Raw genomic sequence first — 72,089 nt, 5'->3', positions numbered from 1 at the left:
TATTACACATTTCCTATCTAATCCAAACTTATATCATCCTTCAGCCCAATGCTCCTAGTGTGCTGCAAGTGTTTGACCCTACTCAATCCCTTCGTAAGGGGATCTGGTGGGTTCTCTTCTGATGATACCCTTTTCACAGCGAGGAGTCCCTCTTCTACCTGATGTCTGATGAAATGGTATTTTCTGTCAATATGTCGAGATCTGTCATGATCTCTCGGTTCCTTGGTCAAGGCAACCACCCCTTCATTATCATAGAAAATTTCCATCGGCTCTTTTATGGATGAAACAACTCCAAGGTCTCCAATGAAGTTCTTCAAGCATATAGCCTCCTTTGACGCTTCGCTCGCCGCAATATACTCTGATTCGCACGTTGAATCAACTACGGTCTCTTGCTTGGAACTTTTCCAAGTCACTGCTCCTCCATTTAGGGTAAAGACCCAGCCCGACTGCGATCGGAAGTTATCCCGATCCGTCTGAAAACTAGCGTCACTGTACCCTCGTACCCTTAAGTCATCACTCCCACCGAGGACTAGAAACCATTCCTTGGTCCTCCGAAGGTACTTAAGAATATTCTTAACTGCAATCCAATGTGCTCTACCAGGATTCCCTTGATATCTGCTGACCATGCTCAAAGCAAAGGCCACATCAGGGTGAGTACAAGTCATAGCATACATGATAGAGCCTACTGCGGAAGCGTAAGGTACTCGACTCATATCAGGTATCTCTGTCTCTGTACTCGGGCTCTGAGTCTTACTCAGCTTGGTATTGCTTTGGATTGGCAACTCCCCTTTCTTGGAATTTTCCATACTAAAATGCTTTAGTACCTTTTCCAAGTATGTATCCTGACTGAGTCCTATCAGTCTCTTTTCCCTGTTTCTAACTATTCTTATTCCCAGAATATAAGCAGCTTCTCCGAGGTCCTTCATAGCGAAACATTTCCCAAGCCAGGACTTGACCTCCTGCAAGGTTGGGACATTGTTTCCTATGAGTAGTATGTCGTCGACATACAATACGAGGAAGCTTACTATACTCCCACTGGCTTTGACATACACACAAGATTCATCTTCGCTTTGCAGAAAGCCAAACTCTTTAACCTTCTCGTCAAAACAAAGATTCCATCTGCGAGATGCTTGTTTAAATCCATAAATGGATTTCTCAAGCTTGCATACTCTATTTGCATGCTTCGCATCGACAAAACCCTCTGGCTGATTCATGTAGACATCCTCAGCCAACTTTCCATTAAGGAAAGTGGTTTTCACGTCCATCTGCCATATTTCATAATCATGAAACGCAGCTATCGCAAGCATCACCCTAATAGACTTTATTTTCGCAACTGGTGAGAAGGTCTCATCATAGTCAACTCCGGGAGTTTGAGTAAAGCCCTTCGCAACCAATCGTGCTTTATAAGTATGCACTTTCCCATCCATGTCTGTCTTCTTCTTGAAGATCCACTTGCACCCGACTGTCATACGACCCGATACATTATCAACCAAATTCCAAACTTGGTTGTCGTACATGGACTGAATCTTGCTGTCCATAGCCTCTTTCCATTTTGCAAACTCCGGGCCTGCCATGGCTTCCTTATAGCTGCTAGGTTCATCCAAATTTACTAGTGTACTATCACTAATAAATGTATCCCCTTCAGTAGTAATATGAAAACCATAAAACTGGGGTGGAACACTAGCCCTAGTGGAACGTCGAAGAGGTAGGGACTCGTCAACAGGTTCAACAGGAGTTTCCTCCTCAAGTTGAGTGCCAGTTTCAGAGGTTCCTTCATTGCTTTGATCTTGAATCTCTTCAAGTTCAATTTGCCTCCCACTATCTTCTTGGCCTATCTATTCCCTTTCTCGGAAAACTCCTCTTCTAGCAACGAAGACAACATTGTCACTCGGTCTATAGAAAAGGTAGCCAAAAGACTTCTGCGGATAGCCAATGAAATAACACTTCTCACTACAAGGTTCTAGTTTGTCGTGAGTCTCTCGTCTTATGAAAGCCTTGCAACCCCAAACCTTGATATGTGCCAAGGAGGGAGCCTTCCCTGTCCACATCTCATGAGGAGTCTTGGAAACCTTCTTGGTGGGAACTAAGTTAAGTATGTGGGTGGCAGTCTCTAAGGCATACCCCCAGAAAGCTATTGGTAATGAAGTCCGACTCATCATAGAACGAACCATGTCCAACAAGGTCCGATTACGTCTCTCAGCCACACCATTCAATTGTGGCGCCCTCGGAGGCGTCAATTGCGAAACGATTCCGCATTCTTTTAGATAGTCGTGAAACTCAAGACTTAGGTACTCTCCTCCTCGGTCTGACCGAAGCATCTTGATTTTCCTGCCCAGCTGATTCTCCACTTCATTCTTAAACTCTTTGAACTTTTCAAAGGTTTCCGACTTTTGCTTGATCAAGTAGATATATCCATATCTGCTATAATCATCTGTAAAAGTCACGTAGAAGCGGCAGGCATCCCTTGTGGTGGATCTAAACGGCCCACACACATCGGTGTGTATGAGATCCAATAAACCCTCACCCCTTTCACAAGTGCTAGTAAAGGGTGACTTGGTCATCTTCCCAAGTAAACAAGACTCACACGTGTCATCGTCCCTAAGGTCGAATGACTCCAACACTCCATCCTTTTAGAGTTGGGCTATGCGTTTCTTGTTGACATGGCCAAGGCGACAATGCCACAAGCATGCTTTGTCTAGACTAGTAGACGAATCAATATTCAAAACATTATTTCCAAAATTATCAACAATCATCACAGATTCATAAATCCCATTACAAGGTAATGCATTGAAATAAAAGACACCATTCAAATAAACATTAATAGAACCATTACTATTATCAAAAGAATATCTGAAACCTTGTCTAAACAACCCGTGAAAAGAAATAATGTTTCTTGTCATATCTGGCGAATAACAGCAATTCTCTAAAACTATTCCTAACCCATTACTCAACACTAAAGAATAAACACCGACTTTGGTCACAGGCGACGATCTTCTGTTTCCCATAATCAGGTTCATCTTCCCATGCTCCATCTCCCTACTTCTTTTTAGGCCCTGCAAATCAGAACAAATGTGGTAACCATATTCTGTATCAAGAACCCATGAAGTAGCAAATGATGAGTTGTTAGATCTAATAGAATACATACCTGCAAATGTGGGCTTGATCTTCCCATCTCTTATGTCCTGCAGATATTGAGGGCAGCTTCACTTCCAGTGGCCCTTTTGGTGGCAATAGAAGCACTCTGCTTCTTTTGGATCGGAAGAGGGTTTAGCAGGGCCAGCTTTGGTCCCACTTGAGGATGAACCATCACGGGGATTCCTTTTATGGTGGCTCTTACATGGAGCCTTCCTCTTTTTGCCCTTTCCTTGACCTATCGCCATCACAGGAGCGGCCACAGCAGGGGACGGTGCAATGGATTTGTCTTTGAGGTTGCTCTCAGCAGTCCTCAAGAGTCCTTGTAGCTTGCTCAAGGAGACCTCCTCTTTGTTCATATGGTAGGTTATCCTAAACTGATTGTAGCAGGAGGGAAAGGAGTGGAGGATTATGTCGATAGCCAAATCCTCATCAAACTTAACATTAAGTTTGAGAAGACGATCAACATACCTCTGCATTTTCTGCAAATGAGAGGTTAGGGATTCTCCACTCCCCATCTTAGCGGTGATCATGTTAGTAATGATCTCATAGCGCTCTTACCTCGCGCTCTGGTGATACCTGTCCATCAAATCCTGATGCATTTCATATGGATACATGTCCTCATAGGACTTTTGGAGTTCAAGGTTCATGGTGGCCAGCATGATGCAGTGAACTTTCGTGGCATCACGCTCGTGGGCCTCAAAGGCGGCCAATTCCTCAGGAGTAGCAACATATGGGATGATCTTCTCAAGCTTTTCATCGAGGACATATTCTTTGTCCTCGTAGCGTGTGATCATGTGAATATACCTCATCCACTCGTTGAAGTTTGAACCATCAAATGTCACTTTCTGACACAAGTTCATCAACGAGAATGACCCATAAGCGTTGTTGTTGTTGTTGTTGTTTGCAGACATCTGAAAAAGAAAGGAACAAAGTTTGATTAGAAATGAATCCCTAATTAAACACCCAAATGAGAAATTAGGGCTAGGATCCAACAACATTATTTACAACTTAGAAAGGGATGTCGTACTCTAAAAGTAAATAATTTGAAGGTAAGTGAATGACGATTCACTAATTCTCACCATGAAAAACGAAAAAACAATTTAGGTTTTAAATGTATTGAAAACTCCTAGATCTTTGAGATTCATTGAACTTTTCAATCGCATGTTTAAATCTCGATATGCATTTCAAATTTGCGACTGGGATGCCGAGGATCGCAAACAAATTTGTGAATAACCACGCGAATCAACGTGGTGCACTCAATGTCTCTATCACCTAATCAATGTGCCGGTAAACCACACACGCTCCATTGATCTATGACAAACATCGAGTCATCCTTCATTACCTATGTCATCCCCAAATTGATGTGCCGGTTAACCACACGCGCTCCATCAACATTTGATAGGGTACGAAGTGTAAATCCATGGATCAACATCGTTTTCACATTTTACCCTAAAGTAACTAGGAATGGGAATTTGTTAAAACATGTAGTTACTTTATATTCAACATTATACTTTTAATGAGGAGAGGGTTGCCCTATCCTACCCGTTCGGCTAACGACCCTCCACCAGTCAAGCAAGCGGTTGGTGTTGTACACCTATTAAGCGCCATTTTATAGGCAGCAACCTTATACCCACCTTATAGACCGGCTTCGTGAATGAGGCCTACTAACGGTAAGACTAGCATTTTAGGTTATACATACATATATATATATATATATATATATATATATATATTAATTAAGCTTGTAATAATATATATAGTATAGGGTTGAATTTTAAACTTGTAAAATTCTAAGGGTTTGAAATTTAAATTATTCAAAATTAAACTTTTAATTACAAAATTCAAATTTCAAAACTTGAGGGCAAGTTTTGAACTTTTCAAAACATAAGGGATCAAATAACAAATAATTCAAATTAACCAATTAATTTCATAATTATCTATATTTGACCTAATCTTAATTTTAGTCATTAGATAATTACCAAATAATTTTTAAATAAACCATATTTATCACATAAATAACTAATATTTAAAAGGATTTGAAATTATCTATTCTTTTTGGCAAGGATAAATAGTTAGTATAGATAAAATTCGGATTTTAACTTATAAAACAAATTAAACATCAAGTCCAAGTCAAAACAGCAGCCAAAACCCGAAAATCCCTCTTTCTGACGAAGAGACTCGCCGAGTAGGGACCAACTCGCCGAGTCCAGATACTGACTCGCCGAGTTGAGCATCACATACAATTGAAACAAAAATTCATTTTTCAGCAATTAAAGCAGTTAAGCATCACATACAATTGAAACCAATCACAGCTCTGATACCACTGATGGGTTTTATGCATAAGAAACATTCCTATGTGCTCATACAAACTCTAATGCTTGGATCTAGGTTTCACTATTGAACATGCTTTGATTCCAAGACTTACAAACCCTAATCTAGCATATAAACAACAAAACTAACATATAGAATCAGATCTAGATGTTTACCTCTTCAAGAGTTGGCTTGGATCTTCTCTTTCTTCTTTTATTGAGCCTAGAGTCACAAATGCAACTCCTCTAATGGTTCACAAACCCCACAAGCAAGAAGGCAATATGAGAGAGGGAGAGAGAGGCTAGAATTCGGCCTAGGGTACTCTTAGAATCAAGTGGTAGCCGAATTCATGCCCTAGGGGTCATATTTATACTTACAGGTTACTAGGGTTTCACTCTAAACCCTAATGGACAGCTTAGCCACCAAGCAGCCCATGGAACCTTCTGGAATAAGGCCCTTAGACGAAAATATGATGGTTACCCATCATAATTTCGTTCCCCCTTAAGCCCATTAGATTCCTTAACCTAGAACTCAATTATCATACATTTGACAGTTTATGCCCCTTTATTCAAATAATCTCTTTTGACTACTAAATTAATTCCTAATTAATTTATGACCAATACTAATTAAATAAATATGATTTCTCCTTTAATATATTATTCTTATAATATATTAATAAATCATAATACTCTCTCTTTCTCCTTAAATTACCTTGTCAAGTTGCTTTGGAGAAGGCAACCCAAAAGGACCATGCACAACCGAGTCAAATACATACCAAATATAGTTACGGGCTTAGACACTATTCCAACACACACACACATAAAAAAATAATTAAAGGGTTTATTTTTTTTAGAAGTAAGAAAGAGGGAAACCGCCTCATAAGTTCAAATTTTCGGCCATACCCTCCCCCTTTCCAATATTGATCATTTTGATCACCAATTCACTCCACCTTCCACTTCTCTCTAACTAAAATTTTCACTCCTCCTCTCTAGAAACGATGAACCTAGAAGCAATATCAGTGGGAGAGATTTTTACATTAGATTCTTCATGAGTTTACATAAATCTCTGTAGTTTGGTGGCCAATTTTCGTGGAGAGAAACCCCAAAGAGATGATGAGAGAGATTGGGTATCCAAAGAGATAGAATCTCTCTTTTCTTTCATTTCTTCTCTCTAAAACCCCCCGTTCTTTTCCCTTTTTCTAACAAACGAAATTTTGGCAACAAGAATATCATTTTACTCAAAAAAAATTCACCCTATGAAGTTGTTTTTCAAGGTAAACACAAATTTCCTTCTTCCTCCATCACATTTCTATCAAAAATTAAAAGTTGTCTTGCATTTTCTTCTCCATATACACCTTTCTTTGAGATTTTTCACATGCATGTTCATACATTTCGATTTTGATGATGATGATGGTAGGATTTTACCAAAAACAACATGCATGTTGCAAATGGTGAAGTCCCATAACCAAAACCAAAGTCAAAATCAAGATAATGCACTTTTGGACAAGTTTTGGTGGAAAATCACCACATCCACCATGATTTTTCATTCAAAAAAGAATTTTGAACATTTCAAACTCATGCATGGTCTTCAAACCAACATGCATGTGATGATCTTCAAGCTTAGATGCTAGATGATGAAAGTATGTTGTTAAAAAGCTTTCAAATATGTCATAAATCATTTATTCACAAATAAATATCTAAAACTTCATTTCTGCTCAAATTTGATTTTTCCCATAATCCAAACAGCAAAATAAGATGATCTGAAAATTTTCAGAAAATAACTCATTTTTCTCGAATTATTATAATTATTGCAAGAAAATAGAGCAATAATTCACATAAAATACTTTTTCGATAAATAAATTCCGAGAAAATTTTGGGATGAGCCATATATTGATTAAAGACATTTTGTAAAGTTTCTTGCATTTCTATGATCATTTTCATTTTTTAATTTCATTTTTGTTGAAGAGATAATTTTTAAAATACAGTTAAGGTTGTCCAAAACCATAGTTGATAATTTTAGCATCTTCTAGAAATCATAGAAAATAGATGAAAACATTTTTAGATTTTTCCAAGACAATTTCCTATTTTTCCCGATTTAATGATTGTTTAAGGGATTAAATTGATGAAAAATATCCACACTTATCCAAAACATATGAAACTTCATCAGAATATCTGCTATTATATATTAATCGTAAAAAAAAGTTTAGTGAATTTTACGTTCTGGTTAATATTTTTTCACGAAGTAATGCTTATTTAAATAAATAAAACAATGAAAAAATAGTTATACTGTTTGAAAATCAACTTTGATATTTTGCCCAGCTTATATATGTTAAATAATAGTGGGAAAAATGTTTGGAGATTTTTATAAACTGATTCCTATTTAGTTTTATTTTTGCTAAAATAAATACAAAAAAGTTATAAAATCACGTTAATCTGTTTAAAAACCAAGTTTTATATATTTCCAAAATCATATATGATGAATATCAGTGTTACAAAAATTTTAGAGAATTTTCTTAATTGGTTTCTATTTTTCATGAATTTGTATTGATTTGAGCAATTAAATAAAGGAAAAATAGTTAGACAAATCAAAATATCAAGAAAATTTATTTTAATGTCTTTGACTTCAATTAAAACTGAAATACAAAGTTTGGAAAATATTTTAACTTATTTAACTTAGTTTTTAATATTTAACCATTTGAAACACCTTCCAAAATATTATAGTCACACTTCAATTGACATTGCCAAAAATATGATTTTTCATTTAAACTTGTTATTTAACAAATTCATCAATGGAAATCTGAATTTACAGAAAAATGTTTGTAACTTATACAACACCTAATTTTGACACAATGTTGGCAAAATTATATTGTAGAAATTAAGTATACTAGTGTTAGTTTTTCGACTAGAGACTTACTGGTGTGTAACCTTATCGTAGACAATCGGTAGTATGATGTGAAGAAAGTTAGCGCAAGACATCCCAAATACCTTCACGCATCATTGTGAGTATTCACGCCTCTCCCTATTTTCGATTTTTAAATGTTTTGGGGAGGAAAAGCATGTAGTTTACTCAATTATGTTCATTGTACTTATTTTCAATTGTATCAAAAGTGATTAGTTATTTATGTGTATGCTATTATTAATTCATGAGGCCTTATCATGGTTAAGTCCCAGGTATCAGTTCAGACAACTCATTAACTCATTTTACCCCATGCTCATTATGGATAGCGCTATTAGGAGGTACACAACTCCTCACTCGCACAATTCACTTGAGTGCATTTTACCATATTTCCCTATGTTAGCGATAAACATATAAGAGGGCACCCTCGGTCATTAGGCTTGGGTTTTGTACTCATTGTATAATCATTACGCACATACGAACTTTTTATCTCGTTTTAGCATCGAACTTATTTCCCAGGAGAATATGAACTTTGCATCCCATTTTAGAAATGTACTTTATTTCTCATGATGACAATGAACTTATTTCCCATGAGAATATGAACTTTTCATCTCATTTTGGCAATGTACTTTATTTCTCATGATGACAATGAACTTATTTCGCATGAGAATATGAACTGTGCATCTAATTTTGGCAATATACTTTATTTATCATGATGACAACGACCTTTGTTTATGCAAACTTATTTACTCATTTTAGCAATGTACTTTTATTTATGTAGTTGACCGCTCATTTTACATGATTTTTTAGGAATCATCGAGTAAGTGGCATGTAGGGATACATCCCTTATAGGAGCATTTGCGTGTATTGTTTTATTTTAAGACATTATAATTTTGTTTAAAAAAATTCTCCAAAAGATATTGTAAATTGTCACATTTTTTAATAATATGCTTGGTGTTGTTTTTATCTTTTTCTATGAAACCCTTTGTACTGTTGCGCCCCGTGTTTCCGCTTTAGCGGGGTGTGACAAAAATGGTATCAGAGCCGAAGGTTATAGAGAATACCAATTTTGCTTTGGAGAACCACAACTATAGCCAAAAAAATTCAAAACATTTTTAAAATAGGGAACATACTACTTGTATAACTAATTCGAGTATGCATTACTAGACTTTAGTTAAGTATAGCCTGACCAACTATGCTTAATTAATGAAAAATAATGCAAGGCTAGAAACGGTTATAGTAAAATTATGTTCAAAAAGATTTTCAACTTAAACTTTTTTTAAAACAAAATTTTTCGGTGTGCGTATGGGCATTGCATATTATAGGCATTCATCTAGGTACACTTTGAAACTAAGTTCACTTTTATCACAATGCCTTTATTTAGAAATATTATTATCCCTTATCAAGTGCTAGGCTAACCAGTTAGGTTATATCACTTGCCACTCTAGGAACAATCCACTTACTATTGAGATTAAGTACTCCTCGGTAGTTATTGACTCTATACGTAAGGTTAGTAGCTAGATAGAAACTAGTAATAATCTTAAGGCGAAACTAATACCAATTATACCTCAATACCTCTTCCTCGTCTTCGTACTGGAGTTACAACTAGGAAAAGCATTTCAATACCAACACATATGACAATCGGAGCAGCATGTTAGAAGGTAGATGATTCGCCACGAGTAGTCACTTGGATACCATTGATGAGCATCCCTGATATGACTCACAAGAAGGCACATAAGTTTAGCCCATTGCTACCAATACATAAGACTTCTCTGCTATGCTACGAGTTTAGCTTTAGGTTGTTTCCACCTTGAGCTTAAAACTTAACATAGGATATCTCTTTGACCCAAAACCTTATCTTTGGTGATTCTTACCCTACCATCTTTACTTTGTATTAAAGTACAACCCATCCCCTTTATGGCAAAATTTACAAGTATTAGTTCAAGACCACGAGATGCACTAGTGATCTTCTCAGGTATGCGATCATCTTACACTTTCCAAATTACTAACATGTTACATACACAAACCTTCAACCTTAAATTTTCATACCCGATCAAACACCATACAACTTTGTTGTACGAATCTTTCCTATAATTTCGAATCCTCCTTCGACCCTTATTGTTTTCATACATTTGATTAATTCCTTACTGGTGTTACGACATTCCCATAGTTATCAATGATTTATCCTCTTACGCCACATGCTAAACCTATAAATTAACATTTGACCCCAATAAAAGGGCGTGAAACTACCTCTACACTATACAACGTTTTACAACCATTTATCATGTCCTCTATTTTTAGGCAAAAGTCACCGGTACTCGCCTTATACCCACCTTAGTATTTAGGTACAATCAGCTACACTAATCTACATATTCCTTACTTTATAATCTTCAATCAAAACCCTATTTCATTTCACTAGTTTTATCTATCGAAAGTACAATAATTTGTAACCACATCATATAACTTACTATACCTTTCCGAACATTGTAAGCTACATTTCTCGCTATAAACAAGAAACTTTACTTTTGACAACTAGCTTTAACTAAACACTTTTCTTCAAAACTCAATTTAACCAATGTTGATTTTAAACATGCTATTTCAATTTCCTTTCAAATCTATTTCAATGGGTATATGCGCTTTTCAAGGGCATATAGACCATTTTAATTCTTGCTTATAATTTTGGCATGTTTTCGAAAAAAGAACTTAGAAACATTTTTTTTATAAAAGTGTTTAAACTCTATGCTATAAAACTTAAACATATGACACTGAAGTTCATATTATATGTAAAATCTTCATCGGATCTTTCAAACAACTTTTGTTTTGACTCTTTTGACCACTTTCTCATTTAGGCATTGTACTTTACTTATTGTGTTTTCTTGAAACCCAACATGATATTTTTACAACTTTCTACTCCAAACTTGTTTACAAGACATTACTAATGTCTATGTTTCAAAACATACCTCATTTGTTTATGTTATTTCAAATTAGTTTTATAATCTGTGAAGTTTATAAAATTTAAAGCATTGCAAAACTTAGTGTTCACTTTCAGACTTCCAGTGACCACTTTCAACAATGTACAATTATTCTTCTAAATATATTGAGCCTTTACCTTATATGTTTAACCATTCTTAGACTCCAGTCTAAAAGGTCAAAACTGTCAGATTTTCAATTACCAGTTTTAGTGCTTCTTCTTTTTCACAAATGGAGTCTAACTTAATAGACAACTCATGAATTTTTAGGAAACAATTTAAAACTTCCACATGTCTATTTAGTCATCAACATACATCAAATATTGAAGTTTGAAATATATGTCACCCTGGTTTTAAATCTACCTACAGATATTGTTCTTATAATTTTAACAATAACAATCATTGCTTCTACTACCATCCTTTTCTTTCCCCCATAGTTGAATTCTTGTTCTCTATCTGATTTTAGATCTCACAAACCCATAATAATATCATAGCGCATGGTCTAAATTTGTTCTGGTCTAATCTACTTCCCTTGGTACCATATTTGTTCTGGTCTAATCTACTTCCCTTAATCATATCTGATTTTAAAAAATCAAAAGTTTTGAACTTTACGATTATTTATACTCTAAATGATTTTTTTTTGCAGAACCATTAAATTAAGAATGCACTATTTTCAGTGATCAACATGTTTACACCTTTCTTAAAATAGCATTCTACTTCGCAATTTCTAGCGAGTTCCTAAACTCTCAAACTTGTTTTCATAAATACCCTGACTCCTCGTAAACTTGTATTTGTCTTGACATAAATAATTAAACAATTTTTCAAGAGAGTAATCTAAATATTGTTGTATAAATTCCCTTATTTGACAACTTAAACCTTTAACGTTAATAAATCTCTTTAGTATTATACTACTTCTTTTGATCGCCACACATGCATCGTGATTCTCATGGAATTATTACACATTTTGATAACAATGAGATTTTTTTTTATCATTTCTAAACACTCCTAACGCTATCTAAATAATGTGACTTAATTTATCATAAGCTTTCACTGCCTCCGTTTGCAACAATGACTCTCTAAATATATATATTCTTCGAATATGGTTCTAGTATAGTAAGAGTAACCATAGTAGTAAATGTAGCCTCGAAAATTCTCGATCATTTTGTAATTTATCGTGTAGATGACACTTGAATAGTCTTTGCATTTGAAATGCACCGAAACTTCGATACCTACCCTTAGCACGTATCTTTAGGAACTTACCCTCGATTGTTTCCCTATGATTCATGTTACCCCTTTTTACTTTGGAATATACCTTTTCCAAACTAAATAGCCAACCCGAAAGCGAGCAAATTGTCTCTGATCTCTTCTTTATTAGGCGGCAAAATTACACTTAGTGTTGAGTGAGAACACGAATTAGGAATCAATGCTGACTTAGCACTCAATGCATTTGGTGCTTTAGAAAAACTTATAATGGTATTTTAAGTTAGATAATATTTAACTAGATAATATTTTTCGACTAGGTCGCCATGGTTAGATAATAATTCCCATGATCCTAATTTCCTACAATATAGACTATAGAACTCGAATTAGGGAAACCCTAACCTGATTATAGCTAAAGGATTTGACTCTCCTTTGAGGAATTAATCCAATATGATCAAAAGGTTTTTCATGTCACCAAATCTACAAGGATACACTTGAATTCGGCTAAGTTCTAATAGAATACATCACGAATTGAATTCGGGACAAAATTCTTTCAACTGGGGGAGACTGTGACAATCATCAAAATTTGAGTCAATTCTAGACCTGACTAAACTTAGTTGCACATGTAGGCACGATACATGCTAGATTTATTAGCTAGAGACTAATTCATAACGTACTTGAAACTTGGAAACATGTAGAATCGGAGGATAGTGCACTTAGATTTCACATTGATATGTGAATTCTACAACTAAATTAACTATAGTGACTTTCCAAATTCAGATCATTCATTGACTTGAACATCTTTGCATGAATCATGTAGACACATCATACACTTCACCTAGAAGTAGAAATAAAGACTTAGTCTCACAGAAACTTAAGTCAAAGTTGAAACTAGGACTAGTATATCTTATTCCTCAAATTCACTTGAATATCGAAATCACTACATAGAAATGCCAATAAACCGACAAAAAAAATTTTTTAAGCATTTTTATAACTGGAAAGAGTGATGAAACTCAAAAATAATTTTAAGCCTCAAAAATTCAAATTATTTTGATATCCAAAGATTACAAACTCCTTAAAACCCTGCAAGCCTTAAAAACTCAAATTTATAACATTACGAATTCTATAATTTTATTATGAATTTTATTATACCAATTAAAATACTTAAATTAGGGAATATAATAAAGGAAAATCTAATTTAGTCAACAAAATTTATCCCAAATTTATAAGCTAAAAACCAAGGATTTTATGAAAATAAAAAATAGACAAATGCATACTTTATAAAAACATGTAAAACTTATATATATATATATATATATATATATATATATATATATATACATATATATATAACGCCCGTAGATCCGGGCTAGTCAAATTAGAGATAATAGGAGTCGAAAACGACTGTTCGACAAAAGATTATTTAGAATAAATAATCTTAACTAAGCTGTAGAATATGTCTCAAGGGTTCCGTACATATAAAGAACGCCGAAATCTGAGTTATAACGAAGAAGTTATGGCCCGTCGAAGATTTACAGCAAAACCAGCACGACACCGGGAAGCGTAAAAAGTGAATTTACGATAGAAGACTTTTCAGCCTTAGTAGTCTAAACCAAAGTCGTAGAGTATGTTAAAACAAGAAAATCCATAAAAAGAACGCCCAAATCTGACTTCGTATGAGGAAGTTATGATTTTTCAAAGTTTCGGCTTAGCAGTGTACAACCCGAAACTCGAATTTTAGTTCGAGCGGTTTTTGGCTTACGTGACCTAAATGAGAGTTGAATATCTCATTAATAGGAACTCAACGGTAAAAATACATACGAAAGAGTTACGAATTCTTCGTCGTCATTTAGCAGTCTAATCTCCTCGTACTGTTAAATTTAAGATCGGTCGAGAATTAGCCGACGGAGTCTAAATGAAAGTTATAGATCTTGTTTTTACCTACGCGTGGAAAAAAAAAGAACGTCGAAACGGAGCTCGTATGCGAAAGTTATGGGTTTTAGAAGTCGGCAGGGTGCTGTTGTAAAAGGGGTGACGTGGCTGAATATGCGCCAAGGCTTTCTCCCCAAGAAAAGACATCATGTGATGACACGTGGCACCTACTCGGCGAGTCCGTCAGAATATCACCCTATAAATAGAGGTGTCGGGTTCCCTCATTTCCTCACCCCTTAACCCTCTTCTTTCTCTCTCTAAGCTCCCTAACCCCCCTAAAAGCCTAGGTAATCCCCCTAGCACCCGAAGGAAGCCCCGAGGCTCCCGAAGTCCCGAGAAAAGAGCCTTTCGGCTCGGAAACACTGCTCCAGCGAAGCCCGGTTTTCGAGAAAACCCGTTGTAGATGAGCTACGCCTAACCTATCTTTAGTATAGCTTATGTTTCAATATAGTAATGATATTAGGACCTTAAAATAATTATTTGGGCTATTATTATGAGTTATATAGGGTGTTGTTTAAAGCTTATATAATAGTAATAATAGCTAGACTATTAATTAGTCTCGGTGAATATTAGACTAAACCTTAGTGGTAATGATACTAGGTTTTGCCGAAGGAAAATTGTGTTAAGAGTAACGAAGTGTTGTCCAAGCGCCGAGTCACCACCTTTCAAGTGAGTGCATAGTTACTTTCATCTTACACATAGATATGCAGTATTTTATATAAACTATGTGTTATGTGTGAACTCACCAACTTGAATCAAATTTCGTCCTCAAAATTCATCCTTGCGAATTCTTCACAGTTGTTTACACATTCCCAAATGGGTTTCTCCCAACCCCTTCATTTCCACCTAAGTTGCCAGCAGAACAATTACATGTGATTCTCAAGCACAATGTACCTACATCCCTATTGCACTATTTTATTTTTCAATCGAACGCTCAACATCTAATTCCTCTAACGCAAAAATGAAACATAGCAACAACATTGAACATCTTAAGCCCCATTTTTAGATTCAAACATGACGAAAATTGACCAGGTAAAAGTTACCTTGTCCTATCTGACCGGAACGACTCCATCATACGTTTAATTTCTAGTAATCACAACACAACCAATAGCATTATGAACGATCACTAAATTCTCCTCTCTCAAAGAATGCTACAAACAAAGTTGTAGACACTCACCCGTACTTTGACCAGCGTAGAACCAATAAAGTCTGTCCTAGGACACTCATCCACACATCTCTAACATTCGTTCACTCAAAAGATGACTCATCTACACAACTCATGAAAGATCACCGCTTCTGGATTGTAATCAAGATATCCTCACTAATTGGCTTTGCCCTACGGCTCCCACCCAAGATAATAATTATCTGCGATCCTAGCCCAAACTTACCATTTTCTCACTCTACATTCCTAATCCTAATGAATGCTACAATGTAGTTACAGTATTACAACACCTCCACTCTTGCCCTAAGCTCAACCTATTATCCCATCCATGGCAGACATGATTTTGTATGTAGTTTGGGTTCGGATAAACGATCAAACAGATGGCCTGTGTTAGAGCAAACAATCATACATGATCATCACAAACATGTATTAGATCAAGAGTTCTCAGGCTATCCAACCTAAACTACATACGATCCCGAGACATAACCTCCATGTAACCTTGCCATTTATCATGACCATGGGTAACTATCCTTCCCTAATTACCCTTCTAAAACTGATTCTCAACAATTCTCTCACTAGTCTAACTGTACCCGATCAAGTTAACTGTCCCTACCGGTTAATACAAACCTACCATTCATTTATCCAAACCTCTCGATCAATCGACACAAATCTTGGATTCCTCCCGACCGCAAGAATCCTGACAACCCATAAAATGCTCTAACCCCATTCCTTGACATGTGTAAAAACTCCAATTCGTTTCACACTAACACTAATCTCTCCACCCCAGGTGATTACCCCTCACTTGGGTTTAACTAGTATTCTTATCCTAATGACCATTTAATCACTCGCCCAACCAACAATCTTCCCATTAACACTCAGCATCATCCTAATCATGTAGAAACTTCGATTCCTTTCCTGAACGTCCCATGAACTCCTATTTTGAGTTGATCACGCACAACATAATGCTTGAAGAAAAGTTTAAGACATCCAATATGATTTCCAGAACCCTTTAATAAACTTAACTAATAACGAGAAGAAGTTCACTGATCTAACCATAAACAAACATTGACCAAAACTTTCGATATGCAAAATGGCATAAAATAAAATTCCAAATAAAATTATAAAAGAAAATAACCAATCAACCACAAGGTGCTACCATTCCCCGATAATCAAACATAATCTTTCAAATATTCCAATCTAGGATCCTAAGTACAAAACAAAAGCATAGGAAATATGAATACATTACACTCCTCAACACCTGGTGGAGCTCGATTCTCCACGGTCTGCAACTGAAAAGCTCGGCCCCTCACTGTTGGAGCCTCATCCATACCCTTATGCGCATCAGTAATCCTCAATGAAGATGGCGCAACTGCCCCCACTGCTCCACTCGTCAACCTCGGACAATCAGTCTTCTTTTGGCCCACCTGGTTGTAGTGAGAACAAATCGGACCCAAACCCCGCAGAAAATCTCTGTTAAAATGACCATCCAGACTGCAAATGAACAAACTTAACCTGTCTTACGACAGTTCCCCTCACGAGTCCTTCCATACTCGGCATAACGACCCCGACCCTGGCCACTCGATCATGAATCACTAGTCTTGGGCTTCTTCGCCGAGCCTTCCAATACCTGAACCTAAACCGACTTCTTCTTCCCCGAGGTCTCCAAGTCGATCTCCTATTCCTGCTGATCATATCCTCCAATGTCCGTCAAGCAGAAACTCTAGAGAACTTCTGAATATCCTCTCGAAGCATATTATGATACCGTGTCTTCTTCATTTCCTTGTCCACTACATACTGCAGAACCATCAAAGCCATCTCCCTGAATCTAGCAGTGATCTCTGTCAGAGTTTTTGCTATACGACGAAGGTCCTGAAACTCGCTTGCCAACTGCTGCACCTCGATGGCTGGTGCAAACTCAGCACTAAAATTAGCACAAAATTCGGCATGTCATAACCCTAATAGTTGGTGCTCCCAGAGCATGGCGTACCTCAAACCACAAATCATGTGGTTGGTCTCTTAACCATCCTGCTGCAAATCTTACCTTCGACACCTTGGGATAGAAACTCGTCATCTGAGTGCTCTCAATCTATGTGATCCATCTCCTGCTAACAATGAGGTCCCTCACTCTGAAGAACTCGGGAGCCCCACATGCACGAAACTCCTAAAATGTGAGATTATGAGCCCCTGCCGCACCCCAACATCTTGGTATGGAATGTCCCTAAACGTACATCCAAACGTTCATCCAGAACCTCTAAAACCCCTCCTTGATCATACCAAAGATCATAGGAGTCTGATCTAAAATAATGTGTGTAATTTCTGATGAAATAAACTCCCGCATCATATCGTCCAAGACTCCAGCTCCAGAGCCCGAACCCGAACCATCACTGGAACCTAATCCCTCACCAGAACCTCCTCGAGTGGTCACCGTACTAAAGTTAAACTATAAAACCATTAGAAAACACTTGAAGAATCGCCTACATACTACAAGCTCCCTGTTATCATCAAGACTCTCTTCGAATCGGGTACTCATTACCATACTGATAAGAAACCATACAATAATTAGAACATACTCAAAGGATCCTCATCCCACAAGCTTTCTATATTCTTCGTGACTCCCCCTCGATTCGAGTATGGATCATGTTGTTTCATAAGTACGGGCTCAATACTACCTTCCACACCTACCCATACTTTCTTCAAGAGTTTTCCAAATCCTCTAAGTCACCTTCTCAAATTGGTACTCCAAGTACCAGATAAAAATCACAAAAAAATCCACTAAAGCACTTCCTAGCCTCTCCTAGGTTCCAACCTCACCCTGCCATCAGCTGTTGAAGAACCTCCACTAATTTCAGCTAACTACTTCATGAATACAATCACATGCCATAAAGCTTAGATAATCCTTCGTTTAAAGGACTCAACCTTACAACGGTTAGAGTCAAACAAGAGTTACACATAGAGTCAAATCTGTCACTCTGAGATTATTTAATCTTTGCAACATGTGACTTAACATATTCATTAATAATTAACTCACCTCACTAAGAGTACCACAAATCACAAATCAAGCAGCATCCATGCAGTGACACTCCAAGCTATAGAACAAACAAATAACATCCCAAGCTTACTTACTACAACCTATCCTAGGAACTTCCACTCTCACTGTCGGTTACCTTATGCATGAAAATTATACACAATAAAGGATCAATTAGACCGTCAAATGAAAGACTCTTCCCTAGGACCACAACCAGACAAGGAATAGGAAATAATGCCACACCAGTCATTCTAGGGCTATAGGATCCTAACCGTATACAATTTTTAAAGCATACACATAACAATTATTGTTACCAATACATATTCCTAGTCTAACATAGTATCCAATGCTTCCTATGCTACAAGGCATCACATATCAAGCCAATCTATCATGCAATTTTTGAAAGTATCTTAAGCCTTATCCTAGCATGCAAACATTCATATCATATAACATATCAACATATATAGGTATTATGGGAATCACTTACTTGAGCTCGGCTGATTACACGCACCACACCCTTTTTTCTTACAAAAGTCTTTTTAGAAATTTGTTTTTTTTAAATATTACCGATTCCTCAGTTTGAGTTTAGTCACACTCGAGAGTTTGCCCGAATCCCTCAAACCAATGTCCCAAAAATTATAACGTAAAAATTTCATTTTTATTTCAACCATAAACACCATTTATCCTTTCTAATCATTCCAAAGTATATCAGAGTAAAATAGTTTTCAGAGTACAGTTCCAAAGTTATAAAGTTACAGAGACATAGGTGGATGCGCTGCGATCAAGTCAGGCCCTTCCCTTTTGAACCCAAGGTATCTGAAACCATAATTGTAAACATGTGAGCACAAATATTAGTGAGTTCCCTAAAATATCGTATACAACATATATATACAAATATAACACCATGTGACTGTGTCGGGTTCATATCAACCCCCGGGTCTTTATCAACCATAAGGCTATAATAACTCTATGTAGCTTGTAGCCATGTCGGGTCCGTATCAAACCCCAGGTTCATATGAACCCCGAGCCTATAATAACTCCAAGCCCAAATCGGCTCCATACATACATTTGTTGGATTAGTGTCTAAGTCCATAACTATTTGTTGGGTTTTAAGCAATCTAACACTTCCTAAGTGTGCATGCAACCCTAATAAACCTTGGATCTATGTTTGTCTAAATACATGCAAAATAATAATTTTCCAAGGTTCAGAACCTATCTAACATGGCATGGGGTACTTTTAAACATAAAAGAATTAGATAAGATTATATACCTTTTGATGAGTTTGATTCCTTGGAGCTTGAGAGCCAAGCACCAATAGTGTGAATGCCTCAAATGGAAATCACAAATCACCGCAAACACTTGGAAAACTTTGAGAGAGTGTATACACACTTTCAATTTTCGGCCACACACAAACAAAAATACTCTAGTGGCTATTTTATGCAACATAAGCATGCTTATATAGTGTGCATGGTTAGGGTGAAACCCTAATAACCCATGACCTTTCATTTTCTAAGGATCCATGGGTTAAAAGCTCCATGGATCATCCATGGACTTCCATACAAGCCTAGCCCATTAACAAATGAGTGTTAGCCCACACCATATAAAACCAATAGCCCACAATCTAATTAGTCTTCATTTTAATCTCTAAATTAATTCATAATTAATTTAAGACTAAGACTAATTAAATAACATGACTTCATATTAATATATTATAACTTATAATATATTAATAAACATATGTGTATAACTCTCATAAAATTATCCATAAATAGTTCGGGTGAAGTGCAACCCAAATGGACCATGCCGGGTCGGGTCAAGTATATACCAAATAAGTTATGGACTTAGACACCTTATCCAACAGACTCCCACTTGGATAAGTCTAATAACTTTATTTGCCTATATTACTTCAGGAACCAACCAGCAATCGTAGCTCTCGAAAACTCTGTTGAACTATGAAGCGCCATTTTAAGACAAGTGATCATATAATCCTCTGTTCTCATGATATCAGCCGGACAAACACATGGAACTATGTCTTGCTTATTGTCTGGCAGTTGTTTCTCGATTTCCGATTTGTTTGACAAAGAACTTAACTGAACACATCAACTTAGTTCTGACCGGGCCCGGTACATAGGTAAACACAAAATCATCGAGGGGCCCAGATATCGCTTTTATTTCTACAAGGAACAGATAAACTTCGACTCATATGCTTGTTCTACTACTCGTTGAATTGTACACAAAGACACGTTTTATAACATCAAGTTACTGATGCGTTTACGTGCAATCAATGCACAACCAACTCATAGGTAACAACTCATATCTCTAGGTTTGAAGACTTATATGATATTATCATCTCACGATCACTCGAGATAAATTCCATGAAGTGATACAAGTGAGCGTGGGTTTATTCCAATACTCATAACTTATGAGTACTCATGAACGTTGTAGCAACCATTGCCATGTCTAAACACATTTAGCCATCTACAAACCCAATTCATGACAATCTTGATTCATACCTACTTCCGACGTATGACCGATTGTGGAGGTTTAAATAAATTAATTATTCTGGAAGTCAAAACATGCAAAACTGAAACAATAGTAAATAATTGACAATGATAGTAACACTTTACTCATAAATAAATCACAAATTTTATTCATCATCAAACGTCGATTACATTTTACAAATTTCTGAAAAGGCTATCTAATCTGTAAAACTAATATCGTCCCTCAGCCCGATGCGCCTCGCATGCTGGAAATGCTTAACCCTCGTCAGTCCCTTCGTAAGGGGATCTGCAGGATTCTCTTATGAAAATACCCTCTTTGCCATGAGGAGTCCTTCTTCAATCTTGTGTCTTATGAAGTGATATTTTCTGTCAATGTGTCGGGATCTGCCATGATCTCTTGGTTCCTTGGCTAAGGCAACCGCACTATTGCTGTCACAAAAAATCTCCATAGTCTCCTTAATAGCTGGTACAACTCCAAGGTCTCCGATGAAGTTCTTCAGCCATATTGCCTCCTTCGCTGCCTCACTCGCTGCTATATACTCTGATTCACAAGTCGAATCAGCCACCGTCTCCTGCTTGGAACTCTTCCAAGAGATTGCCCCTCCATTTAAGGTAAAGACCCAGCCCGACTGAGAGCGAACGTTATCCCTATCAGTCTTAACTAGCATCACTATACCCTAATACTCTCAAGTCATTACTCCCACCAAGGGTAAGGATCCAATCCTTAGTCCTCTGCAGGTACTTGAGAATGTTCTTTACCGTGGTCCAATGAGCCTTGCCAGGGTTCCCCTGATACCTGCTGACCATGCTCAAAGCAAAGGCCACATCAGGGCGGGTACAAGTCATAGCATACATGATCGAGCCAACAGCGGAAGCATATGGTAATTGGCTCATCTCAGCTATCTCCGCCTCTGTACTCGGACTCTGAGTCTTACTCAGCTTGGTATTGCTTTGGATCGGTAAATCTCCTTTCTTTGAATTCTGCATGTTGAACCTTTTCAACACCTTATCCAAGTAGATATTCTGACTAAGTCCAATTAGTCTTTCACTACTTTCTCTTAATATCCTTATCCCTAGGATATAGACAGCTTCCCCTAGGTCCTTCATAGCAAAGCACTTCCCAAGCCAGGACATAACCTCCTGCAAGGTTGGGATGTCATTTCCTATAAGTAGTATGTCATCTTCATACAGTACCAAGAAGCTAACTATACTCCCACTAGCTCTGACATACACACAAGACTCATCTTCACTTCTCGAGAAGCCAAACTCTTTGACCTTCTCATTGAAACAAAGATTCCAGCTACGAGATGCTTGTTTTAATCCATAAATGGATTTCTCAAGCTTGCATACTCTATTAGGGTACTCTGTACTGACAAAACCCTCTGGCTGATTCATGTACACATCCTCAGCCAACTTTCCATTAAGAAAAGCGGTTTTGACATCCATTTTCCATATTTCATAATCATGAAATGCAGGAATGGCTAGCATAACCCTAATAGACTTAATATTTGCTACTGGCGAGAAGGTTTCACCATAATCAATACCTTGAGTCTGAGTAAAACCCTTCGCAACCAGTCGAGCCTTATAAGTATGCACTTTTCCTTCCATGTCGGTCTTTTTCTTGAAGATCCATTTGCACCCGACTGTTTTACGGCCTGGTACATTGTCAACCAAGTTCCAAACTTGATTGTCATACATGGACTGTATCTCGCTGTCCATAGCCTCCTTCCATTTAGCAGACTCCGGGCCTGCCATGGTTTCCTTAACACTGCTAGATTCATCCAAATTTACCAGTGTACTATCGCTAATAAACGTATCACCTTCCGTAGTAATATGAAAGCCATAATAAAACGAAGGTGTGTTCCTAACCCGTGTGGAACGCCTCGGAGGTACAGACTTGTCAGCTGGCTCAACAGGAGTTTCCTCCTCAGGTTGATTGCTAGTGTCTGAGGTTCCTTCACCAATTGCTTCTTGAATTTCTTCAAGATCAATTTGCCTCCCACTGTCTCCTTGGCTTATAAATTCTCTCTCACGAAAGACCCCTCTTCTTGCTACAAAGACCACATTCTCACTAGGTCTGTAGAAGAGGTAACCGAAGGATTTCTGTGGGTAGCCGATGAAAATACACCTTTCACTTCGGGGTTCGAGCTTATCATGAGTCTCACGCCTCACGAAAGCTTCGCAACCCCAAATCTTGATGTGGTCTAAATTGGGAACCTTCCCAGTCCACATCTCATGTTTGGTAACCTTCTCTGTAGGGACTAGATTAAGGATATGGGCGGCAGTCTCTAAGGCATACCCCCAAAAATATATTGGTAGCAAAGCTCGACTTATTATAGAGCGAACCATGTCTAACAAGGTTCGATTACGCCTCTCAGCTACGCCATTTAGCTGTGGTGTCCTGGGAGGAGTCAATAGTGAGACAATCCCACACTCCTTAAGATAGTAAAGGAACTCGGTACTAAGATACTCACCACCTTGATCGGATCGAAGCATCTTAATGTTCCGGCCCAATTGATTTTCTACTTCCTGTTAAAATTCCTTAAACCTTTCAAAGGTTTCTGACTTATGTTTGATTAAGTAGACATACCCATATCTACTAAAATCATCAATAAAATTCACATAAAACCGATTAGCATCCCTTGTGGCGGTTTTGAATGGCACACATACATCAGTATGTATTAGGTCCAACAACCCCTCACCCCTTTCACAAGTTCCAGTGAAGGGTGATTTTGTCATCTTTCCAAGTAGACAAGATTCACAACTATCATCCGATTTAAGGTCGAATGACTCCAAGACTCCACTCTTTTGGAGTTGGCCTATGCGTTTCTTGTTTACATGTCCAAGACGACAATGCCACAATGATGCTTTATCTAGGCTAGTAAAAGAATCAATATACAACACATTATTTCCTATGTTGTCTACAATCGACACAGTTTCATACAAACCATCACAAGGTAATGCTTTAAAATAAAACACATTTTTAAAGAAAGCATTAATACCACCACATTCATTATCAAACGAAAAGGTAAAACCTTGTTTGTACAAAGCATGAAAGGAAATAACAATCCTCGCCATTTCAGACGAGTACACACATTTATTCAAATCTAATTTTAACCCATTATTCAGCAACAAAGTATAAACTCCAATCTTGGAAACAGGTGAAGGCTTCCTATTCCCCATGATCAAGTTTATCTTCCCGTGCTCCACATCCTCACTTCTTCTTAGGCCCTGCAAATCAGAACATATGTGAATACCACATCCTGTATCAAGCACCCAAGAGTTAGAATATGATGAGTAATTAGACAATATTGTGTAAATACCTACATGGGTGGGTTTCACTTTCCCATCCTTTAGATCCTGCAAGTACTTAGGGTAGTTTCACTTCCAGTGCCCCTTGTCTAGGCAATAGTAGCAATCAGCATCCTTGGGAATGGCAGAAAGAGTGACAGAACCGCTCTTGGTCTTTGATGAGGAGCATTCAAGAGACTTTCCCTTGGTACCCTTCGAAGGGTGCTTCCTCTTTTTCCCTTTGCCTTTCCCGATAGCCAAAACAGGGGTAGATGTCGGAGTAGGAGTAGTAGAGGTAACATACCTTTGCATCTTTTGCATGTGGGCCGTGACGGATTCACCGTCCTTCATGCGGGTTGTTATTATGGAGGAGATTATTTCACACCACTCCTGACGAGCACTCTGATGGTACCTTTCCATCAGATCTTGGTGCATCTCAAAAGGGTAGAAGTCTTCATATGACTTTTGGAGCTCGGCTGTCATCATGGCCAACATGATGCATGCCACCTTAGTAGCATCTCTCTCATGTGTCCTGAATTCAGCGATCCCCTCAGGAGTAGCAGTAGACTCATCAAGCTCTTTTAACTCCTTATCGAGGACATATTCCTTGTCCTCATAACGAGTAACCATCCTGATGTTCCTAATCCAGTCCATGAAGTTGGAACCATCAAAGATGACCCTCCCACAAAGATTCATGAGAGAGAAAGAACCAGTTGGGTTAGAGCCCGAAGCATTAGTGTTGGAAGACATCTAAAAGAAGAAAGCAAGTTTAGATTAGATATATAGAATCCTTAATAAGACACCCAAATGTAATATTAAGGCTAGGATCCAATTACAATATATTATACTTAGAAGAGGGATGCCGTAATCTAAGTAATAATATATTTGAAAGGTAGGTGAATGACGATTCACCAATTTCCACCATGAAAAACAAAATGAGTTATTAGGTTTTAATTGGATTTGAAATTCCTAGATTCTTTTGAGATTCATTGAACTTTTCAATGGCATGTTTCAATCTCGATTGTGCCCTTCAAGTTTTGTGACTGGGATGCCGAGGATCACAAAACAAGGTGTGAATAACCATGCTAATTCACTTGGTACCCTTAATATTATCACCTAATCAATGTGTCGGTTAACCACACACGCTCCATTGATCTATGACAAACATTAAGTCACCCTTCGTGATCCTTACTAGTCCAAGTTAGTGTGCCGGTTAACCACACACGCTCCACCAACGACTTGGTAAGGTACAAAGTGTGAATTCCATGGACTAGCACCATGTTCACATTTTCCTAAAGTAACTAAGATTGGAAATTAAAAAGAGTTTAGTTACTTTATAATAATCATTATACTTTTAATGAGGATTTAAAGTCATTGTCCTACCCGTTCGGCTAACGACCCTCCACCGATCAAGGAAGCGTTGGGTGAGAGTGGACACCCATTAAGTTGTCATTTTATAGGCAACAACCTTATACCCCCCCTTATAGACCGGCTTCATGAATGAGGCCTACTAACGGTAGAATGACTTATTCTTATACATATATATAATAATTAACCATTAATGTTATAAATAGTATAAGTGTTGAATTTTAACTATTAAAACTCTAAGGTTTGGAATTAAAGTTTATTAAAGTGTGTGAAACTTTACAAATTACAAAACTTGAGGGCAAGTTTTGTAACTATCCAAAACTTTTCATTTCATAACTTATGAATTAAAGGTTCATAAAATGAAGACTCTTCATTTTCATGTAACTTATGTGTTTTAAATGTGTGTTAAAGAAAAGTGACCTTTGGATATCCATAACTTGAGGACAAATTATGGACTCCATTAAAACACATAAATGATCAAGAATTAATTCTAAACAATTCAGCAAATAATTCCTACCATCTTCTAAATTCATAAGAACATGAACATGATTATCAAAGTTTCAAAAATTATATGAACACATACAAAGCATGAAATTTTGATATATGTCATTGTAAATGGATTAGAACAACCATTACACCAACTAAAACAAGTTTTATAACACCAAAACAGTTTAGGGTAATGTTTCTACTCCATTTCCAGCAGCAAAAGTCAAAATTCTGCATTCAGATCCTTCTACTCGTCGAGTGCACGAACCTACTCGGCGAGTAGGATGAATTTTGCCTTGAACTCGGCGAGTCCCCTCATGGACTCGGCGAGTCCATCAGCCAGACAGCAACAATTTCAACTTTTTTCACTATTTTGCATCAAGTATCAAACAAGCAAGCCTAGGCTCTGATACCACTATTGGGTTTTGAGCAATCTAACACTTCCTAAGTGTGCATGCAACCCTAAGAAACCTTGGATATATGTTTGTCTAAATACATGCAAAATAATAATTTTCCAATGTTCATAACCTATCTAACATGGCATGGGGTACTTTGAAACATAAAAGAATTAGATAAGATTACATACCTTTTGATGAGTTTGATTCCTTGGAGTTTGAGAGCCAAGCACCAATAGTGTGAATGCCTCAAATGGAAATCACAAATCACCACAAACACTTGGAAAACTTTGAGAGAGTGTATACACACTTGCAATTTTCGGCCACACACAAACACACATACTCTAGTGGCTATTTCATGCAACATAAGCATGCTTATATAGTATGCATGGTTAGGGTGAAACCCTAATAACCCATGACCTTTCCTTTTCCAAGGATCCATGGGTTAAAAGCTCCATGGATCATCCATGGACTTCCATACAAGCCTAACCCATTAACAAATGAGTGTTAGCCCACACCATATAAAACCAATAGCGCACAATCTAATTAGTCTTCCTTTTAATCTCTAAATTAATTCATAATTAATTAAAGACTAAGACTAATTAAATAACATGACTTCATATTAATATATTATAACTTATAATATATTAATAAACATATGTGTATAACTCTCATAAAATTATCCATAAATAGTTCGGGTGAAGTGCAACCCAAATGGACCATGCCGGGTCGGGTCAAGTATGTACCAAATAAGTTATGGACTTAGGCACCTTATCCAACACTATTTTGGTATGTACTTGACTCGATGGTGCATGGTCCTTTTGGGTTGCCTTCACCAAAGCAACTTGATAGGATGAATTATGGAGAGAAAGGATTAATTATGATTTATTAATATATTATGAGAATAATATATTAAAGGAGAAATCATATTGTTTAATTATTATCAGTAAAGAATTAATAAGAATTAAGTTTGTGGCTAAAAGACATTAATTAAACTTAAGGGACTAGAACTATCAATTGTGTGATAGTTGAATATTGGGCTAATGGAATCCATATTAAAGGGGTGGATGAATTCTATGGGGAAACCCATTAGAAATCGTCCAAAGGCCTTTAAGAAAGGGGTTCATGGGTTGCTTAGGGCCTAAGCATCCAAATTAGGGTTTCCTTGTTAGATAACCCTAATAGCCTCACTATTTAAGGAACCATTAAGCCCCAAAAACGAAGTGAACTTGTTCTCTAGGGTTTCCACACGTTTTGGGCAGCCTCCTTCCCTTCACCTCTTCATCCTCTTGCTCTTGGTGTTTGTGAACCATTAGAAGAGTGACATTTGTGACTGTAAGCTTTCCAAAGTCAATACAAGAAGGATTTGAGATTGTTATTGCTACATAACAATCAAGGTATGATCTAAAACCTAATTCATATGTTATATTGATTATCATATATTATATCTAGGGTTTATAGTCTTGGATGAATTGCATGTACAATAGAGAAACCTAGATCCAAGCATTAGGGTTTATATGAGCACATAGGATGTTCTTATGGATAAAACCCATCAGTGGTATCAGAGCCTTGATTAGTTTCTATTGTATTGATGCCTTGTTTATTTGTTCATGCTTAAAAAAATCGATTTTTATGAGTCTGCCTGATGAACTCGGCGAGTCCCATTGTGGACTCGGCGAGTAGCCCTCAACTCGGCGAGTCCATAGGGGTACTCGGCGAGTTCGAGCATCAGAAAGAGGGGATTTCAGGATTTCTTGCTGTTTTACTCATGGATACTTGCCTTATCTGTTTTAGATCATTAAAATCCGATTTTATACATATTTATGAGTACATCCTTGATTAAACAAAAGATAATTACCAATTGATTGGATAATAACTTCCTTATATGATAAAGTTTGATTATTTGTATTAATTGGGTAACTTACTTTGCAAAAAATTAAAATTAGGTCAAATATAGATAATGATAAAATAAATTGTTTAATTTATATTATTTGTTATTTGATCCATGTGTTATGAAAAGTTTCAATTTTCCCCTTTAGATTTTAGAGTTTAAATTTGAACTCAAAAGTTTTGTTTTTGAAATTTAAATAGTTGAAACCCTAATGTTTTGAAAAGGTTTCAAAACTTGCCCTCAAGTTTTGGAATTTAAATTTTGATTGAAAAGTTTGATTTTGAAATATTTAAATTCTAAACCCTAATGTTTTGAAATGTTTCAAAACTTGCCCTCAAGTTTTGGAATTTAAAAGTTGATTAAAAGTTTAATTTAGGAATGTTAAATTCTAAAACCCTAGTATTGTTTTGAAAAGTTCAAATCTCACCCTTATGATTTTATTAATTAATTAAGGTGTATAATTAAAAGAGGTTTAATAAATCCATAAAGTTTTGGTTTACAATTTAATTGAATTAAAAGTATAATTGTTAAATTTGACCACCTAGTATTTTAAAAGTGTAAAATACACCCTATACTATATATAACATTAAAAGTATAACATTATATATATATATATATATATATATATATATATATATATATATATATATATATATATATATATATATATGAGTAAAAGTCAGTCTTACCGTTAGTAGGCCTCATTCACGAAGCTGGTCTATAAGGGGTGTTTAAGGAAATTGCCTATAAAATGGTGATTGAATGGGTATCCACTCTTACCCACTGCACTCTTGACTAGTGGAGGGTCGTTAGCCGAACGGGTAGGATAGGACAGAAACCTTCCATTATAAGTATAATGAAGTATAAAAGTAACTAAATGCTTTCATAAAATTCCCAATCTTAGTTACTTTAGGCAAAAGTGAATTGATGCAATTCCATGAAATTACACTTTGTGCCCTTGCGAAGACGTTAGTAGAGCGTGTGTGGTTAACCGGCACACTAAATGGTTCTAAGCAAAGGTAGCAAAGGGTGACTCAATATTTTTCATAGTTCGGTGGAGCGTGTGTGGTTAACCGGCACATCGAATAAGTGACTGTAACATGTGGGGGCACCATGTAGATTTGCATGGTTATTCACACCCGCTTTGTGATCCTCGGCATCCCAGTCACAAACTAGAGGGACATATCGAGATTTAAACATGCCATTGAAAAGTTCAATGAATCTCAAAAGTTCTAGGAGTTTTCAATACATTTAAAACTTAATCTGTTTTTTGTTTTTCATGGTGGAAATTAGTGAATCGTCATTCACTTACCTTCAAATGTTCTGCAATTTGGGTTACGGCATCCCTCTCCCGATTTGTGGAATATTGTGTTGGGTCCTAAGCCTTAATATCTCATTTGGGTGATTTATTAAGGACTCAATCGATCAACTAACTTGAATTTGTTTTCTCCTATTTTGTAGATGTCAAAGTACGACAACCATTGTCTTCCCAAATCTCGTGGAACAAGCATTCCACATGAAGATGATATTCCACGATTCGATCGAGGAACAAGAAATCATGCTTCACTTCCTCCACCTCCTCCCGTTATTCTTCCTAACCCACAAGATCAAAGAATTGAAAGGTTCAATGTCACTAAAGCCCTATTGGAAATGAAACATGAAGATGGTAAACCCGTGTGTGCCCACGTTTTAGGAATGAAATCACACATCGATAGGTTGACAATGTTGGGTGCGTCATTCCCGAATAAGTTAGCTGTGAACTGGGTTCTGCAGTCACTTCCCGAATCATATAATGAGTTCAAAAGAAAGTATTATATGATGGATCATGACCAAAACCTCATTGACCTAATTTACATGCTCATTGCTGCTGAATCAGAAATGATTTGGCAAAGCAATGGAGCGTATTTGTTGGGAAAGTGAACCAACCATTCTTCCAAGGACGTTCTAGGAGAACCGACCTGCATTTTCTGCCAAGAGAAAGGGCGTTGGATACAAGTCTGCCCTAAGAGCCTGAAGAGTCCAAAAGATGGGAGAGTCAAAGAGTATGGCTGTGCTTCAGGTAAAATCCACTATCTAACTCCATTAAGTTCCTGTTCATTGATTCTTAATACATGATGTGATAAGATTGCATTTGAATGTTTTGCAGGATCAGTGAAAAGAGAGCAAGCTTGATGAAAGAGCAAGATGAGTCTAATCACGAAGAAATGGATCTCGATCGCATGGATTCGAAGATTAGATTTGAGCTTAGAAAGTTATGATAGAGTTGTTAGGAATATTTGATAGTTTTTCAGTTGATTTTGCATTGTAAGGACAAATGTTTTCCGCTGCTTTTATGAATAAAATAAATTTTGTTTGACGTATTTATTTATTTATTTATTTCCTTGCAATGAAATCGTTATGAAAAATTGATGTTTACATATTTCTACAACGAATGGATGTGATTCTTAATTATGTTAATTGTGGAAATGTCGAGAATTTACCAAATAGGGAGAGTTTCTCATCGCCCAAGTTTCAATTGGACAGAAACTTGGAATCATGCAACTTGGTTGCACGATGAATGAGAAATTTCATATTTGGAAATTAGACTAAGTCGTTGACAAAGTGTCAAGTGAAGGACTAGGAGATCGAGTACACAAAGTTGTGTGTTGATCAAGTCCACCACAAGAGTAACAAAGATATTCGTCATGATTCACTAAATGTTTAGTAAATATGATTATACTTATAAGATTAAGTGTAATTCTGAATTGATTGAAAAGGTTTAAGTCGATAGCAGAACGAATAATAAGAATCAAGTAGGCAGAAAGATAAAAGTTTCTCTATTCTAAGAAGAAAGGAGAGTACCTTTTATGTTTTATGATAGGTATTAATGATTAAGAACCATATCTAAATTGATCCTCTAAGTGAATCTTTGTGCAATTGTATGTCTAAGAAGAGGAATCGAGAATTGAAGAAATGGTTAAATCAAGAAGTCAATCATACTTCGTTCCAAAACCAAATCTTAGAGTTAAGATTGTGACATTGAGTGACAAGTCTTAAGAAGGTTTATAACATTCATCAAATGTAGAATTTGGAAAAAGTTTTTCTTATTCTTGTACATTTGAAATTGGAAAGTTGTGATGTCTTGGATAAGACAAAGACCAACTAGGACCAATTTATGAAGTGTTTTGATAAAAGCTACACTAACTCTTGAATATTTCTTTGTTAAGAAATGCTTATTGACAAGAGAACCTTATATGTCAAGGAGTCAGTAGGAGTCTTAATGGTCTTGAAAATATTCAAGAACTAATCAAGAATAAACCTTATCGATCATCACTAGCACACGAGTTGAGGTTTACAACCTATCGTGTTAACATTATCTTGTTTCTGTGACGTTCCAATTGAGTTAATTATGCATGTGAGCCCTATGAGTTCTCATTCGAATGCATAAAAGGCAAGGACCTTGATCAATGAAAAGTACATTGATTGGAAATGGTGAGCTTCTTAACTACTTGGAAGACATGGTGGGCAGCCGTGTAACCATAAGGCAAAGAATCAAGATTGAGAAATCTCGGTCCATATCAGTTTGAATTTGTCATAAACTTTGGTTTTAACAAATTCACATGGATAGAAACACATACACCATTAAAATCTATGTTTCATAAGATTTCCTTCTTCATTAAAATGACTGTAAGGAAATGCTTTCACTAAGAAAGATTTTAAGAAGATAGTGATTGTGAAATTGTATTCTCAAATTCGATTATGGTTACGGTATCCCTTTCCATGATTCGAATTGTGAGATCTGGCAATTAGTCTAAATTGTTTAAGAAACACACATGAACTATCTAAGGCAAAGGTGTATAAGTTTATAAACCCTTGATAAAATATTATCAAAGCATTGGGTATTAGAAATATGAACTTAAAGAAATTCAATAGGCATTGTTTTTCTGAAAGTTAAGTTGTTTCTGAATACGTGTCAAAGCTAGTGGGAGCATAAGTGTTATGTTTATAATAATCATCGTGATAGTGGGAGCATAAATGTTATGATTGCATGATTATTAAGACAAGTATTGCAAGTTAGCAATATTAATTATAGAAAACAAGAGTCACACTTTGCAAAGTTGTAAGGGTTGAATAGTTGTTTTTCTATAATTAAGGGAGAGAATAGTGTACTTCATTTCAAAACTAAAGGCTTAGGTTATGGAATGTTGATAAACTTAGTCAAGGATACATAGTGAATTCTTAAATTTCGATTATGATTACGACATTCCTCTTCATAATTCGAATCATAAGAACGTGACACATAAGATATTATGGCAGAAGATTGATAAAGTATCAATTCTTTATGTAAGACATTATGCATCATGTCCCATACGCTTCGGGTATATGATAGATTGCAAATGCTATAATATTTGACTAAAATTTTCCAAATGTCTAGCGCATTTAGAGGGAAAAAGGACTAGAATCGGTTTTGACTAAGATAATTAAACAACTATCCAAAGCTTGCTTAGGATTGGTCGCTTGTGAGTAGTTGGAAGTATGATATTGGATGGAACATATCGACATTATTATGAATAGATAAGATTCTATTAAGAATGAGTTGTCATATGGTAAGTATGGAAAGGCTTCCATATTGGGAGTTGGATATTGAGAATCTATGTCTAGATTAGAAACTTTTATGCAAGAAGGATGTTCAAAGGAATGTACTTTGAGAGAGAGACATCACATCTATGGAATTGTCTTGTAAAAATTTCCGATAGAGAGCTTTGTAATTCATTGGCAATAGTCATTGTGACCTTAGTGCAGTGACATTACAAAAGGATCATTGCATAAAATGTTAGAATCTAGCATATTCTATAAGTGGCAAGAATTTGATATTCTTTCACTTGTGAAAAGGATTGGGAGTTGTGAAATGAGTATGATTGGAAATGTGTTCATTTGATCTATTTCACAAAGTAAGAACCATAGGTAAACATTGTGTGCATACTAAGAGCATGGGACAAGTGTAGTAATAATTCAAGAAAGAAGATGATTACCCGAAACAACAAATAATGACTAATCGATATGGTGATAAATAAAAGGTGTTTTATTTATACTCAAAGGTTTGAGGCCATATGAGATTGGTATTATTCTTGTGTTTCACTTTGCATGTTTTAACTTCCTGAATAATTAATTGGTTCAGAACAGTCAAATTATTCAAACGGACCACAGTCGTTCATATGTTGGAAGTAGGTATGAATGAAGACTGTCGTGAATTGGTGTGTGGATTGTCTAAAGAGTATTAGACATAAGCAAATGTTTGCTGCAATGTTTATGAGTGCTTATGAATATGATTTGAGCATTGGATTAAACCCACGCTCACTTGGATCACTTCATGGATTTGTATCACAAGTGATTGGTGAGACGATAACATCGTATATTCTTGAAACCGAGATGTGTGAGTTGTATCTTGCGAGTCGGTTGCACATTGATAATATGTAAACGCACCAGTAACTTGGTGTTATAAAACATATTGTTGTGTGTGATTTGGTGAGTAAGTGCAAGCGAGCATTGAGTCAAAGTTTATCCGTTCCTTTTATCCAAAGTAGGATAAAAGCGATATCTTTGGGCCCCTCGATGATTTAGTGATGACACCTAAGCGCTTGGCCAAGCCGGGACTAAATAGATGTGTTCAATTGTAGTCTGTTGTCAGTCGTCATAAATCTGAATTTGGGAAACAACACATAGACAAAGAGAATGATTTAAAGCCATGTCTCAGTCTATACGATATCTAGAATGGAGGAATGTATGATCCCTTATCTAAAGGACACGCGTATCTGATAAGATCAGAGTTGACAGCGGCTTTGGAAAGCTACGATTGCAGATCAGGATCTGAAGTCATACGCGGAATAGTTATTAGACTTATCCAAGTGGGAGACTGTTGGATTAGTGTCTAAGTCCATAACTATTTTGGTATGTACTTGACCCGATGGTGCATGGTCCTTTTGGGTTGCCTTCACCAAAGCAACTTGATAGGATGAATTATGGAGAGAAAGGATTAATTATGATTTATTAATATATTATGATAATAATATGTTAAAGGAGAAATCATATTGTTTAATTAATATTAGTAAAGAATTAATAAGAATTAAGTTTGTGGCTAAAAGACATTAATTAAACTTAAGGGACTAGAACTGTCAATTGTGTGATAGTTGAATATTGGGCTGATGGACTCCATATTAAAGGGGTGGACGAATTCTATGGGGAAACCCATTAGAAATCGTCCAAAGGCCTTTAAGAAAGGGGTTCATGGGTTGCTTAGGGCCTAAGCATCCAAATTAGGCTTTCCTTGTTAGATAACCCTAATAGCCTCACTATTTAAGGAACCCTTAAGCCCCAAAAACGAAGTGAACTTGTTCTCTAGGGTTTCCACACGTTTTGGGCAGCCTCCTTCTCTTCTCCTCTTCATCCTCTTGCTCTTGGTGTTTGTGAACCATTAGAGGAGTGACATTTGTGACTCTAAGCTTTCCAAAGTCAATACAAGAAGGATTTGAGATTGTTATTGCTACATAACAATCAAGGTATGATCTAAACCCTAATTCATATGTTATATTGATTATCATATATTAGATCTAGGGTTTATAGTCTTGGATGAATTGCATGTACAATAGAGAAACCTAGATCCAAGCATTAGGGTTTGTATGAGCACATAGGATCTTCTTATGGATAAAACCCATCAACATCATGCAAGCATAACCAACAATAGTCATAAAGACAACATGCACAGTAAACACATATCACAGTAGCAGCAAATCAGACCCAACTAGTCAACACACACACACACACACACACACATATATATATATATATATATATATATATATATATATATACTACCATATAAGCAAGTATAGTCTAGTGGGCCAACATTGGTGCCTTCGACCTGTGAGTATGGTGAAAAGACTCACCTGAATATGCGTAGAGGTCACTACAATAGTAACAAAGAACTCCACTAGCTTCAACTCACTTCCAATCACCTACATGAAGGTACTTGAGTCAATACTCCATCACAAGTCATAGTCACTTGTAACAGTGACTACCTTCAAATGAAATGACGATTAAGGTTTCACATAAAATGAAGATTAGGGTTAAGTGAGGACACTTAACCCATTAAGGTCTTAACCACCTCAGAGCATCACCAAATAAGGTTTGACGTAGTAAATCTCTGATATAATAATAATCCATGAATTAGTCCTAATTTGCATCCCAAACTTGCGCCCAAAACTAGAGTTACTCATCTCTAGTTTTTTCACATAAAATAATAAATGGGGTTAGTCTTCCACACTTAACCCCTTAAGGACTTAATTCGTTAAGTCATATACCACAATAGGGAAAATATACAACATGGTCGGATATGATTCATAAGTCTAAACAGTGGTAAAAAATGCGGGTCCTGAGCTAAGGTTTCTGATATTTGGGTTTTCTAAACATTAGTTAGGGTTTCCAACCCAATCACATGATATTAGGTCTAAAGTTAGATGTTTAGGTCATTTAGTTTAGTAAGTTAGACACCATCCACTGCCACCTCAGGCAGTGGTGGTCGGCAGCGGTCCATGGTGGCAGCCACCCATTTACAAAATGTGTTGGCGGTGGTTTCAAGTTAGAATCTGACCAACTAGCTTCTACTACATCACCATGCAAAAAACACTCATACTAACAATATTATACACACACATCCAGCTAACATGGTGGCCCATGGTTGTTAACATCTGCAGCAAGGCGGCAGCCACAATGGTCGGCTGCTATGGTGGGTTTTTCAACGTTTTTCGTCCAAACAAGACACCTACACACGCTCCTCACAAACTCGTAATAGCAACACAAGTTCACACACATGTGCAACACACACATACAACTACAGTATCTTCTTAGTGGAGAACGACGACTGGAGGTAACAGAAAAAAGGACAGCCGCTTTGAGCGACAGTAGCAGTGGAGGAAGTGGGCGATGGTGTAACAACAGAAGAAACGGAGAAGATGAGGGGGTGGGGGTTACACATTTACCGGATAATGGAAACAGCAGCAATAAATGCCCCTTTCTTCTAACCTACCCAACGGTCACAGTGTCATTCCCTGTCTTGGCCGGTGCTGGATCAGCGGTGGTCGCTCGGTGGTTCTAAGCAGCAACAATGGTGATGACGGCGGGTGGAGATAGGAGGGATAAGGTGGCGCCTGCTAAAACGTTAGGGTTAGGGTTTGTAGGGATGGTGTAAACGAGAGGACAAGGAATGGGGTGTTGGGTTTTAGTCTCGCCTCTTTTTTTCAAACTTAACTCTTTTTATTCACTTTTATCCCCTGCCACAAAACATTTTCAGTTTAAACCCAATATTTACTAAACAACCCCTAACTTCCACAAATTTATTCATAACTAGTCTGAAAGTTACACTTTAACCCCCGATTTCATGAATTTATAACATTTAAGTCCCGGCAGTGAACACCCCGTTAAAATAATACAACTTTAGAGCTACATTAAAAATAAAATAAATACATATCGGGGTTTAGTTTTTTTTTTTTTTTTTTTTTTTTTTTTTTTTTTTTTTTTTTTTTAAATAGAATGTTACATGGCTCACACACAAAAGTTTAAGATCCTAGAAAATTATGGAGAAAAAAAGAGAACACTTGCAAGAATCGAATTATAACAAACAAAGGGGAGGAAAGAATAAAATTAATGAAGGCTAAAGGGTCTATTTATAGCTGATTCAAATCAATTATATCATCATATTTAATCCAGGTTCAAATCTTTTCCTTATCTAATACATGGATCAATTCTGGAAGCCTCCACGACCTCCTCAAAAGCATCCACCCCTTGTGGAGATCCAAAATGTTCCTTTTGCTCAACTTGGAACAATTAACATTCAATCCCTACACCATTAAATTGTTTTTGATTAATTCTAAATTAATTTCAATAACTTTAAATTAATTGATCAAGCGGATAAATTAATACACTATTTATCTCACTCTCTTAAATCATTTTCTAGTTATTTTAGCTCTTCAGAGCATCCCTGAAAGAACTTTATTGTTATTCCCAAAGTTATATCAATTTATTTATGGCATTGAATACCTATTTCCAGAAGTTAGGTCTATAAATTGAGTAAAACCCCACCAAACGTAAAATCACACAATATAGAGGAAGTTGTATATTAGATCATAATATATGAAGAGAATAAACTCTATAAACTAAAAGAACACTAGTACTAACCATAGAATTTAGATTTTGAGAAATATCACAAACCCTACACATCATAAATGAAGAATAAAGGATTGGAAACTACCTTCAAAGTGCTACGAATGATGGAATACATTATAGATATTCAATTAAGCCACAATCAAGCTCAAACCGCCATTGAAGTTGAAGAAAAGCTAGACCCATAAAACCTCAAAAGTTGGAAACGTTTCAAATAAGCGAGGCAAGAAACTCCCCTACCTTATGTCAAAAGTTTCATGATTTGGCAAAAATGGCCCCTCTAGACATAATTTTCTCATTTTGACCACCATATAACTAGATAACTAACACATATATGATAGGTAAAATACTTTTTTTAACTAAGCACACGGATCATTTTTGGAATTTTCTCAAGATTTTATTTTTAGATAATAAAACGAACTAATAACTTGTTCGTTAAGTGTTACGACGACATCAATCCATTTTGTAAGTTGAATTTTGACGATTGCATCGATACAATATAGGTACCGTTTCATTTGTTGATACTAACTAACTTTAATTTGTACTATCATATGAAAATGTATTATATGTGAGTTGCAACCAAAGTCATATGTAAGAAACATACACAAATTTTATGTTAAAACATAGAGAAATTTGAATTTATACCGAAAGCTATATAAAAATAAGTAATTTGGATGTTTTTTAAGTTAAAAAATACAAATGTATGTTTTTTACATATGACTTTGGTTGCAACTCACATATAATACATTTTCATATAATAATACAAATTTTATGTTAAAACATAAAGAAATTCGAATTTATACCGAAAGCTATATAAAAATAAGTAAGTTGGATGTTTTTTAAGTTAACAAATAGAAGTTCAAATAATTAAAACATGTATTGTATGTGACTCAATTCATACGTAGAAAGCATACATAAAAATAAGCACGAAAACTTAAAAAAAATTAAGTCAAAAGTAACAAACTCAAATTTATACAACACCTATATATAAAAAAGAACGTAAGTTTTTTTTAAGTTAAAATTTCATTCATATCCTAAGAAATTTTAAATATTACTTCTATATATTAACAAAATTTAAAATTAAATATATATCTGTTTCAAATTATAAAATTCATGTATTTATCCAAACTCATAATTTAATTAGGTTTAAATAATTTTAATATTAAAAAACTTATCTGAAAATCAATTTCATCTGACTGTATTAAATACCATTCCTAAATTAAAAACTAGCATTAAACCAATTCAATTATTAGGATTAAATCTAATTAAACACTACAAAACCTGTTGCCGCTATTTCTTACGCATAGAAGCCACGTTTCAAATGTAGATTAAACCTCCTATTCTTCATTTTTGCTAATTGTAAAATCAAGTGTTTAATCTTATAACTAGAAAACAACCCCCTTTGGATTGGACACCAAAGAATTGGAAATAACAGAAAGATTTTATTTAGTTACAAATGCTAACAATTTTATTGCCCAAATGCCCATAATGAGAACTTTTAGCAAATTACTTTTGCTCTCTTCACTTTGAGATCTAATGACAATTCCCACTAATGGATGTTGAAGATGATAAGTTGTACCTTGAAGCATTGTACAAGGATAACATTATATCAAAATTGGATGAAGAAAAGGCGTTAAGCAATGCACAATGGTGGTAGAGAAAACCAATTTCGGAAGATAAAAACATACATTTTTAATTTAGCAAAAATATTTTATTCCAGCCTATTAACCAACAACTATTTCGGCATCAATGATATTGTAATGAAAATTTCCATATAAATCACGTGTCGTTATGGGTCAAGATTTTGTAACATTATTATTAAGACTTTGTAACATTATTATTAGCAAATATCAAGTATTATGAAATTTTTTCTCTTTACCCCTTGATGTAGTATTTATTTGAATAACTAATGAAATGTATATAGAAAGAAAGTTATATACATGAAATATGTTTCTTCTTTTAGTTGACCGAATATGAACAAATCGTCAAATTATTCTTTGTTTGTTTGATTGTTTGTTTGATGTAAATATCAATATATACCAACAAATGAAAAAGTATAATCTTCAATAGATGTTACTATGATGTTTTATGATTGAAATATATTTTATTGTGATAAATTAAATAAACTGTAGTAACTATTCTATGGATATCATTTTCTTTTCAATTTTTTTTCTCATAATTAAATATTTTTAGTGTAAATTTGATCATTTTTTAAAATCTTTATCCATTAATATATAAATATTTTTCGAAATAGTAAAATATTATATTCTTTCAAAATGATAATCCAAACTAACTTATATGTATATTGCTTCATAATTATCAAAACTTGTATTGAAAAATAGTTAATTTAACACAATTAATAACGTTAGTTTAGTTTTTAGATTAATAAACTATATCACAGCAATTGAAAAAAAAAGAACTTTAAATGTACAAATGAAAAATTCGTAACATTACAGTACATTATTTTTTCCTGATAAGCAAAGCTTGTGAATATATACTTTTATAGGTAGAATGACATAAACGAAAACATCAATTTATCTCTTTTTTATATAGTCATTTCTTATCAATTGTTACGGTATAAGTATATTTTTCTTTTTTATTTATTTGTTTACAATTATTTCGTATATTTCAAAAAATTTGATCTAACCTGTAAATGCCATTTAGTTTTTTTTATGTAATTAGTATATATATATATATATATATATATATATATATATATATATATATATATATATATATATATATATATATATATATATATATAGAATTTGATATAAATTGTAGCAGTATAATATGTTAGATAATAAACACTATTATTATACCAAACCAATATAAAGAGTTAAGTGTTTAGAAAGTTTGAAATGAGTTTTATAAAAAAAAAAAAAAAAAAAAAAAAAAAAAAAAAAAAAAAACAATTTTCACTTATGCCCATTTAACAGAACAAAAATATAAGCCATCCAACATTATACGTTGTTTTTAACTTGGATTATATAATTAAAAGATTAAATAACATAATCATATATACAACCAATGGAAACATGCATAGTCATATTATAGAATCCAAGAATATTAGTATTTGAAGTTTTCAATTTATTTTAGAGAATGTTAAGATATATCTCAGTCTTTGATTCATAGAATGCTTGCTGCATTCTTAAATATATGATAATATAAACCTGCAATAAATATATAATCAAATTGCTTGGTAGATTGTAAAAAATAATAAACTATTAATAATGAACCATTGTATACTCACCTTCAAAATAAAAGAATATTAGTTTAGCACCAAGAAGCAGCTGCAAAAACTCAAGGGCTAAAGGAAGCACATCATGAACCATCAAACTTTAGTTATTTGCAGCATTCTAATCAACTATACAGTTGATCCCTAAATATTGGATAATAGCATAAATACATACAGATTATTTGACGACCCTTGGCTAAATATGTATAATCCTTGATGGAATTCAATCATGTAACATGCTAGCTAAAAAAAGGATGTTAAACAAAGAATCGTCACTTTACCTTGATGTGTTCAAGACTTAACCATTTAATTGAACTTCAAACATAGATTGTGTATTGGTCAATAACAGAATACCTGTAACAAATAAAAAACAAATATTAGTAAATTCAATCTGAAAAACTGTAAGAATTAAACTCCGGTGACACACACAAATACTTAAACATGCTAATTTGAGTACATATTGACTGGTTTGAAGTCAACATTGTCCTTTTAAGCAGATTTGAAGTGAAAGTAAGAGGAGGGTTTACTTTTTCAAAGTTTAGTGTTAATGTGTTTCGGTCTAAAGTATTAATTGGGCTCAAACTAAGGTTCTAAAAGGCGTGAGGCGTGGTGTGGCGGCAAGACCAAGCCTCAAGCTTAACGAGTTATGGCGAGCCATGACGTTTTTCAAGGAGTGATGTAAGGCAACGATTTTGTATTAATTTATAATTATATTACCGCAAAAATATAAATTTATATCAAATATACCTAGTTTTTAGAAGTGTTATATCCACAATTAATAACATAAAGTTAATAAAAAACACAATACTTGTATGTCCGATTAGAAAAGGTATAAAAAAGAGCAAAAAAACGTGTCTCAAACGAAAAAACACGCACCATAACACGTCATAACGTGCCATGGCACGCCATATCACGTCTTGTCAGCGCCACGCCTAATAGCAACGTTATGAAGCTTTTCGTAACGGCGACGCCGCGCCTCACGCCATGGCACGCCTTTTAGAACACTGACTCAAACAATTAAACTATTAGTAACAATTTTGTGAAAAAAAAAAATTAATAGAATTACCTCATCAATTCGGTTGTAAGTCGTTTGCACTTGTTCTTAATACCTCCTAGGTATTTCATCAAACATGTGGTGAGCAACAATGACATTGAGGAACAACCCAATTAAGACTTTTTGGATTGCATACAGACGAAACAGATAGAAGATCAGAGCGACGGTAAACTAGATTCGATTTCAGATAATTAAAAGTGGAACTTACCAAGGCAGACGCAAGCGGAGGGCGACGGTGGAGGTGGGTGTCGTTGAAAGAATGTCGATTCCAGGAAAAAATTGTTGATACCGTGTCGATTCCTCACCAACGCTCTACTGTCGGTCTCACGGGTTCTTCTTGAAAAGCTTTTGATGTCGCGTCTTTCCCGATTTAGGTTTGGACCTCTATAACCCATATTTGATCTCTACCTGTAGTGATCTCTTCTAAGTCGATGGAAGCAATCCTAAAGAAATTGGGAAAAATCAGTCAAACTTGATTTCTTGCTCAGAAAAGAAAAAGACAGAGAAATAACCGAGGAAGAGTACTGAAATCGTCTGTGTTGTAGACTTCATCGCCGGAAACACCGATTTCATCGCCGGTAAAATACTCACCGATGGTTCGTATGGCGTCCTGGTGATAATCGAAAATATCCGGCTTCAATCGGTGCTTCCGATGGCGTGGTGGTGATAATCCCCGCAGAGAACAAAATCGATTGTAAGGTGGAACAAGTAGAAGAAAAGAAGTTGTGGGAAACAGTAAATATGTAGGCAATGGCGATGGAGTGGGTGAGATTACATATTCAAAGTATTAAAGAGAGCATGACACGAATGAAGCAGAAGCGGTGGAAGAAAACACGTATACACTACACGTATACAACTAGCAATGGGTATCATAACACATGTATAGAAACCATACAAAAATCAACCAATGGCAGTGAAGAACTGTTAAGAAAGGGACTTTAGAATTAATATATTATATAATATTGTTAAAATATTTTTGATAACTTAAATAGTGGTATACAATTGAGAAAATAATATAAAATACAAAATCGATAGAATACATAAGATTCACATAATGGTAGAAGATTCGGGTTAGGATATTTACTTTAATTAGCACGAGTGACCTTAGATGAATCCAACAATTGCTTCATGTTAAATGACCTTATCTCTTTTGAAAAGATTTATTTTTTAGTTTTCATATCTAACTGGACCAAATATAATAAGTTTGGTTGTTTGAGATTTCGTTAGCGGCTGCTATTGAATTGGTTTAATGCTAGTTTTTATTTAAAAATGATATTTTAGCACAGTCATGTAGAATTTTGATTTCTGAATAAGTTTTGTAATATTCAATTAGTTTAAAACTAATTAAATTGTGAATTAGGATATAAAGGTGAGTTTTAGAGTTTCAGAATGATATATATATATATATATATATATATATATATATATATATATATATATATATATATATATATATATATATATATATATATATATATATATATATATACTTTTAAAATTACAAGGATATAGAAATAATATATAAATTTTGCAAGGATATGAAATGAAAATTTTCATTTTTTTTTAATTGACAAACAAAAGTTATAAATATATCGAAATGTTGATCACCTCGAATTTATTTGTGCATATATAAAAATAAACACATAAAATATTAGTTTTTTTTATGGGGATAAACATAAAATGTTAAAAAATAAATGGGTGAAAATGATGTTTTACAAGGTTCAAAATCCATATGGATGAAATTAACATTTTAAAATGTAAAATGGTAACTACAAAAGATAGCAGTTGTGGTGGAAATACCTACGAACATTGTTTTTTAATTATAAGTATAATTAAAATATTTTATTTATTTTGTAATATAAAATAGATAAATTGAGTAAACTGATCCTTAGAAACGAACATTTTAATAAAAATAATCAATGATTTATTTTTTTTTGGTAAAATGGTCACATGCTCTAGAATATCATATTCTAGAGGGCGTAATTTTTCTTTGGACTTTGGATCCGAAATACGATATTCCAGAGTATTTATGCTCTTGCTCCGGAGTGGATGCTGGTTTGTGGGATTTTGGTTTAGAATCTGACACCCCATAAATTCTTGACTGAAAAGGTGTATTTCGGACTACAGTCCAGAACAGTCGTACATTCTGGAGTGTTATTTTGGAGAGCTAGAATTAGGGTATTTGTATGGTTTTATTCCATATATGAAATATATTTGTGTGTTTAATAATTTCCATAAACATTCGAAATGAGTATGTATACATGATCGTTTCGAGTATCAGTTTCTAGTAGAGGGCAATGGCAGCGTATCGACGGGTGTAGGCAGTATCTTGTTACATGCTTTGGTGTAGATATAAACAATGATATCAACCTCGTTGGGTTAGTTACGTTGGTTGCTTCGAAGTCTAGGTAACACACTAATCAAATTCGTTTTATCTTTTTAATGTGTTCGATTAAATATAGTTATGTATATTCTTGACGATAATTATGTTAGATATTTTCTTAGTTTTGTTAGTATTATGCCTCCCAACATAGTACAAATGTTTGTTGTTAATAATGTTATAGAAAGTGGTACTAATCGATTTTCCGAGGAAAATAGTTCTGGAAATGGTTCTTTCGGTGCTGGAAGTACCTAAATTTGTAATTTATTACCTATGACACCAACCATGTTCCTTCACGCTGATGTTACTGTTGATGTTGATGAATCTATGAATGATGATTCAAAACTAAAGATGTTGGTTGATGATGGTTATATAATTCCACATTGAGAGCCAGTTGAACATTTTCAGAATTACACTGAATTTGATGGGGATGGTCACGAAGGTGGAGAGGAGGAAACTGATCTCTTTACAACCCGAAAAATATAACAGGAAAAGTTTCCTTTTTATTTTTACGATATTGAAGAAATACAACCCACCCATTGGGGTATGCCTAAACATTTGCCATTGCCCAAATTAGCTCAACAAAATTGTAAAGGGGCCACAATGCATAACTATACTTCCCATGTGAAGTTATACCATCTCTTTAAAAACAAAGAAGCACTTAATCTTAATATAGGATTGAAAATTGTTAGTGAAGGTTTCCAATATAAAGTGAAAATATCTACAAAAGATAGGTTTGAAGCTGTTTGCTATATGTATAATTGTGACTGGTGGATAAGGGAAAAAAAACAAAATACTAATGATACATTTCAAATGGTTAAACTATCGAAGAAACACATTTGCTCAAACACACAACTACATCCCTATCACCGACAAGCCCATAAAAGGGTATTGGGACACTTCTCGAAGGGCATATTAGCTAATCGTATGGGTAATATGTTGTGTGGGAAATAAATACAACGAACTTTAAATGATCATCTTTGTGTACATTTTTCATACTTGCAAGCATGGATTGCTAAAATGTATGCCATAAATCTGTTGAGAGGGACCACTGAAGAAATCTTTTAAAGACTACTTTTATACTGTTACAACTTGGAGAAGAATAATCCAAGGACGGATACACATATAAATACGTGTGATGACAAAAAATTTCAATACTTTTTTAAGGCTATTGGTTGTGCGATAATATTTTTTATGTACGAAATTCTATATATTTAATGTCCATACACATGTGTTCATTTTAATAAGATTATTAATTACTTTTTAGGTTCAAGCGTTTCAAAGAAGTTTGCATCCTATTATTATGATTGAGAGGGTACACCTTAAAGGGTCCTAGTAGTGGGCATGGATGGTAATAACCAAATCCTCCCTATTGCATTTGGTGTTGGGAAAAATGAAATTGCATAGTCATGGATTTGGTTTTTATCAAGACTTAAAGAATATATCAAGGCCATGTCATCTTTGGCTATCATATCAAATAGAGCCAATTCAAATGAAATGGCTATTCAAGTCGTGTTCCCAACTTGTAACACCCAAATTTTTCAAACAATTTTTCAAATTTCAAAAACATAATTTCATTCATAAATGTTATAAAAATGTCATTGTATCACATAACAATCCATAGTAACACATACCAAGATCATAATATATAAAAACTCCTCATGTGTGTACTGATCATGCCGACGCCTTCCCGCGATCCTCACTAGTAGTCTCTTTTGAGGTCCAAATACATCTTAGTGGCCCCGGGATGGATCGAAAACCTCGGCATGTGCGCCTCCTCTAACACAATGGTACGTGCCCTGCCTTTAAATGGCACCCAAATTCGGCCCTGGAAGGTCACAAGCCCTCGGCTATCGGCAATGAACTCAGATACTTGCCCGATCACCCGCTCTCTCTTGCTGTTCTCCAGTCTCATGGCCTCTACATGGGCCTCCTGAATGGTGTCCAACACTGGAGTCATCACTGTCAACCTCATACAAACATCCCGTATCGGGGCACTCTCTGCCCTACGACTCAAGGCTTCAGCTACCACGATAGCCTTGCTCGGGTGGTACAAGATCTCACACTTATAATCCTTTACCACATCCAACCATCTCCTATGGCGCATGTTCAGGTTGGGCTGATCCATCAGATACTTCAAGCTCTTGTTGTCCGTGTATATGGTACACCGAACCCTATACAAGTAGTGAAGCTAAATCTTGAGGGTGAACACCACAGCCCCCAACTCCAGATCATGAGTAGGATACCTCGTCTCATGAGGCTTTAGCTTCCTCGATGCGTATGCTATCACATGCCCTCTCTGCATCAGCACCGCACCCAGACCCGATATCTACGCGTCACAATATACCACAAAATCCTCCATCCCCTCCGGAAGGGCTAACACTGGGCCTTCGCATAATCTTTAGCATAGTGTCTCGAATGAGGCCTACTGCTCCGGGCCCCAACTGAAAGCCACACCCTTCCGGGTCAGTCTGGTGAGAGGAATAGCAATCCTAGAGAAATCCTTGATAAATCTCTGATAATAACCTGCCAATCCCAGAAAACTCCTGATCTCTGAAGGGGATCTCGGCACCTCCCAACTCATCACCGCCTCAATCTTGGACGGATCGACCAATATCCCATTCTGGTTGACGAGGTGTCCTAGGTACTGGACCTCTCGTAACCAGAAATCGCACTTGGAGAATTTGGCGTAAAGCCTCTCCGATCTCAAAACTCTAAGGATCTCCCTCAAATGCTCCTCATGCTGTTCTCTAGATCTCGAATACACCAATATATCATCAATGAACACGATCACCGAACGATCCAACATCGGCCTACACACCCTGTTCATGAGATCCATGAATGCCGTCGGTGCATTGATGAGCCCGAAAGGCATTACCACGAACTCGTAATGCCCATAACGAGTCCCGAACGCTGTCTTCTGGATATCCTCATCACGCACTCTCATATGATGATATCCAGACCTTAAGTCAATCTTGGAGAACCAAGACGCTCCCTGCAGCTGATCGAACAAATCCTCAATCCTCGATAAGGGGTAACGGTTCTTGACCGTCAGCCTTTTCAACTCCTGGTAATCAATGCACATCCGGTGTGAACCATCCTTGTTCTTGACAAAAAGGATCGACGCTCCCCACGGCGAGCTACTCGGGCGTATAAACCCCTTTCCCAGCAGCTCCTGAAGCTGCGAGGATAACTCCTACATCTCTATAGGCGCGCAAGGCGATAGGGCGCCTTGGCGATAGGTGCTGCCCCCGGAACCAAATCGATACAGAACTCCACCAACCTCTCAAGAGGCACATCCGACAACTCCTTAGGGAAAACATCCGGGAACTCACGCACTATCGAGACCTCATTGACCGAACTCAGTTTCACTGCACCTAATCTCGTATCCACCACATAAGCCACAAACCCGCTACAACCCTGTTGTAGACTCTGCCTCGCTCCAGCGGCCGAACAAAACGCTGACCCAGAATGGGTACCCTCGCCATAAACCATAAGAACTCCCCCAATAGGGTCTCGTATGGTCACCAGCTATCGCTCGCAGTCGATAACTGCTCCAAATCTGCTCAACCAGTTGATACCCACGATGACACGGACATCTCCCATAGCAATCGGGACCAAATCAATCGAAAACTCAATGTCGAAGATCTCGAGTACACATCCTCGAATCACATCAGTGGCATACACTGCTCTCTCGTCAGCTATGGAAACTCGCAAAGGTCGACTCAACGCCTCTCGATAGATACTGATGTGCTGACTAAAGGCCAACGACACAAAAGACCGACTCGCACTCGAGTCAAATAACACCAAAGAAGGTACAGAACTCACAAGAAATGTACCAGCCACAACATCGGGCGTTGCGCGGACCTCCTCCACTGTCAACTAGAAGGCTCTCCCGCGAGCCTTTGGCGCCTAGGCCTTCATTGGCCGACTCTCCGTAGCTCGTACGGCAGCAGGGCAGATCCCTGTGATGCTCCCTGTGCTGACCCCCGCAACTGCGGACACTCGGCCTTCCGGTGTCCGGTCTGCTTGCAGTGAAAACAGACTGCAAACCCCTTGGGGTAATTCTTGGCCATGTGCCCCTCCTTGCACACTTGTAGCAAGACCCTTCTCTACAAGCCCCCTCATGACTCTTGCCGCACTTGCCATAAGTGCAGCCCTTCTGGTTCCCTGATCTCGAATGGGCGGGCTTGGCCCGCTTGGCTGCCGGCTGGGACTGTGCCGGTCGTCGATCCCTCTGTAACGCCCGTGTTTCTGGGCTTGCCATTTTTAGCAATGTAATAGTCTAGGTTAACCTTGTACCTCAACTTGAAATAATAAGAATGTATTATTTGTGAATTATGTGGATTATGTGTGTTTTCTTAATTATTATAATTTAAATTAAATTAGGGATAAAATGAGCATCAAAATTTAAGCGTAAAATAGACTCGGTATCTTTGGATAATGTTGTAGTAGTTGAAACGAGGTTTTTGAATATATATAGAACGCCCAAATCTGACTTCGTATGAGGAAGTTATGATTTTCTGAAGTTTCGATGTGGCAATATGCAGCCTGAATACTCAATTTGAGATCGAGCGGTTTTTAGCCGAAACAATCTAAACGAGAATCGAAGATCTCGTTGTTAGTAGCGAAACGATGAAAAGTTAGGCGAGAACGGACGTCAGACGAAGAAGTTATGAATTTATAACAAAGTTTTTCTGTCCCGGCCTTCTAAAAATAAATAATAAAAATAAAATTCAAACTTAGCCGACGGAGTCTAAACGAAAGTTGTAGAGTATGGTCTGACCTACGCGTGGATATAAAGAACGTCGAAAACGGAGCTCGTATGCGAAAGTTACGCAATTTAGAAGTTGACGAGTCAAATTACGCCCATCGTACTCAGTTGGATGCAACTTGTCTGACCAATACTCGAGTGCCACCAGTCGATGCACGCAATGACGTCAAAGTACGCCCCGCGTAATTTGAGATTACGCCCCGCGTAATCCCAGACCCTCAGCCTATAAATAGAACTCGAATTCAGCCATTTTCTCTTGTTCAAACTCTTTCTTCTCTCTAGTTTTTGCCTCGTTTTGCGTGCCGTTTATACCCCGAAGCCCCGGTAATATTCCCGAGCCCTGAAGCAAGATCCGAATCCCCGAGGATCCCGAAGAGCGTTATTCCCGAGCCGAAGCACTGCCTGCGAGGAGCCGGTTTTTGTGAAGATCTTCCAGATCTGCGGAGAAACACCTCTTCTGCAAGCCGTAGTGCTGCCTGATCATCTTCTGATCAAGTGAGTGTGTAGTTATTTTCATTCCAACGCAATATTATGAAGTATTTTAGATAAAATACGTGCTATGTGTATATATTTTGCTGTTATATGTGTGAATGTATATTCACTCTCTTCTATCTCATAGATCTGATATATTCTGTATGAAATACGTGTTATGTGTGTATGCCTCATCTGTTTTGTGGAATATGTATTGATTAAAGCATGCTATACAGGTTTTTAAACAATGTATAAAAATGTATATTTTTATCTACTAATATGTTGGGTAGAACATGGGTAGATAATTAGTGTGAAATAAACAGATGAGAGGCCTCGGTGTTATTGGTGTTATTCTAGTCATTCAGCAGAGTATGGATGACAACCACAGACTATTCTAGACTGTCCTGTGGAACACTAGCAAGCTCATTACCTGTAAGTGTTGTGAACGACGTGTTCACCGGTGTACTCTATCCCCCACATGGTTGCCTTTAGGATACTTATTGTTGAGGAAGCCCCTCTGCAGTAATGTCCGTTCTGATGAAAATCCTGAATTAGGTTCCTTATAATAGAAGTTATTTTAGGGACGTAAAGTGAGGATAACGGGAATGGGTAATCGGGTTTATTGTGGATTGTTGAAATTAAATATAATTATTGTGGGTTGAAAACCCTACATGCTCACCAGGCTCCCAAGCCTGACCCACTCAGTTTATTTGTATTACAGGAAGTGGCGCAAGAGCTTAAGATGGGCGAATCATCAAGTTGTTTTTGTTTACAAGTCTATATATGTATATATTTGTTGAACGACTTGTAATGTTATCGTTTATGCTTTATGATCTGTATCGGAACATGACATCCCAACTTTTGATTATGAAATGAAATCATATTTCTTTATGAAATGTTTTGATAAATATCTATTTTATCATGTTTTGTTTTTGGGAACAAATTCCGCATCTCTTTTAAAACTAAAAGGATTTACTCTGAAAATGTTTAAAAAGCATAAATGAAATCGGTCTTTTCTAGCCGAGATTTTGGGGATGTCACACTCTCCCCTAAGACTCTGCCTCCTCCCTGGCCTGGGTCTCGAGCTTAATCTCCCTCTTCCGGGCATTTTCCTGAAGCTCGTAAAATGTTCGGTACGACGAGTTCGCCACGAACTCACGGATATCCCTCCTCAAAATGCTCAAATATCGACTCATGCGTGCCTGCTCGGAAGACACGTTCTTAGAGCAGAACATCGCCCTCTCATGGAACATCCTCGTGATCACTGTAACAGACTCGGTACCCTGCTTGAGGGTCAAGAACTCCTGGGCCAAATGTTCCCTTTCCACCGGGGGAACGTACTCATCACGAAACATAATGGTGAACCTCTCCCATGTCTCCGCGGCAAGCTCTGCAGAAGAATAGTGCGTTGTCACAAACTCCCACCAATCCTTCGCTCCCAAGCGAAGCTGTTTCAGCGCGAACCGGACTCTCAGATGCTCCGGACAAGAACACGTATAGAAGCATCCATCAATATCAGAAATCCATCTCATCGCAGCGATCAGATCATACATCCCATCAAACTCTGGTGGCTTCGTGTTGCTGAACTCCCAATACAGCAACGAGTCACCCCCCCTTGTGGCCTCGCAGCAGCGACGGCTGCGGTGGCCGCATCAACAGTAGCATTAGTAAAAGCAGCGTAACGCTCGTCAAAAGTCTCGATCAGGGTGGTCTTGATAGACCCAAACATCTCTGGTATCTCGGCTCAGATGGTAACAGCCACCTCCTCGTGAATCAACCTGCGGATCTCCTCATCGCTAACACCACTGCTCTCGGGTGTGTAGCATGTCCCAACCATGATGTCTCTCTGAAATACAACACAAAATATCATAGAATCGCTCGAGTGTACACACACTCGATATCCCATTCCTACTCTCCACCCTGGTACCCTAAGGATTCTTACTTGGGCTATGCACTGATCCGATGCCTTCGGTAGTACGAGCCCAATACTACCGTCCACACCGCATCAGTATTCACCATAAGTCCTCCTCCTAGGATCCCAAGTCCCAAGTACTCTACTCTCTCTAAGCATAGTCTACTCTCTAGAAGATCTCTCACAAGCTCCTCGCTACTATCTATTCACTCTCAAACATCTCCTAGCAGCAAAACCCCTAGGCTAAGGCATCACAAATCAGGAAACTCTATTCCTAATAAGAATACCTAGCCTACTCTAGCATGTATATCATATCATAACATATCTCATAACTCATAATGTAAGGTTATTTTGGGAAATCACCATTCGGGCGCTGGCTGATCGTACACACTGCTCTGCTCTGCTCTTTTAAATATTTTACTCTTTGAGAAAAATTTTGTGATTTTATTTTGCAAATCTCTCAAATCATCAGTTTGAGTTCAGATACCCCCGAAGGTACACCCGAATCCCTCAAACCAAGGCTCTGATACCAACTTGTAACACCAAAAATTTTCAAACAATTTTTCAAATTTCAAAAACATACTTTCATTCATAAATGTTATAAAAATGTCACTATATCACATAACAATCCATAGTAACACATCCCAAGATCATAATATATAAAAACTCCTCATGTGTGTACTGATCATGGCGACGCCTTCCCGCGATCCTCACTAGTACCTGAAACACATAACACAACACTGTAAGCATAAATGCTTAGTGAGTTCCCCAAAATACCACATATAACACATAATAGCCACTCGAGGCTATAACTCTGTGGACCCTCTGGTCCTAACTCTGTGGACCCTCTAGTCCTAACTCTATGAACCTTCCGATTCTAACTCTGTGAACCTTACGGTTCTAACTCTGTAAACTCTGGAACATACACAGCATGAATCACATAGAATTAATGCAGTGCATCATAATCACATAAATAACATACAAGATACTCTGCCATATAGTCTAATTACCACTCTAGGTAAAGTATACTGAGAAGACTCACCTCGGGTAACTTGGTAATCTCAAACTTGGTAAAATCTGGTCTAGCCTCCGCCTAATCACATGGAATAAGCACTCTAATCAATACAACTCTCAAGGCTAGACTATACCCTCTCTTATCACTCTCAGAAGGGTAAAAGACCATTTTACCCCTATCATGGCTCAAAGACCCTAAAGTTGACCAAACCCTAAAAGTCAACAAAATTCAACTCTCCAGGTTACGCTGGGCGTACCCGACGACCTCACAGAAATGGGGAACATGACCCCCTACACCGCGCGTACTGGGATTACGCCCCATGTAACTCCCAGTTTCAAACTTCTTAGCTTTTGGGGTCTTAAAGAGTTAAGACAAACATCTAACTTTCAGATCTAGCCATCCCTAAGTCTCTTAATCCATAAAGTTGGCGACTTTAAGCCTTTGCATGGCTGAAATAGTCACCAACACCCATAACATTCCATTTCCAACCCTAGAATGGCTCATAACTCAAGCATGACCCCATAACAACGACCAAGTTGGGATTTTTTTGGATCTACAACACATATATCACTGAAATGGGACAGATCTAGGTCCATGGAGTCCCTTATACTCATAAAGTCTCCACCTTTGGGACTTTAACCCTAGAAATGGTCCATGCAACACCAAACCAAAATAAAGAGGAACGCTTTGAGCTCTATACCTCTAGATGAAGCTCCTCCCTCTGAAGAAATCAGATCCAAACTTGCACTTCAATCCCTAGCCTCCACAAGCTCCTCCCCTTCTTCTTTACTAACACACAAAGGCACTTTTAGCTCAAAACACTCACTCACAAGCTTTAGGACAAAGGAAATGCTCTCCTAGGGTTTCAATCTCTGATATGGTGGCTGAGGCTAAGGCCTTAGCATTCCTTATATAGTGCACAAGCCAAATATTAGGGTTTGCATCTGAGCCCGCTACGCCCAGCGTACCTAGGCGAGTCTGTGTCCAAATTAAGAGCATGAGTACGCGCAACGTACTCTCCAGTATGCCCAGTGTACTCATTTGCTACAATCTCCATTCAAGGGCTAGTCTTGAAAACTTGGCAAAAGAGAAGGGTTAAAATAGCTTTACTTGAATTTCAGGATGTTACACAACTGCATATCACAGACTCTGTTGTCACCATTTGTTGATGAATATGAAAGAAAAGATTAGCAGGGAAAAGAGAACAAAGATTTTGTTTTGGGAGGCCGCAAAGGCTTACTGAGAGTTTGATTTCAAAGAAATCTTGGGTAGGATACGTCGTACACTAACCAACGATTGTCGTACATGGCTAGACAAAAGTAGTAACGAGAGATGAGGAAGGTTGTGTTTCCATGTGGTTCGGTATAATATTATGTCATCAGATAGTGTCAAGTCTGTGAATGCATTATCAAGAGACGCACAAAGACTACCAATAACAATGTTGCTTGATTTCTTTCAAGCAAAAATGCAACAATGGTGGTGTTAACGACGTAATATTGGAGGTAAGTTTTTCCGTATATTGTAATATGTCAATGATAATTTAGTGTAGTTTACTATGCATGACATCATATATGTAAATGTTTTTTATAGCTGAAAGGAAAAAAGATGTTACTGAGTATGCTAAGAAGGTCATCGAGAGGATGATCAATAAATCCTTAGCTTTTTGGGTATACCATATTGATCGAAGTAGATATGAGGTGACTAACCAAATAAAAAATGGTATAGTAAACTTGGAAAACCATTACTGCACGTGTGGGAAATGATAATTGTCGGGTATACCTTGTACTCATGTTATGGCAGTATTCAAGGAACTGATATATATATATATATATATATATATATATATATATATATATATATATATATATATATATATATATATATATATATATCAACACTACAGTGCATGGGTGTCATCGTTATCAATAAGGTGGGCGGTGAGACACATAAAACATAATTGTTGTTTAGAATTCCACGTATCGGTGATTAAACATATTCTACCAATGTTTTTTTTTATAATGTCATGGATTTTTTTTTTCTTTTTCCTCTTTAAACGTCTGGTAGGCATCTGTTGTGCTTGTACTTCTACGTGGAACTTTAAACAATGCTTGAGTAACAGTATTGTAATACCTAAATCTCGCACCTTTTATAAAGCTAAATGGAAGTTCGTCAACTACTAACATGTGTGCGAGAGCCTTCCGACTCTCATTTTGATCAAATTTCCAAGTTGAGAATTTGTTTTCATCACCATATGTGAAAGCTAGTTGTTTTTACCCACCACTAAGTTTAGCCTAGTAAGCTTAACATTTAGTTAAATGAAGACCTAGATTTTTGGTCCCATTAGCACCTGATTCGCAGTTGTATTTCCCGCCACCATAATGCTTACATTTTCACCTTTGAACACCCTATTCATCCTTATATCATTTGAATTATTTTTAAACTTTTGATCTTGGGTTGATTTCTTTAGTTTTTTTTTTTCGTTTTCTTGTGGAACCTTTTCATTGGTTGGGTTTTCAACGTAAATCGTCTCATCTTCCACTTTAATATAGTCATCCATTTTTTGACATCTAAAATAGAAAAAAAAACAAAAACAAAAACAAAAACAAAAAACATAATAACATTTAAAAAACATGAAAAAGAGGGAAAAAAGAAAATAGGGAAAAAACATAAAACAAGAAAAAAAACATAAAACAGAGAAAAAAGAAAAAGAAAATAGAAAAACAGTTAAAGGTTTTTATACATGATATATTAGTTAGAATTGAAATAATTGTCTCAAAATTGGTGAACCATAAAAGAAATGTTATAAATGGGTAATCTTAATGAAACATAAATGGTCAACAAAAATAACTAAGTCAAATGGGTAGATAACTTTAAAAAGTCTTATCATGGTCAACTAGGTTATAACTATTATCCAAACAAATGATCAAAGGTTTTGGAACATTAATGGCTCAAGGTTTTTCTGGTCACCCAATGCAAGAAATCCTGAGCATTTCCGTAGATTTCATTGATCATTTGGGTTTGCAACAGAGTTTGACACCTTTTAGAAACAATGCGTTTTTTAATATGTTGAGATTAATGTAGGGAATGCACTTTGTATGTAGAAGACGAGAAGGTGAATGAATTGTCTATCCAGATTCAATCCTCCATAAAAAATAGAATCTGATTCAAAAATTAGGAAACCTATTGAGAATTTGAATATTGATGGCTAAAATTTAATGGTGATTTTCAAATTTAGAATCCTAATGATAATTTGGGAAGTAGATGACAGAAGATATCAAAGATTTAAAAATTAGACAAACAAACCAAAAGGGTGTTTGACCCATTCCTGTTTTGACCTACTATTCAGTTCAATCCAACCAACCTATTCTACCACCTCTAATCATCAGTATAGGATTACAATAGATATGAATAACAAGTTTGGAGATAATAGGAAAATGAGACATTGCTTTTTGTAGGTCAACAAGGAAAATACATGTACCTGAGCTTGGAATGTAGTATCATTGCTTTAAACTTACCAACTCAAAAGTAACAAAGCAATATTTTTCATGTTTGAAAAGTAGGGTGCTACTCCAAGTTGTTTTAAGGTTGATATTTAAAAATCGAGAAGTAAGTTGATCAGCAATTAAATAGGATTTTCTTGAGTATAAGAAAATAATTCAGAAGTTGATAAAAGCAACCTAAAAGGAATCGAATCACAGAAGAAAGAAAACTACACAGTAAAGAAGAAACAAGAAAAGGGCGATAACATGGGAAGAACTCCCAAAATGCCCTGAGGGCCAATTCCTGATTTACAAAAGCATACTATCACAAAATGAAGCTAATCAAAGAAATAAGAAAAGGGTGATAATAGTGAAGAGTTGATGTCTAAATCATAGAAGCATAATGATGTGCAATTTATATACTACCCAGTTTTAAATTTATAATCATAACCTACTTAACTAACCGATTGCACTTAGGTAGTGTACTTTGTCAAATTTGTAGCATAGTTTAGGTAAGTTGGGTATAGAACACAGAGAACAGATTTAACTAATAAAATAATTAAAAAAAATAGTCTAAAAACAATAAGTAAAGAAAGGTTTTTATCTGATTTTGCAAGTTCAGATTAACTTAAAACTCAAAACTCAGCAAAAATAGACGATTGTAAATAAGATTAACAAGAAACTTCCATTTAGATTCGAATTACCCTTTTGCCTATGTGTATTTTCTAAGTATGGATTTATTCAGTTGGTTACCAATTTACATGTAATTAGCAGTCCTGATCCGATCTCCAAATATTTTCATGAATTCATGAACTACTATGTAATCATCATACACAAGCAAACACATAATTGATTATTAAAGATAATTAGGTTGTGTAAGATATATTTAGATAATTATCTATGATCAAGTCAAATTATCAAACATAATTATGATCAAATTAATGTTCTCCAACACACTTAAAGTTGTTAGGTTTATTACTTAATATAAGATGTAATTAATCCTAGCTCTAACAATTTAATGATCATAAACTACTAGGTAAACAAGCTCATGCAACTCAAATGGTCATTAAAATACACTTAACATGATTCACAGCAACAAAGTTGCAAACATTAACATGTTAGGTAATGATTATCAAACACAATCATTAACTAACTTCATAGAGTCCAAATATAAGCTAACTTATAGTATCAGGGTTCATCTACACTAAATGAAAGCCTAATGATTAGCTACTCATAGAAGAAAAGAAAGACGCAAAATCATAACACTTCGACATAGTTAATCTAATTTAAACCGAATGTGATGTGTATCCTTCAAATCTTCAATCTTCAAATTTTCAATCTTCCAATGTTTGTTTTTTGCTCTTCTTTGCCTTCTAAATTCGTTTTTCACTCTAGAATTTCAGATCCAAAACTCTTCAAATTGATTGTGTGAAAGAATATTTATAGTTTCCAAAAATCGTATCATACATGGTGAGAATTAAGGTCTCACGTCGTGAGATTAGTGCAATTCGTGTCTGGCAAGGAAACTATATTCCACGGAGTTATCTTCTTGAAGAATCCCCCTCACGATGTGAGATTATAATGCTCACAAAGTGAGCTCAGTTATTTTTCATATCATCAAGAATTTTCCTCTCTTCACGCCATGGGAGTCTGAAGCCACATCGTAGGACTTGTATTTTCATAGGTTTTCTTAATTTTAAGCCCCGTTAAGCTCCCAGCTTTAGCTCTAGTCCTTTCGGGTTCTAGTATTTTTCAATTTTGGTCCTTTTCCTTCAAGACTGTCCTATTATGATGCCAAATGTAATTCACATCAATAAGTACCAAATATCTTTGCAACTAACCAAAATATAGCTTAAAATGCATTCAATTAATGCCAAAATATATGTATAAATGTAGCAATATCAAAATACCTCACGCTTGTCTTTTTCTTGCCCTCAAGCAAAACTGATTTTTATTATCATACCATCACATTAAAAGCCTAGCTCCAAACATCGAACAAGATAATCCATTTTGATCTTCTTTGTTACATCAAGAGCTCAATGCATGTATTTGTGTCTATTTTTCCTAAGAACCTCTCCAATCCTAAATACTCACAATCTTCATAAACACTTCCCCAATTCTTTTGAACAACAATCATTTTATGCATCCCTCCAAATATATCCTCATAAATATTTCGTAACCTGAAGGTATTTTTTTGTTAAGCCCCAAGATTACATATGAAAAAATAACCAATAAATAAAAATTACAATAAATAATAACTTGGCAAATTGTCTTATTCTTGAGTTTTCGATTTTTGGATTTCCTGAACTTTTCTTTATATCTTTGTAGACTCTTATTTTCTCAAACTTTTGCGACTTTTTTTTCTCTTTTTTTTTTTTCCTTTTTTTATCATTTTTTTTCACTGAAAAACAAAAAATCCTAAAAAACACATATGCTTGATCAAGGGAACTTTATTATAAACCCCAAGCATACATATGAAAAAATAACCAATAAATAAAAAATTATAATAAATAATAACTTGGCAAATTGGCTTATTCTTGAGTCTTCGATTTCCTGAACTTTTCTTTATAGCTTTGTAGACTCTTATTTTCTCAAATTTTTGCGACTTTTTTTTCTTTTTGTTTTATCACTTTTTTTTCACCGAAAAACAATAAAAATCCTAAAAACACATATGCTTGATCAAGGGAACTTTACTTCAACCCTTATTGGGTAAAGGTATTAGTCTAAAATGAATGACTACATAAGCTCTCCTAGATACATTTTCGATACACGATGTTAAACATATTACGTCCCTCAAACTAAACAAGGTTGTGTTTTTGTTCCATGATATCACTAGGACAGGGAAGCCATAAATACACTACAACATATATTAGCTCAAATAAACATCAAAACTCGCATCGGACTGTCCCACACAACACTAGCAACCTAGGTCTTAACACAACAATACAAAAATTTTTAAAATAATTTAATTTTAGATCATTATTTCAAATATTTCTAATAATTTATTAAATCCTAGTCATTTTTTTCAATTTTTATTAGTAAGCTTGCATTCCTAAATTCAACCCCTTACCCCACACTTAATTGATGCAATATGCCCATTGCAAACTTAAACAATTAAAGAACATAAAAATAAAAATGAAAAATTGGAAGAGAGTCCCATGTGATAGTAGTAGCGAGATCGAATTTTTGAAAGTGTGTGGAAAATTTGAACATCTTAAATTTGTACTGGAACCAGAATTGGGCAGCTACTCAAAAATGTGTTGAGTAAAATATAAACCACAAACTTGCAACTTCAAAAACTGTGGTGCAAAAAATCTTCAAAGTAGAACTTGTAATTTATCCAAAACGTCATAAATCATACACCACGTTTTATGGCCGGAAGAAAGAGCATAAACATGATTGATGATATCTCACTTTGTGATAATAGAGAGCCATGAGATGAGTATGGAATAAAAGCCTTATGAATCGTGATTATTTTGAACTCACGACGTGAAGGATATATCTCACTTCGTGAGAACTAAACTTGAACATAATATATTTCTTCTTCACATTCTTCATGAGAGAATCCTCAATTCTCTTCTTAAATGATTAATACACATTTTAAGGCACACGTTTTCTGTAACTCTCTTGTTTCTTCTGTAAAATTGCACACGATTGTCACCCCAGACTTATCAAAAAGTGTGATCTCCGGTTCTTATCTATAACACTCTCAACTTCTCTTTTCTCACATTTTTTTCTTGATAAATTCTCAATTATGCAAACAAAACAAAATCCTATGTTTCAAAAAGAAAACAAACATTCATCATTCAGTTACATCATTTTGACAAACCAAACAAAAATAAAAACACACATTAAAACACACCAAAAATAAACTAAAAATAAAAATAAAAACTCAATTAAAAGGATAGATAACTCATCATGCATCTTCATCATCGTCTCCATGTGCTCCACTAGACTTGGCCCCACAATCGCATGTGGCATGCATCTCTTCCCATGTCAGAATATAGGGACCATGTGGTGGCATGTTAGGTTGTCGCTCAATCAGAAAGTGCATATAAATCTCATCAATATCTGAGTTTTGATATTGTATCGCCCCTCGTATGTAGTCCATATAATACCCGACCTGATTTTGGAAAGCGTTGGTGGGTGCACGTCCAAAGGGTACATCCTTAAACTGTTTTTGTGGTTGACCCCGCTCTCTTTGTCCTCTAACATTGTGGCTTCCTCGTTGTCTCGGTTGCTCTGCGGGTTGCTTCAGTGATACCACCTCTTCATTTGTTGGTATACTCCAATGTGTTCCCATTGATTATAACATTCATTGGTTCAAAAAAAACTCAAGGTAAGATCATTACCCTTGATGCATGTAAAAGTATGAATCACTCTAGTAATGAACACCCTTATACAAATTTGCCAAACGAGTGACAAAATGCCCACCCGCTATTGGGCTCCTGGCTCGAGATGTGACTTCTTTACTTGCCAAATATTGTGCAAGAAAATAAGGAAGATTGCAAAAAACCCCTAGTGCTATGATGATCCAAATAAAAAACAAATTCAAAGTCGTCACTTTATCCCCATGTTTTAATGGTTGATTGAAAATGTAACAAGATGATGGATGAGACGATAGATGGGAGACTGGATTTGGCTCTCTTGAGATACCCCAGAATGAAATTTGCCATTAGTTATTCATTTCCAAAAACCATACCCATTCACACCTTAAGAGTAATCTCAAGTAGCTAATCTTAAAAATCTATAAAAAATGGGAGACATTGTTTCATGTTTTTCGTATAAGCCCTTTCTCCATGCAAACTCGACGAAGCTACATTCTCTATATTGGCCACCAAAATGAAAAGCTGAAGTCATAGTAAAGTGAGGATCAACTATTTTTGCTTCAATAGAAATTGTTGAGAAAAACTCATCACACAATTCTTTGAAAATGGGTTCCTTAATCGAAAATAAATTTTTCCACCCGTTGCAAGTTAAAGAAATCCCATTTTCAACAGATGTGTTTATGAGATATGGGTGTAATCTTTTCAAATTCCCAATTTCACTAAGCTTATTCCAATCTATTGTTAGTGATATGGAAAACACTCGATTGTAGAGCCATCCTAGCTTGTTTGTATAGTTGTTTAAATTTCAAATGGGAGATCATCGTAAAATTCATAGAACAAATGTAAGCTCGAGAAATTGCCTTCTTGCTATCGAGGAGCTTTTCTCAGGCCCATAATACTTACAAAATAGAAAGCAAACCAATCCAAACAATATATAGTGGATTTAGTGTTCATAGAAAAAAAAACAGTAAACTGGACGTCCAATTCCGAGGTCGAGGGGTTGAAACTCACGACATGAGTTGGGTTCCGCGACATCAGTTTCATTGGGCACAAATTCATGCAAAATCGATTCAAAATAACCATTGGGGTTTGCTTAAGCAATGATTCTAAGTTAATTAAACCAACGTCCAACAACAATTTTGCTAGAAATATGACCAATTTTGACATAAGCATCCTAAGATGAACCCTAACTCCTAAAAGTTTAAAATATGTAAAACAAATTACTAGAGCATGAAATCAACAAAAAATGGAAGTAAATTGCAAAAATCAGCCACAAAATACAAGTGGGGACCGATGGCGATATTCCTTCGTGAGTGGGTTTAAACAATAAAAGTCAAATGTTTCTATTTGCATATTAGTGTTGGTCCCTGTTTTAAATCTTGTGTCGTGAGTTTTAATGCTCATGTCATGAGTTTTGAACTTAATGAAAACACGAGATTTCTTTCCTACACACGTCGCGGGATCTAAACGCATGTCGTGGGTTGTAAATTTTACGAAAAATAAAATTTTCCATTTTAAAAATTAACCATTCATGAAGTTAATCCAACACTTGATTTTAGAATAGAAGATGATTAAGATAACTAACCTCAAGAAAATAAAAGAAATGAAAATCTGGCTAAAAAGAAAAAGAAAAGAAAATGCAAATTGTGCTTGGGTTGCCTCCTAATAAGCATTTTTTTTAAGATTCATGAGTCGGACTCCTTCCCACTCTATGTCACATCAGTTGGGAGTAGAATCTTCTTCTTTTCCTTTTAGACCTTCTACCTCCTCTTGTATGCTTGAACTCTCCTTGTGTACGCTTTCTTTGAATTTTCCATTTTCGTTTGATGATTGCAAGGTTCAATTTTTCTTTTAACTCCTTGGGATATATCTTCATTTGAACTCTTCTCTTCATTTCCAACTAACTCCTTGTCTAACTTCATTCCATCAAGCTTTACCTCCTTGCCCTCTTCAGCATCTGCTTTATCACTTGAAATTAACTCTTCGCTTTCACAAACCTTTTCATCTTGAACTTTTGGTGAAGTAAAGGAAAAGACTTCAAAGATTAGTGGGATCGAGGCTCTTGTCTTGGTGGGCTTGACTTCTTCTTTAGGCTTTTCTCTTGTTTCGACCTCTTCTTCCATTAATTTCTCTAATTCTTCAAGTTCATTATCTTCATCCTTAAGAACACTTCATTTTGATTCTTAGACCTGGTGAATCCAGCTTCAACTCCAAATGTCATCTCTTCTTTTCCCACTCGCAAAGTAAGATTGGATTCACGAACATCCACCAAGGCTCTAGCAGTGTTAAGTAATGATCTTCCCAAAATAATGGTCACATCTTCATCTTCTTTCATGTCTATTACTACAAAATAAATTGGAAAAACAAAATTTCCAATTTTGAGCAATAAATCTTCTACTATTCCTCAAGGATAAGTTACCGAACGATTTGCCATGTGGATCGCTATTCTCGTAGTCTTAATTTTTGGAAGGTTGAGACTTTGATAAAAAGGAATAGTGCATGAAATTAATGTTACCTCCGGGATCAGCTAAGACACATGTTTTGGTGGAATTTCCAAATTCACATGGTAATGTAAGGCGTCCTAGATCTCCCATCTTAGTTGAAAAGACTTCCATGATTACTGTTGAGTTCATTAAGAAACATCTTCGAAGTCATCTCTAATTGTTGGCAAGTGTCAAGATGATCCTCAAGAAATTTCACGTACTCGGGCATTTTTTTATAATGATTCAATAAATGGGGTATTAGTTAGAATACCGTTGACTTGCTTGATGAATCTCTTATGATCTTGATATAATGGATGTACCCTTGCTTGAGAAGGAAAAAGTAACAGAGGATGGTAAGGTTTAACAGAAGATGGATTTTTCTATCCATACAGAACCCACGTCGTGAGCATTTGTTGCTCACGTTGTGAAAACTGGGCATCAACCCTTTCTTTTTCTTCGAGCTTCATTCTCAGTGGCTGAGGATTAGGCTACTTCGAGGCTTCATTATGGATCACTACAGGCTCTAAATGTTGGTCTTCTTCAGTTAATATGTCCATAACATGTGGTTACGGTCTTTGATTTGGATTCTTTTGTGGTAACCTTTCGTTAACAAGTGTAGTCAATTACTTGAGTTGAGTATCAATTTTTTAGATGGAAGCTTGTTGATTTCTATTGGTCACATTGACAGTATCGTGTCATCTTTTAGAGGCATCAGTAAACCTATTAAGCATGGACTCAAAATCCATCTTTTTCTCTGGTAGTGGTTGTTCTTTTTGATAGTGACCTTGTATGGTTTGCCTATATTCTTCTTCTTAGTGTATCTTGTATTCTTGACAAGGCAACAATTCTTTCTTTGGATTCCTCCAATCTTCATCATATTTATCACCACTTGAATAACACACTTGCGCTTTTTCTATTTTGTGTTCATCAAATCGTAATCTGTAGTTAAGTTTAGCCTATTGCAATTTTCACACCCAATTTTCACACCCTACAACATAGCCATGATTGCAACCATGTTCTCGTTCCCTCCATCTCCTTTACCTTGTGTAGCATCTTCGTTTAGGTTATGGTATTGTCTTGAATGTTTTGTAAATTCTTCAATTAGTTATATAATCGTGGCCAAATTCTTCTTCGTCATTGGCCCTTGAGAATCAAGAAGTTGTCCTGTTGTAATGTTCACCCCATCATAAAAAAACTAAAGACTTCTTGTTGCACGTTCAATTCATGATGAGGAAAATTTCTTGTACCTCTCCCAAGCTTTGTATAATGACTCTCCGATTTCATGTTGGAAGTTGGCTATCATCTTCTTTAGATTTCAGATTTTTGAAGGAGAACTAAATTGTTTAAAGAATTACTCTTTAAAATCATCCCAGGTTCGAATAGCTCCAGGCACGAGTGACTTCAGCCAAACTCTTACATTACCAATAAGTGTTACTAGAAGCATCCTTAGCAAAACCACATCTCTAATGACATTTGGGATATTGAAGTAGTTTGCAATGTTTAAGATTTCATCAATCTGCTTGAAGGCATCTTAGCTCACCTATGGCTTCCAAATTCATTTTTCTCTCTAGATTATCATATCCAAAATTCCTCAAATCCTTTGTGTGAAGGAATATTTTATAGTTTCCAAAAATTGTATCTCACGTCGTGAGAATTATGGTCACACAAGTAAACTACATTCCGCGTAGTTATCTTCTGGAAGAAACCTCCTCAAGACGTGAGATTATAATGCTTATTTTTTGATCTCAGTTATTTTGCATATCATCAAGAATTTTCCTCTTGCCACGCCATGGGACTTTTAAGCCACGTTGGGGGACTTGTATTTTCATGGTTTTTCTTCCTTTTAAGCTTGGTTAAGCTCTTAGCTTCAACTCTAGCCCTTCCAGGTTCTAGTATTTGTCAGTTTTGGACCTTTTCATTTAGAAGATATCATAGATTAAAAAAGTAGAGAAACAAACCAAAAGGGTGTTTGACCCATTCCTGTTTTGACCTACAATTCAATTCAATCCAACCAACCCATTCTACCACCTATACCCATTAGTATATGATTACAACAAATATGAATAAAAAGTTTGGAGATTTGAATAACAAGTTTGGAGATTATAAGAAAATGATATATTTCTTTTTGTAGGTCAAAAAAGGAAATACATATACCTGAACTTGGAATGTGGTGTCATTGCTTTAAAATTACCTACTCAAAACTAAAATAACAATATTTTTCATGTTTGAAATGTAGGATGCTACTCCAAGTTGTTTTTAGGTTGCTATTTAAAAATTGAGAAGTAAGTTGATCAACAATTAAATAGGATTTTCTTGAGTATAAGAAAATAATCCAAAAGTTGATAAAAATAGCCCGATGGTAATCTTATCACGGAAGAAAGAAAACTACATAGCAAAGAAGAAACAAGAAAAGGGCGATAACATGGGAAGAATTCCCAAAATTCCCTAAAGGCCAATTCTGTATTTACGGAAGCATAGTTTCACAACACGAGGCTAATCAAAGAAACAAGCGAAGGGTGATAACAACGAAGAGTTGAAGTCTAAATCATAAAAGCATGCTAATGTGTAATTTATATACTACCTAGTATATAAAATAATTACTAAAAATTAGTCTAAAAACAATAAGTAAAGTAAGGTTTTTATCTGATTTTGCAAGTTCAGATTAACTTAAAACTCAACACTAAACTAAAATAGACGATTGTAAAAAAGAGTAACAAGCCACTTCCATTTCGCTTCGACTTAACCTTTTTCTTATGTGTAGTTTCTAATTATGGATTTATTCAGTTGGTTACCAATTTAGATGTAATTAGCAGTCTTGATCCGATCTCCTAATATTTTCATCAGTTCATGAACTATTATGTATTGTCATACACAAGCAAGCACAAAATTTATTGTTAATGATAATTGTGATATGTAAGATATATCTAGATAATCATCTATTATCAAGATAAATTACCCAACACAATTATGATCAAATTAATGTTCTTCAACTCAGTTAAAGTATTTACATTTATTAGTTAATCTATGATGTGATTAATCCTAGCTATAGCAATTTAATGATCAAAAACTACTAGGCAAACAAGTTCATGCAATTCCAATGGTCATTAAACTACACTTAACATCATTCAAAGCAACAAAGATGCAAACTTTAACTTCCTAGGTAATGATTATCAAACACAAGCATTAACCAACTTCGTAGAATCCAAATATAAGCTAGAAAATAACACATAATATTAGGGTTGATCTACACTAAACGAAACCCTAATGATTAGTTACTCATAGCTGAAAATAAGCACACAAAAACATAAGAATTCGACATAGTTAATCTAATGTAAACCGAATGTGATGTGTAACCTTCAAATTCAATCTTTAAATGTTCTCTCTCTTCCAAGGGTTGTTTTTTTGGCTCTTCTTTGGCTTCCAAATTCGTTTTTCTTTCTTGAATATTAGATCCAAAACTCCTCAAATCGATTGTGTGATGGAATATTTATAGTTTCCAAAAATCGTATCTCACATTGTGAGAATTAAGGTCTCACATTGTGAGACCATTGTAATTCGTGTTTGGCAAGGAAATTGTATTATGTGTAATTATCTTCTGGAAGAATCCTCCTCGTGACTTGTGATTATAATGCTCACATCGTGAACTCAATTATTTTGCATAACATCAAGAATTTTTCTCTCACCACGCCATGGGAGTCTTAAGGTCCGTTAAGCTCCCAGCATCAGCTCAAATCGTTCCAGGTTCAAGTATTTGTCAATTTTGGTCCCTTTACTTCAAGAATGTCGTATTTGGATGCCAAATGTAATTCAACTCAATAAGTACCAAATATCTTTGCAATTAACCAAAATATAGCTTAAAATGTATTAAATTAATGCCTATATATATATATATATATATATATATATATATATATATATATATATAGCAATATCAAAATACTCCAAACTTGTCTTTTTCTTGGTCTCACGCAAAACTGGTTTTTATTATCATACCATCACATTAAAACCCTAGCTCCCAACATCATACAAGCCAATCCATTTTGAGTTTCTTTGTTACATCAAGACCTCAATGCATGTATTTGTGTCTAATTTTCCTCTAAACCTCCCAATCCAAGATACTCACAATATTTATAAATACTTCCCCACTACTTCTGTACAACAATCATTTATGCATCCTTCCGAATATATCCTCATAAATTTTTCTTAACCTCATGTTAATTTATGGTTAAGCCCCCAAGCATACATATGAAAAAATAACAAATAAATAAAAAATTACAATAAATAATAACTTGCCAAATTACCTTATTCCTGAAGTCTTCGATTATTGGATTTCTTGAAATTTTCTTCATATTTATTGATCTTATAGCTTTGTAGACTCTTATTCTCTCAAACTTTTGCAACTTTCTTTTTCTCTTTTTATTATTTTTTTCTAACCTTTTTTCACTCAAAAAGATAAAAATCATTAAAAAAAACATATGCTTAATCAAGGGAACTTAATTTCAACCCTTATTGGTTAAAGGTATTAGTCTAAAGTGCAATAACTACATAAGCTCTCCTGGATACATTTATGGTACACGATGTTAAATATATTATGTCCCTCAAACTAAACAAGGTCTTGTTTTTGTTCCATGATTTCACTAGGACATGGAAGCTATAAATACACTAGAACATATATTGGATCAAATAAACATCAAAACTAGCATCATACCGTCCTATACAACAGTAGCAACCAAGGTCTCAACACAACAATGCAACAATTTTTAAATAGATTTAATTTTAGATCATTATTTCAAATCTGTCTAATAATTTATTAAATCCTAGTCATTTTTTCAAATTTTATCAGTAAGCTTGCATTCCTAAATTCAACCTCTTACCCTACACTTAATTGATGAAATGTCCCCATTGCATACTCATAAATGTGTTGAGTAAAATATAAACCAAAAATTTGCAACTTCAAAAAGTGTGTGGTACATAAAATCCTCAATGTAAAACTTGTACTTCAGCCAAAATGTGGGAAAGCATACCCCATGTTTTATGGTTGAATGAAAGATCATAAACATGATTGATGATATCTCATGTCGTTAAATAGAGAGCCACGACATGAGTATGGCATAAAAGACTTTTGAAACATGATTTTTTCGAACTCACGACGTGAAGGATATATCTTACGTTGTGAGAAATAAACTTGAACAAAATATATTTCTTCTTCAATTTCTTCACGAGAGAATCCACAATTCACTTCTTAAGTGATTAATACACATTTTAAGGCTCATATTTTCTGTAAATCTCTCGTTTCTGCCCTAAAATTACACACGATTGTCACCCCACACGTATCAAAGAGTTTGATCTCCGGTTCTTATCTCTAACGCTCTCGACATCTCTTTTTTTTTCTCTTTTTTTCTTGATAAATTATCAATTTTGCAAAAAAAAAGATAATAATAAGCTCTTATGTTGCAAAAAGAAAACAAACGTTCATCATTCGGTTACATCATTTTGACAAAACAAAAAAAAAATCACACGTTAAAACACACCAAAAATAAACTAGGAATGAAAATAAAAACTCAAATAAACGGATAGATAAGTCATCATGCATCATCATCATCATCGACTCCATGTGCTCCACTAGACCCGACGCCAAAATCGCATGTGGCCTGTATCTCCCTCCCAAGTCGGAATGTAAGGACCATATGGTGGCATGTCAGGTTGTCGCTCAATCTGAAAATCGTATAAATATCATGAATAGCCCGTTTTTTTTATAGTGTATCGCCCCTCATATGTTGTCCACATAATACCCAACACAATTTTGGAAAGTATTGGTGGTTATACCACCAATGGGTACATCATGAAACGGTTTTGTGGTTGAACCCGATCTCCTCGTCGTTTAACATTTTGGTGTCCTCGTTGTCTCGGTTGCTCTTCGGGTTGCGTAAATGGTACCACCTCTTCATCACCCGGTATACTGCAATGACAACATTCATTTATTCCAAAAAAAAAATCAAGGTAAGATCATTACTCTTGATGCATGTACGAGTATGAGTCACTCTAAGAATGAACACATTATATGAATTTGCCAAACGAGTGACAAAATTCCCACCCGCTAGTGGAATCCCGGCTCTATATTTGACTACTTTACCTGTCAAATGTTGTGCAAGAAAATAAGGAATGTTGCAACAAACCCCTAGTGCTATGATGATCCAAATAGAAAACAAATTCAAAGACCTCACTTTATACCCATGTTTTTATGGTTGATTGAAAATGTCACAAGGCGATGGATGAGACGATAGATGGGACATCGGATTTGGCTCTCTTGACATACCCCATAACAAAATCTGCCATTAGCTATTGTTGTCCAAGAACCATACCCATTCATACCTTGAGAGTAATCTCAAGCAGCTAATCTCAAAAATCTATCAAAAATTAGAGACATTACTTCATGTTGTTCGTATATGCCATTTATGCATGCAAACTCGGTGAAGCTACATTCTCTATATTGGCCACCATAACGAAAAACTAAAGTTGTAGTGAAGTGAGGATCAACCATGTCTGCTTCAAAATAAATTGTTAAGTAAAACTCAACACACAATTCTTTGAAAACTGGTTCCTTAATCGAAAAAAAAATTCCACCCGTCGCAAGTGAAAGAAATCCCATTTTCGACATACGTCTTTTTGAGATATGGGTGTAATCTTCCCAAAATACCAGTTTCACTAAGCTTGTTCCAATCTATATTTGGTGATATGGCAAACTCACGATTGTAGAGCGATCCTAGCTTGTTTGTATAGTTGTTTCGAATTTCACATGGGAGATCATCCAAAAATTCATAGAATGGGTGTAAGCTCAAGAAATCGCCTTCTTGCTGTTGAGGAGCTTTTCACAGAACCATAGTACCAGCAAAATAGAAAGCAAACCAATCGTAACAAAATATAGTTGATTTAGTGTTCACAGAAAAAAATAGTAAACTAGACATCAAGTTCCGAGGTCGAGTGGTTGAAACACACGAATTGAGTTGGGTTCTACAACATCAGTTTCATCGGGCACCAATTCACAAAAAATAGAATCAAAATAACCATTGGGGTTTGCTTAAGCAGTGATTCTAAGTGCATGAAGCCAACATGCAACAAATTTTTTTTCTAAGAAATATGACCAATTTCGACATAAGCATCCTAAGATGAACCATAACTCCTCAAAATTTAATATCAGTAAAATCAAAGTATTAGAGCAAGAAATCAACAAAAAATCAAAGTAAATTGCAAAGATCGGCTGCAAAATACAAGTGGGGACCGATAGCGATATTCCTTCCTAAGTGGGTTTAAGCAATAACAATCAAATGTTTCTATATGCATATAACTGTTGGCCCCTATTTTAAATCTTACGTTGTGAGTTTTAATGCTCACGTCGTGAGTTTTGAACTTAATGAAACCACAAGTTTCTTTCCTCCCCCACGTTGTGGTATCTAAACCTATTTCGTGGGTTGTAAATTTTACCAAAAATAAAATTTTCCTTTTTAAAAATTTACCACTCATGAAGTTAATCCCACACATGATTATGGAAGAGAAGATAATTAAGATGATTATCCTCAAGAAAATAAAAGAAATGAAAAGCTAACTTAAAAGAAAAGGAAATTAAAATGAAAACTAAGATCGGGTTGCCTGCCAAAAAGCATTTCTTTTTGAAGAGTCGTGAGCCAGACTCCTTCCAACTCTATCTCGCGTCAGTTGGGAGCAGAATCCCCTTCTCTTTCTTTTTCTCCTTTTACCTCTTTTTGTACACTTCAACTCTCCTTATGTACACTTTCATTGAATTTTCCATTTTCCTTTGATGATTGCTAGTTTCAAGTTTTCTTTTAACTTCATTCCATAAAGCTTTACCTCCTTGCCCTCTTGAGCATCTGATTCATCACTTAAACTTATCTCTTCGCTTTCACAAACTTTTTCATCTTGATCTTTTGGTGTAGTAAAGGAAAGTAATTCAAAGATCATTGGGATCAAGGCTTTTGTCTTAGTGGGCTAGACTTCTTCTTTAGCCTTTTCTGTTGTTTGGACCTCCTCTTCAATTAATTTCTCTAAGTCTTAAAGTTCGTTATCTTTATCCACAAAGAACACTTCATTTTGACTCTTAGACCTCTCGAATCCTTCCTCAAATCTGAATGTCATTTCTTCTTTTCCCACTTGCAAAGTAAGCTTTGATTCATGAACATCCACCAGGGTCTACCAGTGTTAAGTAATGATCTTCCCAAAATAATGGTCACATCTTCATCCTCTTTCATGTCTATTACTACAAAATCAATTAGAAAAACAAAATTTCCAATTTTGAGCAATAAATCTTCTACTCGAGGATAATTTACCGAACAATTTGCCATGTGGATCGCCATTCTTGTAGTCTTAAATTCTTGAAGGTTGAGACTTTGATAAAAAGGAATTGTGCATGAAATTAATGTTAGCTCCAGAATTAGCTAAGACACATGTCTTTATGGAATTTCAAAATTCACATGGTAATGTAAGGCGTCCTAGATCTCCCATCTTAGTTGAAAAGACTTCCATGATTACTGTTGAGTATTGTTCATTAAGAAACACCTTTGAAGTCTTCTCTAATTGTTGGCAAGTGTCAAGATGATCCTCAAGAAATTTCACGTACACGGGCATTTTTTATAATGATTCAATAAATAGGGTATTAGTTAGAATACCCTTGACTTGCTTGATGAATCTCTTATGCTCTTGATATAATGGATGTACCCTTGCTTGAGAAGGAAAAGGTAACAGAGGCTGATAAGGTTTAACAGAAGATGGATTTTTCTATCCATACAGAACCCATGTCGTGAGCATTTGTTGCTCACGTCGTGAAAACTAGGCATCAACCCTTTCTTTTTCTTCGAGCTTCATTCTCATTGGCTGAGGATCAGGCTACTTCGAGGCTTCATTATGGATCACTATAGGCCCTGAATGATGGTATTCTTCAGTTGATATGTCCATAACATTTGGTTGTGGTCTTTGATCTGGATTCTTTGGTGGTAACCTTTCGTTAACAAGTGTAGTCAAATGCCCGAGTTGAGTCTCAATGTTTTTGATGGAATCTAGTTGATTTCTAATGGTCACATTGGTAGTATTGTGTCATTTTTCAAAGGATTTCATAAACCTATTAAGCATTGACTCAAAATCCATGTTTTCCTCGGTGGTGGTTGCTCTTTTTGGTAGTACCCTTGTCT

The 72,089-nt window shown here is 35.8% G+C and overlaps 1 long non-coding RNA gene across 2 annotated transcripts; it reads right to left on the bottom strand.

Annotated features, from left to right (window-relative positions):
- Window positions 1–40,719: 40,719 nt before the first annotated feature.
- Window positions 40,720–42,796, bottom strand: LOC145051537 (uncharacterized). 2 transcript variants are annotated; one of them, XR_013683685.1, is made up of 5 exons: window positions 42,639–42,796; window positions 42,256–42,490; window positions 42,060–42,105; window positions 41,009–41,347; window positions 40,720–40,928 (listed from the first exon to the last, which is right to left on the bottom strand). It is a non-coding gene; the product is annotated as an uncharacterized LOC145051537 (long non-coding RNA). The 2 variants fall into 2 exon arrangements; XR_013683684.1 differs by having other exon boundaries at window positions 40,720–41,347.
- Window positions 42,797–72,089: the final 29,293 nt, after the last annotated feature.

This window comes from Lactuca serriola, chromosome 5, assembly GCF_051521515.1.
Source record: "Lactuca serriola cultivar US96UC23 chromosome 5, Lser_US96UC23_V15, whole genome shotgun sequence".
In the NCBI taxonomy this organism is placed as follows: Eukaryota; Viridiplantae; Streptophyta; class Magnoliopsida; order Asterales; family Asteraceae; genus Lactuca; species Lactuca serriola.
Note: the sequence above shows the minus strand (reverse complement) of the source record. Positions and strands in the feature narration are given on the sequence as shown.